Here is a 72,089-nt window from a genome sequence, read left to right on the forward strand (position 1 = left end):
CGGTAGAGGTCATAGACCAAAAGATGGACGATATTCTGCAATTAAAGTGGGAATTTCGTCGAAAACACAATCTCACCCTTGCTGCTGTAGGTAATGAGCTGATTGGTTGGGTGTCATGGTTGAACCCGCGAAATTGGTTCTCCGGTTTAGGAGACTGGGCTCAAGGAGTCATAATGGATGTTGGAAAGTTTCTACTATGTATCTTGGGTGTTGTTATATCTATTGGATTGATATTTAAATGCGGGCAGGCTTTAATGAGGTGCAAACAAAGTACAAAAGTGATGAGCTTGAGGAGTGAGGAAACCGTAATTAACCTGGATTTGATTTATGACCCAATGATAGAAACCAGGATGTGATGAAAATGTGATTATACGGTCCGTTTCTTTCACCTGTTTTTCTGCTTTTCTCCAAGATAACAAGACCCCCTTGGACGAGGAAGTTGACGAGACGCTATACAGACAACGGATGGACCAAAGAAAGAGTTTTGACCACTTGAGAAATGGACACTTGATGAACTTTGCCATGGATCCCCAGTTTCCCTAGTATTTTTAAACTCACGCTAGCCCAACATTTTTTGTAAATCTGATGGCACTGACAAAGCTTGTTGCTCATGCCTAAGGAGCAAAACAGCGCAAAGAAGACGACTTTCAACTGATACCGAACAAAACTTCGACGACAGATGTACATTTACCTGACATAGAATATCATTGCATTTTCCATAAGTGTTCTTCATCTTCATCTCTACAACCCTCAGGTAATAACACACATAGTATAGGGAATACAGGCACAGATATCAGCAATCACATATTCCCCCATTCATGTATCACCAACTAAAATGTGCTCCCCACTTTGTTCAAAAAAAAAAAAAATCCGAAAAGAGCTCGGTAAAGTTTGACAGCCCATCCACAGACCTGTACCACAGGATAAGAAGGAATTCAAATGTATACTTCGCAATACCTCGAAGCTTGATTTACAACACGTACGGCACGATGATACATGACCCCCCCAAACATGGACTCATACACACATGCTTCTGCTATCTCACTAGGTCATACCCTCTTCACACCTACTCCTCTCTCCTCCCCTACCCAACCATGGAAATGAATTAACCCCTGACATATATTTTTCTCCTTTTGAAATGTTTTAGAAGGTGGCAGTTATTATTGACTGCCAAAGGGTGGACTGTCAAAGTCAGAAAAATATCCCTATACATGCTGCCATATTTGCACCTCACGCTGGTCCGCGCTGCGCATGCGTACGCTCTCCCGTGAAGGCGCATACCCGCAATAGCGTGCACCCGCGGGCGCACGGTATGCGTATTTACGGTAGAGTTTATGTAGTCGTAGCGTGCGACTCATTCGTTACACATTTTCATAATTAATGTAGTTTATAGATCATGATCCCTTTAATAGTTCCTGAAAGTTTGGTTAATATAGAACGTCCCTGAACGGAGGAATCCCTCTTTGTATTGTACGAAGGGTCTAACAGGAATCATACAGCAGTGTTTGGTACCCATCGGAAGAGTATTTAAGTAACAATATTCCGGTGTTGGTTTGGAGCGTATTAATCGCTCGTGCGGATAGTTATGGACATAAGAAGTTTATGTCCATTTCTATTATTTACTCATACTCAGGTATGCGGCGGGAAACCCAGTTTCCCACCCACCTGAGCTGTTGGAAATCGTCACAGCCCACCTGTATGAATCAACCTATGACCATTTGTTATGATACGGGGCCGAATTCCTTCATCCAATGGACAATGGGATTGTAGGGACTATGAGATTGCATTGTGTGTGGGGCATAAATAGGCAGGCCGACCATATCCAACTTCACTCTCATCAACGGTTTTCTTGCTGATAATCGGGAGCTGGATATCGAGGCGCATGCGATCATACCCTTTGTGCGTAAGTTTTCTCTCCGTAATCATTGTCTTACTGTGAGCCAATTTCTCTCATCTCTTTCCATTTCTCTCTCTCTCTCTTTTCTCTTTTCTCTCACATCTCCCCTAGACTAGTATTGAATTGTATTAGATAGTATTGTATATTGGTTAGGAAGAATCTGTTATATTGTAGTGTATCATTTGTACTGTTATTCTCTTTTACAAGTATATTAGATATAATACAGTTAATAGGCTTTGGACCCTAAACCCGTATCTGTGTATTTCCTATAGTGTTGTGTTCACTTGAGCGTCGGTGACGCTCAAGCAGCTTTGTAGTTAGTCAGGTTACACAAGGTTGCACATACACCCTGTATTCACATTAAGGTATTCTGTGTATTTCATTGGTAAAAGGTTTAGAACATAAAGGTATAGCGTTGTGAGCGTCTGCGCCGCTGGTGATCTCCTCGTGGTCTCGAGCGTCCGCTACGCCATAGCGAATCATTACTCTAGTCATAACCAACAACGTGCTGTCCTGTGATCACTGGGCCGTGAGCGAACGTGACGCTTGAGCGTCTCGCCTACGGCTGAGCGATCGTTACGCAACTAGCGTACCCTTACGGTACTTCTTAAGTAAACAGCGTACAGTGTTCTTAGACTTCACTAAGGGTTGTTTATACGACAAAAGAATTTAGTATTGTCACCTACGTGGGGGGGGGGCACGGCGGCAGGAAGGGCAATGAGGGCAGCGAACAGCAGTAGGGGAAAAGGCAGGGGGAGAGAGGCAGCAAGTGCGTGGCAAACACAATTGCACAGAGAACACAATATATTTAGTCGCTAGGCAACAAGAGAGCAGCACAGTATACCACTGAACAAAACACACAATGATACTGAGCTGCTGGTAACAAGAGAACAGAAAAAGCACCGAAGGCACAGCATACAATGATACTTAGCTGCATCCAAATGCCAAAGAGAAAGATGGCCCCCAGGACCTGCCTATTCATACTGAATTATACACTCCTCCTACAATCTCTCTAATAGGCAGACAAAAACACCAGACCCAAAATGACATCACTAAGCTAGCACTGCCCTGTCTTTAACCCATTAGTCACAAAAACTAGGGCGCTTATGTGGCTTCATGCTTAGGCAGCCTTCAGTTTGCCTAATGTTGGATGTGTTCACATGGGCCCTCATTCCGAGTTGATCGCTCAGTTTTTCGGTCGCACTACATATTCGCAAACTTGCGTTAGTGTAGTAAATTTGCGAACATCCGCCCCCAACGTATTTTTGCACATTTGTACGCAGTATTACACAAAGTGGGCGTACGCCAAATGACATTGCAGTAATGCGAAACCATCGCAGCATTGCGAAGCCTTCGCAAAAACACATATTTCATCGTAAAAATACTAAGTTTTAGTAGATTTACTCATTTTTCCTTAAAATTGCACACTTTTAAGGTAAAACGCCAAATGAAATTTTTTATTGCGATTAAGTGAAATTACCCCTTTCATTTTAAAGTACACAAGCCCTTGTCAATTACGAATCCAATTAGTGTAATGATTGATAATGTTCCTAAACAATTGTCAGGCCAAAAAACCAGATTAACACTTTGTTGCCATAATTGGCCATCAACATGTAAAAGTGTTTTTAAAAAAAACTATTATATTTTAAAAATTTGTTTATCTTTTTTAAAAGATGTTGTTTGTGAATGAAGGTGTTTACATGTTTATTAACACAATAATCTCCTAACTGATTTTTTAATTGTAAACTTACGTTACATGTGAGTAATGTTTAATTTAAACTATTTCTGCCTGCCATTCTGCTGATCCTTTTTTGCATTAATAAGCACAACACCCGGTTAACTTGAATCATAAATTTTTTATTTGTTATATTTTTTAAAACATTAAAAATTTTTAAAAAAAAACTAAATCATGAAAATTTGTCTAAATCATCCAGACAACTTAAAACACCATGCAGGTGTTGTCGCATTCTGGCAATAATGCCTCCAAAACTTGTTGGATCTCCAACTGCAACATCTGAAATTAAGAAGCAACAGAAACATTAATAACTGAATTACATTACTTATTATCCAAGAAAGGCACAAAGCACACTTAAATGCAGGCATGTCAAAACTGCTGGCCTCCAGCTGTTGTGAAACTACATCTACCAGCATGCCTTTTCCCAGTTTTGTGGTCAGAGAATGCAAAATCTGTGTCAGGGCATGCTGGGATGTGTATTTTTTCTCCAGCATGAGGGCCGCAGTTTGGACAGGCCTGCTTTAATGCCTAAGTGACTACATCATGGCTGCTTTAAGGCTAAATCAGTAGCATAATACACAATCCTGCTCAGCAATGTTTTTTTTTTAAACTAGAAAGTGAACCACACCATGTTGTCCATTTTCTACTACGGGAGTTCAATTTAAGATGTGAAGTAGACCATAGCAAACAAACAAATTAAACATGTTATCTTGTAAAAGTGGGCATAACAATTTAATTTCTAATCTTATTGGTTGCTATGGTCAACATCCCATGTTAAAGATAACTACCATCTTAGTAAATGTAACACCATGTTGCCATTCATTCACATCTGGACTGAAGAGAATTAAATTTAAGGAGGTTTGGTCCTGCATGATCACACTGCATATCAACATCTTCAGAAGGACTACATATCCTAGCATGCCCACAATCCATGTAAATCCAGTTTCCGAAATAAGGTAAAACCGGTTTAATTTTTACAAATTAGCATTTTGTGAGTTTAACTTTAACACCACAAATCATTGTGTTGTTCTGCTTGCTAACAAAGTGAAGCATGTGTTTTGAAAGTGCAATTATGAATAGAGAGGCACAAGTGTTAAAGACTAACAACCTACTAAACTGCACTCAGCTATAAATGTTTTTGTGATAAATAAACACATATTAAACTATGTAGTCCTGGCAACCCTGTCAAACTAATTAGTGTCGACCTAGAGTGGACACACAACACATTGCACACATAAACACTACATATAATGATACTCTAAAAAATATCAATGCAACATGAACACCATCAATAATTAATGAAAATGTGTACCTTGCTAGCTGATTTAAAACAGTACAACAGTGCATGTTTGTACATTGTAAGTGTAAGTAGGTCATATTTTGAACTGAAATGTAAAAACACTTACTTTCCTCAGCAACATTAGGGTCACCACTGACCCCATCAGGGGCTTCTTCTGCCCATTCTGTGGGTGGTGAAGGCAGCTGGATGGGGGAAGGAGGAGGGATTGGTGAAGGAGGAGGGATGGGGGAAGGAGGCTGGATGGGTGAAGGAGGAGGGTTTGGGGAAGGAGGAGAGATGGGGTAAGGAGGAGGGTTTGGGAATCTAATTTCTGAGGGTGGGTCTGATTGAGAGGGCGAGGGGGGCGGAGAGAATGTTAGGCCAATAGAGGGTGAGGGGGGCTGAGAAGGGGAGTTGGAAGTAGAAGGAGAAGGGGACTGGGAAGGAGGAGAAGGGGTCACAGAAAGAGAAGGAGAGGTGGGCTGAGAAGGGGAGTGGAAAGGGGAGTGGGCCTGGGAAGCTGAGGGGGCCTGGGAAGCTGAGGGGGCCTGGGAAGCTGAGGGGGACTGGGAAGCTGAGGGGTACTGGGAAGCTGAGGGGGACTGGGAAGCTGAGGGGGATTGTGAAGTGGAGGGGGAGTGAGAAGGGGAGGGGGAGTGAGAAGGGGAAGGGGGCTGAGAAGCTGCCTGATGTGTGCTCACTGGATGTCTTTGCCGTTGTGGTCGTCCTATAATGATATTTGTTGGTAAATTTTATTTGCATGTTAAATTACATACTAAACATTTGTAAATTACACTGTTCTGTTCCATGTAAAAAACACATTTTTATTTTTATTTTTTTTAACAACACATTTTAAAATCCTCTTCATGTTGGCCCCAGCAACCAAAATGTTTCAAATAAATTATTTGGACGCTCATTCCTTAATCTATTCCATTGAGTCATATTGATTGGTCTAGGCAACATCACCAGATCACTATTCAAGCCACCTTATTATATAGACACCACTGATCAAGTTTTTGGGTACAGTTTCCTGCCTGGGTATTAATTCTGTACAACATGCACTTGTTTGGTAACACTTTGACACAGTCAGTACTGTTTGCCCTAACCACACACACTGTCCTATTTTTATAAATTGTTCACTCAGTGTTGCTATTAGCCTACCACTTAGTGTAAATTTGCAAATTTTATGCTAATAATCTTATGTAATGTAACTTACTGCGTGCATGCATTTCCCTGATTTGCTGGCGGATCTCCGCCAACAGTTCTGGAGTCCTCCTGCGGAGATCACTCCATCTCCTCTCCAGCTGGATGATTGTCCGCCTGCTGCGGACGCGAGACCGCAGTAGGTGGCGGACCTCCGCGTAGGCCTCGCGCTTAACCCGATTTGGGATGAAGCGCCCAACGCGGCCTACGCGCCGGTCCATCACCGCAACCAGGACGCGGAGCTCCCGCCTGGTGAAAGGTGCCGCACGCATCATGGCAATGGCGTTTTCCTTATTTGGGCATATATTTATAGTGTCTGTTAGCATGTGATTGGTCCAAAATCTATGCTGTCATTTCTAATAACTTTATTGATCTTTGCAATGCTGGGAAGAGCAGAGTGTTAAATCGCACGAGCGGAAATACGCAGTCGCAGAAGGAATAAAAAAATAAAAAAATAAACAATAAAACCCCAACACAAACACACACACAGACACACACACAGTTTTGTTTAAATTTCGAAACATATCTGTGTACTCACCACAGTTTGTGTGATCATTCAGCTGGACAGTCACAAAGTGGTCAACATTCATTTTAATTTGTTTGTGTGTTTTTTTAAACAAACATGTTTTTAGGAAAGAAAACAAATAAGGACACTATTTAGCAACATAACATTATTATATTTGCAAATAACACATTGTAAGCTTAACCTGTTTACGGATATTTTTAAACAAAAATATTACAGATTCCCACACACCAAAATAATTACACAATGACTTTACAATAGCTTTAAAAAATTCAAAATTACAAAATGAACATAAGCATACTGTGTTTTTTTTGTTAGAATAAAAAAAATAAAAAAAAAACTATACCTGAAATATTCTGCAACAATGCTTGCCCTGACTTGGCTCCCCCTCCGTGTAACACTCCCCCCACCGAAGTGTCGGACAACCCCTGGCTCCTCATCAGGCAATTCCTCTGTCTGAGGAAGCTCTACGCTACTCCTTACCGCGATGTTGTGTAGTATAGCGCACAGGACCACTAGTTTACTTGCCATCTCCGGCGAATACATGATGTCGCCACCAGTGCGGTGGAGCACACGAAACCGGCCTTTAAGGACCCCAATTGTGCGCTCCACCAGCTGCCTAGTGGCAGTAAGCGCGGAGTTAAATGCCGTCTGTGGTCCTGGCCTGGGATTACGGTAAGGAGTCATGAGCCAGGGGGTGCAAGGATATCCACGGTCTCCTGTTTGATGAGAATAAAAAATTAGAAAGAGTATATTTTGTAAAAATTAGTAATTTTATGCAAAAAATAGTGGGCCAACTCACCCAATAACCACATGTCTGCTCGTTGACTTGATCTTAATCTGTGCCATATCCCTGATTGTCTAATGACATACGCATCATGGGAGTTTCCGGGAAACTTTGCATTCAGGGAAAGGATCTGGAGGGATGGCCCACAAACAACCATTACATTCAGAGAATGAAACAGTTTCCTGTTTCTAAAAATTTCTTCATTATGTCTTGGTGGCTGAATAGCTACATGTGTGCCATCCACAACCCCAATAACATGTGGGAAGCGACTACCACCTTCCTCAAATTGCCGCTTCACCACATCTAGGGCACCAACATCCAAAGGCATAGCAATAAATTACTTCACACGCTTTAGGAAAGCCTGGCAGACACGCCGCAGGACCTTACTGAACTGGCCCTGCGACATGCCAGCCAGGTCTCCAACCACATGCTGATAAGAGCCTGTAGCCAAAAAATGTAACACAGCAAGGAATTGTGTCAATGGTGGTATTGCTGTAGGATACCGAATTGAAGACTCAAGATCACTCTCTATTATGGAGAGAGTGTATTGGATTAGATGTGGTGGCAGCCTGTATCTACGCACAACAACATCATCTGGCATCCCAAAAAGTAGGACACGGGGTTGGAAAATTGGTGGCCTAGCACGCCTCCGTTGCCTTGGTTGATGAGGAGCCGGTTGTGGTTGTGGGGCTGGCGGTTGGGGTGGGAGTGCTGCCGTGGGTTGGGGAGGTAGGGCTTCTGCTGCGATAAACACTGACATCACACACTTTAAAAAAATATAACAGATATGTTGAATAAGACAAAAGCAAAGCTCAAAAAATATACAACAAAACATTTTTAAAAAAAGGGGGTGTCAACTTACTGCAGGAGCATAAGACATATTTTCTGTGTTCAATTCAGGATCAAAATGAAAATGATACCAAAAAGGAAAGAAACAAATTAAAAGTTTGAAACCTACATATTTTAAAATCATTTTAATATAAAAAATAAAAAAAACAATACTCAGAGCATCAAACACATCACAAACACCTACGAAAAATTTAAGCAAAATAGGCTAAAAATAAATTACAAAACAACAACCAAAGTTATCCCTTTAGTAGCTAGTACAGGCAAGAACAGCACTACTTTGCACAACAATCCTTGAAATAAATTTAACATTTATTATCAAGATGGCAGACAAACATAAGCAAAACACTTTGAACAAACACAAACAGGCACCAACACAGGCCAAGGGCACTTACCTGCTCCAAAGAAAACAACAGGCAAATTCGAGTTATAGATCACACTCCTTGAAATCAACAAAAAGGGGTTACTTCACCCAAAAAAATACACCTACAAGAGATCAAAAATTACATTAAAAACAACATAGAGACCATTAACACAAACAGGCACCAATACAGGCCAAGGACACTTACCTGCTCCAAAGAAAACAACAGGCAAATTCGAGTTATAGATCACACTCCTTGAAATCAACAAAAAGGGGTTACTTCACCCAAAAAAATACACCTACAAGAGAACAAAAATTACATTAAAAACAACATAGAGACCATTAACACAAACAGGCACCAACACAGGCCAAGGGCACTTACCTGCTCCAAAGAAAACAACAGGCAAATTCGAGTTATAGATCACACTCCTTGAAATCAACAAAAAGGGGTTACTTCACCCAAAAAAATACACCTACAAGAGAACAAAAATTACATTAAAAACAACATAGAGACCATTAACACAAACAGGCACCAACACAGGCCAAGGGCACTTACCTGCTCCAAAGAAAACAACAGGCAAATTCGAGTTATAGATCACACTCCTTGAAATCAACAAAAAGGGGTTACTTCACCCAAAAAAATACACCTACAAGAGATCAAAAATTACATTAAAAACAACATAGAGACCATTAACACAAACAGGCACCAACACAGGCCAAGGGCACTTACCTGCTCCAAAGAAAACAACAGGCATATTCGAGTTATAGATCACACTCCTTGAAATCAACAAAAAGGGGTCACTTCACCCAAAAAAATACACCTACAAGAGATCAAAAATTACATTAAAAACAACATAGAGACCATTAACACAAACAGGCACCAACACAGGCCAAGGGCACTTACCTGCTCCAAAGAAAACAACAGGCAAATTCGAGTTATAGATCACACTCCTTGAAATCAACAAAAAGGGGTTACTTCACCCAAAAAAATACACCTACAAGAGAACAAAAATTACAGTAAGATCAACATAGTAACATTAGTCCACAAAACAGCAACAGTGAAGCACAGGTTTAGTGTAAAAAATGGAAAAACCAAATATATATGTGATAAAAAGAATTACAAATAATCCTCAAAAATATAATTTTTGTAAAAAATTAGGAACAAGACGAATGCACGAATACTCACAAACGGATTTTCGCAAAAATAATGCTATACCGTCTATATTCTAAACGCGAACAAACGGACAAATGTATGCTTGAAAATTACTCACTCTGAAAAGCACAATAGCACCTTCACGCACAGCCCAACAAACTCCAAACTGACAAATACAAACTCCAAACTACCAACACTCACAGCGTGCAAAGTAGGCCCTTAAATAAGCAGTGCAATCATTCCCAAGATTAACACTGTATACCTGTGTGAATGAACGCCCCGCACGTAGGTATAAATAAGCACACACCTCGGCGTACACACGTCATCGCAAACATGGCTTCTCGTGAGGAAATAGCAGCAGAGATGGCCCGCATTGCAGAGCAGCAGATGGCATTGGCGAAAAAACGCCTAGAGTGCCAGAAACGGATGTTGGAATACGCCTCTGCGGATTGTGAAGAGGCAGGACCTAGTACTCTGCAAATGTCTGCTTCTGAGCCCCAACAATTGAGTGGGGATACCCTGCCACACACACATACTGGACAAACTGAGGAGGAATCAGCATTAGCCACACAAACACAACAGACAGAAGCTGCTAGTGAGGAGGAAGATGGTGAGGAGCAGCAGGAAGAAACCTCACAGGCTACCTCCAGACGTAAGAAAAGGCAGCCAGCATTCACTAAGAGGGAGTTGCGTGTCTTGGTCACGCAGGCCATGTCCAAAGTACATAGAGGCCCCAAAAACATGGGTGCTGCTACAAAAGATCGCATCTGGAGGGACATCACACATTCTGTGAATGAAGTTGGCTCTGTCGTCAGAACATCGCAGGAAGTTAGACGACGGTAAGTGCATCTTGCCAGTCCTTTTTCTGTGCTAAGTTGTCTTAAAAATGTAGTGACATGTGATGTTATGTATAGCAAACAGAAGCCGAACAAGTGTCCTAGATATTTACATACACAAATAATAATACTCTACTTTGCCCCTCTTTCACAATACATATGTAGGTGGGCCGACTTCAAATCCCGCCTGAAGGCAAAGAGGTCGGCGGAGTGGAATGCCTCAAGGGCTACAGGGGGAGGACCATCTGTCGCTGTGGAGTATACAGACTTGGAGGAGATGGCGATGGCCTGTGTCAGTTATGAGGAGGCCCAAGGGGTGTCTAATATGGACACGGACCTGCCTGAGATCCTGACGGGACATGACTTGCCAGGTAAGTTTACACATGTATTTGTCTGCAATTTAAACAGTATTTATAAAATTAAATCTAATTTTTTATTGTACTCTTTTCCCACACATTCTTCTATTTGCTTGCCACAAAACACAGCACAGGGGGATGATCAGTTTGAGTCACAGGAGGGTTATGTGGCTGAGGCTGAGGTGGAGGGACCTAGTGGGTCTGCCAGTGTGGGGCCACAAATCCCACCTCTGCAGGTTCCTACTGGCCCCCCCATCCAACCCTCTGCTATCCCGGAGATCCTGCTTGAAATCGCTAGGTATGGTGAGAGCCTAAATGCGTTTCAAGACGGGATCCTCCGGGAGGTAAGCCAGATAGCTGTCCGGCTCACTGAGCACCGAACCAGTGTTGAGCAAGGTGTTGCTCAACTCTGCCAAGGTCTGGCAGAGATCAGGCAGGGCCAAGAACAACTTGCCTCCTCATTCCAAAGCCTTGCAAATAACATCTTGCAAGGGCTCCAGGCCATCGCTGTCTCCCTTGCCCACAGTGGCAGAGAGCCACCCACATCGGCTCCCTCCCGTGCCCCTGCCCAGGAAGAACAGCCCACTGGGCAGGCCCAACGAAGGTCGCTCCGCAGACCAAGCCAAGAAGAACAGCCTCAGGCGGGGAGAAAAATAAGAAAGTGATGTCTCTCCAGATGGCCAGCACCCATGTTTTTCATGTTGCCTCTATGTTATTTTGGAGTTGGCTTGTGTGGCCAGAATGGATAACTCCCTCTTAGTGAAATGTATTATTTATGTTTGGAGGTATTGTAGCCTGTGAGTTTTTGGGTATAAACACCAGAGCCATCTTCCTCTTACTAGTGTGCTATGTATTGTTGTGTTTGTGTGGTGGATCCTAATTCTTTCTCAGTTGTGTCCAAATTTTTGTGTGGCAGGGTGTGTAATATGTATTATTTTTGATTACAAATTATAATTTAGTCAGAAGCTGAATTTTGCAGAGTACTAAGTTCTGCTCTATCATTTGTGTCAGTGCCATATGCTTGCTGCTTGGTCCATCTCTGCCTGTGAGACTCACGTGTAGCCATGTTGTTTTCATGTTGTGAAATCTCACTACAGTAATAAAAAAAAATTATTTAAAAATTGTGCAATTTATTCAAGGTAATGCATTAGGTAAATGTTAGTTCCAGAAAAATTAGGTCAGCATATAGACACTTGTGGACCAATCTGCAATTTCTCCCACAAAATTGCATCATCCAACAAATACAGGTATGCTTTGCACCACACTTTAATGTCCATATTAAGTAAACTGACACAACACTTTTTAGATTTATCTATTGATCAACAGGACATCATTTAAAACATTGTCAAATATTATAAACAAAAATTAATGTTACATTTCTGACAAAATGAAAGGGTATGCTGCATTATTTGGTTGTGGGTTTCTTTAGCAAAAATGTTGCAGCTTTACATTTAAATGTTTATTTCACTTGTTTGTATTTGTTATTCTTACAAACATAAAAAAAAAACATCAAAATGTTTACACACCAACTTTAACACTAAAAACAACCTTATTTGGCAGTGTGTGTGATTTATATGTGAGTAGAATAAACATGTAATGTTGGTTCAGACAATTGCTATTTGCTAACTTACATCTGCGCAGTAATTAGCTAGTAATTGTCCATCAGATGAATGTGCTCTCCAATTAACAGCTAATTACTGCATACACACTTGGTAACAGTACTTCGCAAATGTAGAGTAACTGCAGACCTACTCGGCTGCTGCGTGAAGGTTGCTACGGTTTCCTATGTTAGATTTAACAGCGACAAGGTATAATTGCGAAAAACACGCCCATTGCGAGTTGCATACTCCCACACTGTACGCCCACTTTCACGCCCATGTCGGAGCATTGCGAAGTCTCGCCTCCGCCACGCCTCCGCCACTCCTCGTTTTCGTTTGCCAGTTACGTGTTGGTTTAAATTTGGCAGTTTTGCACTAATGTCGTACGTATGTACTCGCGCATGCGTATTTACGCTTTTGCGCATGTGCAGACACTTAGTTTTTGTACATTTGCGATGCGATGAATCTCAGCGACCAACTCGGAATGAGGGCCTTGGTGTATGTGGCCCCATAAAGGGTAAAGCAGTCGCCTACTTAGTGTTCTTTATTAAACTTGACCTTTGGTATCACCTATGTCAGAAAGCACAGAAATGATTTATCTGCATTGTTAGATTAGCGTTAATGACTCAAAGAAGGCAAATTTTTAGAGGGAGACAGAATTATCGTAAACTTTTTGAATGGCTCTTTTTGTTCTGTGTTTACATATTGATGTCAGAGAAAAGGAAAAAACACCAAGAAAAAAACAATATAATAAAGACTAGAAATAAACTTTTGCTGTGACCACCAGTATATATATAGCAGTACGGTACAGTAGTCCACTGCTCTACCTCTGTGTCGTCAAGTATACTATCCATCCATACCTGTGCTGCATTTTAGTTGTGCGCAGTATATAGTAGGAGGACAGTGCAGAATTTTGCTGTGACCACCAGTATATATATAGCAGTATGGTACAGTAGTCCACTGCTCTACCTCTGTGTCGTCAAGTATACTATACTGCCGAATAAATCCAGTAATCCTGCCGTATAACTCCAGTGACCCTGCCGTATAATTCCAGTGATCCTGCCGTATAATTCCAGTGGTACTGGCATATAAATCCAGTGATCCTGCCGTATAATTCCAGTGGTACTGGCATATAAATCCAGTGATCCTGCCGTATAATTACAGCGGTACTGCTGTATAAGTCCACTCCAGTGATGCTGCCGTATATGTCCATTGATACTTCCGTATATGTCCAGTGGTACTGCAGCATAAATCCAGTGATCCTGCCGTATAAATCCAGTGATCCCTCCGTATAATTCCAGTGATCCTGCCATATTATTCCAGTGGTACTGGCGTATAAATCCAGTGATCCTGCCATATAATTCCATTTAAGTCCATATAATTCCATATAAATCCAGTCAAGTGGTGCTGCTATATAAGTTCAGTGGAGCTGTCCTGTGCTGTATATTATTTACTCCAAATAAATGGGTTATTAATATTTAATCCAAATAATTTTCACAGGGTTTGCCCTGTGTGGTGTAGAGGTACGCTCTCCTGTACCGAATATTGGCCCTCATTCCGAGTTGCTCGTTCGCTAGCTGCTTTTACCAGCAGTGCAAACGCTAAGCCGCTGCCCTCTGGGAGTGTATCTTAGCTTAGCAGAAGTGCGAACGAAAGGATTGCAGCACTGCTACAAAAAAAAGATTGTGCAGTTTCTGAGCAGCTCGAGACTTACTCCTAGCTTGCGATCACTTCAGACTGTTTAGTTCCTGTTTTGACGTCACGAACACGCCCCGCGTTCGGCCAGCCACGCCTGCGTTTTCCATGGCAGGCCCGCGTTTGTATCTGACACGCCTGCGTTTTTACACACACTCCCCGAAAACGGGCAGTTACCACCCAGAAACACCCACTTCCTGTCAATCACTCTGCAGCCAGCACTGCGACTGAAAAGCGTCGCTAGACCTTGTGTGAAACTGCATTGGCATTTGTGAAAGTACATTGCGCGTGCGCATTGAGCCGCATACGCATGCGCAGAAGTGCCGATTTTTAGCCTGATCGCTGCACTGCGAACAACGGCAGCTAGCGAACAACTTGAAATGACCCCCATTGTTATATAACTCCAGAAAAATATTGGAGAACAAAAATTTGGAGGATAAAATAGGTAAAGATCAAGAACCACTTCCTCCTAGTGCTGAAGCTGCTGCCACTAATCATGACATAGACAATTAAATCCCATTAACGTCATCTGCCAAGGCCGATGCCCAATGTGATAGTAGAGGGCATGCAAAATCCAAAAAGCCAAAGTTCAGTAAAAAGACCCCAAAAAAATGATAAGAGTTAAGCTGGCAAAAGCACAGCAAAGAACTGTGCGTTCTAAGATGGTATCACAAATCCCCAAGGAGAGTCCAAGTGTGTTGACGGTTGCAATGCCTGACCTTCCCAACACTGAATGGGAAGAGATGGCTCCTTCCGCCATTATCATGACCTCTGCAAGTGCTGGAAGTAGCACCCACAGTCCAGTTTCTGATATTCAAATTGAAGATGTCCCTGTTGAAGTACACCAGGATGAGGATATGCAGTGGCGTAAGTTCGTCACAGTCGCCCGGAGGCAAGATAAATATTGGTGCCCCCCTATTTCCTATATTAAGATAAATGTGTGTGTGTGTGTGTGTGTGTGTGTGTGTGTAGTGTTATGAAAAAATGTATATACTGTATTTATACATTTAATTGTCTTTTATTTTAAATCACACATTTCTTAGCAGTCATACCCAGGATTAGAACCCATGACCTGTTACACTAACAGCAGACACTTTACTGATGGAGTTATTTGCTCCTGTAGAGGAAGCATGAGAATTCTAACTATATGAAGTTGTGTGTAATTGTCAGAGAAGTATCTTCATATAGTTAAAATTCTCATATTTCCTATACAGGAGCAAACAGCTTCATCAGTAAGGTGTCTGCTTCCAGTGTAATAGGATGTGGTTTCTAATCCTGGGTGTGACACCTGTAAAATGTGTATATTCAGTATAATAAAAAGGGTGTGATTTGTAAGGTGCAGGGACCAGTGAGGAAGTCGGCCACTGAGAAGACAGCGACAGCTATCAATTAACTTAATTCAATGGTGTCACAGAATGGGAGGAGAGGTGCCCCCTTCAGAGCAGGAGCCCGGCGGCAGATGACTCCGTTGCCTCCCAGAGTTCTGCCTCTGAGGATATGGGTGTTGCTGGCGCTGAGGAGGAAGTTGACGATGAGGATTCTGATGGTGATGTGGTTTGTTTAAATCAGGCACCGGGGGAGACACCTGTTGTCCATGGATTGAATAAGCCCATTGTGATGCCTTGGCAAAATACCAAAAAAGCCACCTGTTCGGTGTGGAATTATTTCTCCACAAATCCGGACAACAGGTGTCAAACCGTGTGTTGCCTCTGTCAATCTGTAATAAGTAGGGGTAAGGATGTTTACCACCTAGGAACATCTTCCCTTATACGTCACCTGCAGCGCATTCATCTGAAGTCAGTGTCAAGTTGTGAAACTTTGGGTAAGAGCGTAAGCAGTCCACTGACACCTAAATCCCTTCTTCCTCTTGTACCCAAGGGGTGGGTTTCAATTTGCCGGCGGCCGGGCTCCCGACGACCAGCATACTGGCGCTAGAAGCCTGACTGCTGGCATACCGACAGCTTTTCTCCCTCTTGGGAGTCCACGACCCCACTGGAGGGAGAACGTGCCCGCAAGGGGATCATTTGCGCTCGCCCAGCTGTCGGTATGCCGGCAGTCGGGATTCCGGTGCCGGTATGCTGGCCGCCGGGAGCCCGACCGCCGGCATAATACTACACCCGTACCCAAGCTCCTGCAAGCAACACACCAACTCCCTCAATGTCCACTTCCTCCTCAGTCAGGAACATCAGTAGTCCTGCAGGCCATGTAACTGGCAAGAATGAGGAGTCCTCTCCTAACCGGGATTCCTTCCTGCTGTTGCTGCCGCTGCTGCTATTGTTGCTACTGGGAGTCGATTGTCATCCCAGAGGGGAAGTCGGAAGACCACTTGTACTACTTCAACTAAGCAATTGACTGTCCAACAGTCCTTTGTGAGGAAGATGAATTATGACAGCAGTCCTCCTTTTGCAAAGTGAATAACTGAGGCCTTGACAGCTATGTTGGTGTTAGACGTGCATCCGGTATCCGCCATTAGTTCAGTGGGACTTAGAGAATTATTTGAGGTACTGTGTCCACGGTATCAAATCCCATCTAGGTTCCACTTCACTAGGCAGACGATACCGAGAATGTACAGAGATGTCAGAAAAAGTGTCCTCAGTGTCCTACAAAATGCAGTTGTACCCACTGTCCACTTAACCACAGACAAGTGGACAAGTGGAACAGGGCAGACTAAGGACTATATGACTGTGACAGCCCACTGGGTAGATGTATGGCCTCCTGCAGAAACAACAGCAGCGGCACCAGTAGCAGCATCTCGCAAATGCCAACTCATTCTTAGGCAGGCTACGCTATGTATAACCGCTTTCCGTAAGAGTCACACCGCGGACAACCACTTATTGAAACTGAGGGACATTATCGCACAATGGCTTACCTTAATTAGACTCTCCTGGGGATTTGGGATATCGGACAACGCCACCAATATTGTGCGTGCATTACATCTGGGCAAATTCCAGCACATCCCATGTTTTGCACATACAATTAATTTGGGGGTGCAGATTTTTTTTTAAAATGACAGGGGTGTGCAGTAGATGTCAGTAGCCCGAAAAATTGCGGGCCACTTTCGGCATTCAGCCACCGTATGCCGTAGACTCGAGCACCATCAAACACACCTGAACCTGCCCTGCTATCACCTGAAGCAAGAGGTGGTAATGAGGTGGAATTCAACACTTTATATGCTTAAGTGGATGGAGGAGCAGCAAAAGGCCATTCTAGCCTATACATCCACCTACGATATAGGCAAAGGAGGGGGAATGCACCTGACTCAAACGCAGTGGAGAAGGATTTCCATCTTGTGCAAGGTTTTCTAACCCTTCGAACTTGCCACACGTGAAGTCAGTTCAGACACTGCCAGCTTGAGTCAGGTCATTCCCCTCATCAGGCTTTTGCAGAAGCAGCTGGAGAAATTGAAGGAGGAGCTAAGATGGAGCAATTCCGCAAAGTATGTGGGACTTGTGGATGGAGCCCTTCATTCGCTTTGCCAGGATTCAAGGGTGGTCAATCTGTTGAAATAAGAGCACTACATTTTGGCCACCGTGCTCGATCCTAGGTTTAAAGCCTACATTGTATCTCTCTTTCCAGCAGGCACAAGTCTGCAGAGGTTCAAAGACCTGCTGGTGAGAAAATTGTCAACTCAAGCGGAACATGACCCATCAACAGCACCTCCTTCACTTTCTCCCGCAACTGGTACTGCGAGGAAAAGGATAAGATTTCCTAGCCCACCCACTGGCGGTGATGCAGGGCAGTTAGGATCGAGTGCTGGCATCTCGTCCGGAATGAAGGACCTGCCAACGATTACTGACATACTGAGGCGGGCGCCCAATATCCCTTATGGACTACGAGAAAAGGTTTTACTGGTAGTTATTAAAATCCTATTTTCTCTAGCGTCCATAAAGGATATTGGGGGAAACTACTACGATGGGTACGTCCCAAAGCTTCCAGAACGGGTGGGAATGTGCGAAGACTGCTGCAGCACCGCCTGCCCAAACTGGGTATCCCTTTTGGCCATGGTATCAAATTTGTAGAACTTCACAAAAGTGTTCTTCCCCGACCTGGTAGCATCCCGGCATAGTTGCAAGGTGGAGACACCATGGGCATCCGCCCAGGAAGATCCCACTGATCTTGTAGAGTGGGCCTTTAGAGACTTAGGAACAGGTAAGGCTGCCAACACATAGACCTGTTGGATAGTAAGCCAAATCCAATGAGCAATGAACTGCTTTGGAGCCAGGCAACCCTTCTTCTGCGCACAAATAAGGAATCCGTCTTTCTGACCCGAGCTGTACGCTAGACATAGATCTTCAAGGCATGTACAGCATCCAATGCTTCTGGAGGAGCAGAACTGGACAGAACCACAATAGGTTGATTCTGATGAAACGCGGAGACAAACTTCGGCAGGAACTGCTGTCTAGTCCGGAGCTCCGCTCTGCCCTCATAAAACACCAAAGGGGTCATTCCTATCCGTTTGCACGCACCGGTTCTTCACTGCGGTGCAAACGGGTCTGGAATGCGCATGCGCGGCATGCACATTGCGCACGTGCGTTGTTGCCTGGCGACAGAGGTCCCCGGGCAATGACGCTGACAAAGAAGCAAGCGGTTGCAGCGGCGACCACAAGAAGATGGACAGCAAGAGGGCGTTCTGGGGCGTCAACTTACCGTTTGCTGCCGTTTTCGGGGAGTGGTAAGTAAAACGAAGGCATGTCCAGGTGAACGGAGGGCAGAGTTGTGACGTCAAAGCCGGCCCTTTCATCGCTGGATCCATCGCACAGGGTAAGTATGTCCAGGGCTGGTCTTGTTTTGAGTGAAACATTTTTAGCATAGCAGGGCTGCACAAGCGAACGCAGCCCTGCTATGCTGAATTACACTCCCCCATAGGTGGAGATTAGTTGATAGCACCAGCAGCAAAAAGTTGCTTGGTGCGATCAACACGGAATGAGGGCCCAAGTACAGATTTTTACACGATAAGGCCCCCACTTCTGAAACACGTCGAGCAGAAGCCAGGGCCAGTAACATCACCGTATTCCAAGTGAAGTACTTGTCTTCTACCATCATCAGAGGTTCAAACCAGGAGGACTGTAGAAAATCCAACACTACATCCAAATCCCAGGGTGCCGTAGGCGGCACAAAAGGTAGTTGTATGTGGAGTACCCCTTGCAAGAAGGTCTTAACTTCAGGCAACAGTGCCAATTTCTTCTGGAAGAAAATGGAGAGGGCTGAAAGCCGGACCTTAATGGAACCCAGACGTACGCCCTTATCCACACTAGCCTGTAGGAAATGTAGGAAACATTCCAAGTGAAACTCAGCAGGCGGATATGTGCATTCCTCGCACCAAGAGACATATCGCCTCCAGATATGATGATAGTGTTTTGACGTCACAGGTTTGCTGGCCTGAACCATGGTTGCAATAACCTTCTTGGAAAGGCCCTTGTGAGCTAGGATATTCTGCTCAACCTCCATGCCATCAAACAAATTCGCTGTAAGTCCGGGTAGATGAACGGTCCTTATTGAAGAAGATCTCTTCTGAGCGGTAGAGGCCAAGGGTCTTCGACGGACATATCCAGAAGATCCGCGTACCACGCCCTCTGAGGCCAATTCAGGGCAATTAGAATTGCCTGGACACCTTGATTTCTGATTCGCTTTAGCACTCTTGGGAGCAATGGGATCGGAGGAAACAGGTAGACCAGCCAGTACAGCCAAGGCGACGCCAGTGCATCACTGCCCTCGCTTGAGGGTCCCTGGTCTGTGAGCAATACTAGGGAAGTTTCTTGTTGAGACGAGAAGCCATCATGTCTATTTGTGGGCAACCCCACCGGCCGATGATCTGCTGGAACACCAGATGGTGCAGCCCCACTCCCCTGGGTGGAGATTGTGACGACTCAGGATGTCCACACCCGGAATGAAGATTACTGACATGGCTATTGCATTTCTCTCCACCCAGAGGAGTATCTTTGACACCTCTCACATGCAGGCTCTGCTTTTTTCTGTCCTTGTCGATTGACATATGCCACCGCCGTTGTCCCACTGTATCTGGATCGCGTGATCCTTGAGCAGAGGAGATGCTTGTAGTAGAGCATTGTAGATCACCCCAAGTTCCAGAATGTTGATTGGAAGGAGGTTTTTGTGGCCTGACCACCTGCCCTGTAACTGCGCCCCTTGGGTGACAGCTCCCCATCCTCTCAGACTGGCATACGTTTTGATGAGGGTCCAATCCTGGATCCTGAAACTCCTGCCCACCAGGAGATTGGAGGACTGGTGCCACCACAGAAGGGAAATCCTGGCCTGAGGTGACAGCTGAATCATCCAGTGCATCTGGAGATGCGATCCGGACCACTTGCTCAGGAGATCCAATTGAAACCTTCTGGCATGCAACCTCCCATACTGGATTGCCTCGTATGAGGCAACCGTCTTTCCCAACAATCTTATGCAGTGATGTACGGACACTCGAGTAGGTCGGAGCACCATGCAGACCATCTCCTGAAGTGTTTTCGCCTTGTCCTCTGGTAGAAATACCTTCTGGGCCACAGTATCCAGCAACATCCCCAGTAACAGGAGCCTCTGAGTTAGCTCCAGGTGGGACTTCTGTAAGTTGAGGATCCATCCATGGTCGGTCAGAAGATGGATGGTGCGGTCGATATGGAGCAACAAATGCTCCCTGGATATCGCCTTTATCAGAAGATCATCCAGATAAGGGACCACATTGATCCCCTCTGCAGGTACGCCTGATCAGGAGGCCAAATCGGAATATGGTGATAGGTGTCCTTGATATCCAAGGAGACCATAAATTCCTGTTCTTCCAGGCCCGCAATAACTGCTCGTAGGGAATCCATTTTGAACTCTAGCACCCCCAAATAAGGATTCAAGGGTGTAAATTTACTAAGAATCGTATTTTCCCGTTTGAGGTCAAAGTTCAATCACGAATGACATCGAAAGTGTGAATATGCAACTTTTTGAATTGATTACGACTAATTTACTAAGCTGCCATATTCTGCATTTTCGGTTTTTCCGATGTTGATGTCATTCGTTTTTTTAGGCAGTGTTTTACGTGAGTGACTTGTAAAACACTGCCGACTTTAATACAATAAATCTCGGCCGGATCTGAGAGATCCGTGCTGGGCTTCATTGTGCACCTTGTAAAAAAAATAAAAAATGTTTAAACTTAAAAAAACAAATTGCGTGGGGTCCCCCCTCCTAAGCCAAACCAATCTCGGGCTCTTTGAGCCGGTCCTGGTTGCAAAAATATGGGGAAAAAATTGACAGGGATTCCCCCATATTTAAACAACCAGCACCGGGCTCTGCGCCTGGTCCTGGTTCCAAAAATACGGGGGACAAAAAGCGTAGGGGTCCCCCGTATTTTTGAAACCAGCACCGGGCTCCACTAGCTGGACAGATAATGCCACAGCCAGGGGTCACTTTTATACAGCGCCTTGCGGCCGTGGCATTAAATACCAAACTAGTCACCCCTGGCCGGCATACCCTGGGGGAGTGGGGACCCCTTCAATCAAGGGGTCCCCCCCCAGCCACCCAAGGGCCAGGGGTGAAGCCCGAGGCTGTCCCCCCCATCCAATGGGCTGCGGATGGGGGGCTGATAGCCTTTGTTGAAAGTTATGAATATTGTTTTTAGTAGCAGTACTACAAGTCCCAGCAAGCCTCCCCCGCAAGCTGGTACTTGGAGAACCACAAGTACCAGCATGCGGCAGAAAACCGGGCCCGCTGGTACCTGTAGTACTACTACTAAAAAAATACCCCAATAAAGACATAACACACACACCTTGAAAGTATAACTTTAATGCATACATACACACCACCATATACACATACTTACCTTATGTTCACACGAGGGCGGTCCTCTTCTCCATGTAGAATCCATGGTGTACCTGTTGAAAAAAATCAACTCACCAAATCCAGTGTAGAGGGCTCCTCGGGTAATCCATTTGTAATCCACGTACTTGTAAAAATAAAAAAACGGGACACCCGACCACGAACTGAAAGGGGCCCCATGTTTTCACATGGGACCCCTTTCCCCGAATGCCAGAAACCCCCTCTGACTGATGACTAAGTGGGTTTCTTCAGCCAATCAGGGAGCGCCACGTTGTGGCACCCTCCTGATCGGCTGTGTGCTCCTGTACTGTCTGACAGGTGGCACACGGCAGTGTTACAATGTAGCGCCTATGCGCTCCATTGTAACCAATGGTGGGAACTTTGTGGTCAGCGGTTGACCGAAAGTAACCTCACCGCTGACCACAAAGTTCCCACCATTGGTTATTTTTTCTTCAAAGTGTCATCTCGGTAATTTACTAAGCAAAAATCACGGCAGTGATGAGGGCATTCGTAATATTTTGGAAGTCCTAGGAAAAAAATCGGGACCTTAGTAAATATACCCCAAGGATGTCAGATTCAGAATGGGTCTGACCGAACTGTCCGGCTTCGGCAACACAAACAGGTTTGAGTAAAACCCCTTGCCGCATTGCTGTAGTGGTACTGGAACAATGACGTGGGACTGGACCAACTTCTGGATAGCCTGTTGTAACTTGCATATCCTCTAAAGCTGGTAAGCTTGATTTAAAAATCGTTGGGGGGGGGGGGTACTTTTGAACTCCAGCTTGTAGCCCTGAGAAATGAGCTCTCTGATCCAGGCATCCCAGCAGGAAGTCTTCCAGACACTGCTGAAGTGATGCAGTCGATCTCCCACCTCGAGATTCCCCCGGATGGGTGGGCACCGTCATGCTAAGGCGTTAGTGGAAGCAGAACCGATGGACTGTTCCTGAGAACTGGTGCTGGTTTTCTGGACTTACCTCTGGTGCCTCTAGCCAAATTGGAGGCACCTCTGGCCTTTGATCAAAAATCTGTGAGACCGAAAGGACTGGACAGATGGCCCCGGATAGGAGCGTCTCGCTGGTAGGGCCTCAGAGAGGAGAAATGTTGATTTCCCAGCCGTAACTTTGGAAATCCAAGTATCCAATTCAACCCCAAAAAGCCATTCCCCAGAAAAGGGGAGGGAGTCCACACTACGTTTGGATTCTGCGTCCGCAATCCACTGAGGCAACCACAAGACACTGCATGCCGACACTGCTATGGCAGACGTCCGAGCATTAATGTTCCCCATCTCCTTGAGGAAATCACAGAGGACACGTGTAGTGTCCTGAATGTGCTTCAGCAGGGTAACCATAGTAACTAAGGGCATATTCCCCAAAGACCCCCTGAATTTGAATGGCCCAAGAATGAATGGGTCATCCAGCAACACGCAATGTCCGGTCTTTGTGAGAGGCTGGTTGCAGTGTATATAGCTTTAGGGTAGTTTCTATCTTCTGATCCCCAGGATCCTTCATAGTAAAGGAGCCCGGGGCAGGCAGCACCGCCTTCTTAGACAGGCGAGAGACTGAGACATCCATGCCAGAGGGTTCCTCCCAAAATTTTCTACCTTCAGGAGCAAATGGGAAAGTGCGCAAAAACTTTTTGGACACTTGGAAATTTTTGTCTAGATTTTTTCAGGCCTGTTTGAATAAGTCATCTAACTCTGGAGAATCAGGGAAAGTGACATTGGGCTTGTTTTGTAGAAAGAAAAACTACTGCTGTGACACAGTGTCCTCTAGAGAGAGCTTTAACACATCCCTTATAGCCAAAATGAGGGGTTCAATACCCTGAGTAGAATCAGGATCCCCGCAAACGGGATCCAGGTCATCCACATCATCTTGTATATCATCATCTGTATCAGATAGTAGTGTAGGTAAACCACGCTTCTGGGGACCTGCATGAGAGAGGGAGCTGTGCATCAGCCCTAGCAGCTAAATCTGCAATAGCTTGTTGCAGTAGCTGAGTTGTCTGCACATTATCAGTGAGCTGGGATGACATATCTGACATCATAGTCTAAAGAGACCCCTTCCCCCAGCCTCTTCACTAATTTGTGAAGACTGACAGCGTTGTTCACAGGAAATAGAGTAATTAGATAATGGAGAGAATCTGGTGTGACATGCACTGCACAACTTGTGCTTACCCATATTTCACAGTAAGTACAAAAACATACACACACACACACACACACACACACACACACACACACAGATAGTTATATTGCAAACCTGCCCTACTGTATGTGAGAGGAGACACAGAGAGAGGGATGATACCAGCACACCCTGAGCTGTACAGCCCCAGTGAGACTGTCAGCTCTGTAAAACACAGTAAACACTAACAATTGCAATCCTAAATATGCTCAGGATAGTGTACACAAGCAGCTCTCCCCTTTGCTTCCCCCTGTACAAGTTTTCCAGTGTGTTTGTGAGGCAGGAAGCGCTGCATGTGCTGTAGATGGCTGCAGTAAGCAGAGGAAGGTGCCAAAATGCCCCAAGTCCCGCTCTGGGGAAGCTCCGCCCCCTCCAATGGCACCAGAGCTGTACTTATTTTTTATACTTGTAAAGTCTCCTAAACAGCTTAAAATATCACACAAGTGCTGGTCAAGCAGTTTTGTGCCAGATTACACACGGGGGATCCTAGCGGGACCCCCAAGGGAGGGTCCTGTATGCCGCACCCATGGACAGCTGCACTTTGAACCGGGGGACCCCCCTAGCGGGGATCCCGGTTTGTACTCACCACTGATGTCACCTTCAGGCAGCGATAGGGGTGTGCTGCGTGCTGCGGCTGTGACAGCCAAGGCGCAGTGCCCCACTGAACAACAACCCCTCATGAAGGTGCTCCTGCAGCGGGGGAAGCGGCTCTGCACCTCACAAGGCCGGTAACCGTTCCCCTCATAACTCCCACGGTGCAGATATGCTGTTGCCCAAGAAAACTCTCTGGAGCAGCAGAGATGTGCATCCTCTCCTGTGGGCACTTTTTGCTAAACTGCCTTAGGGAGGGGGCATAGAGGGGAGGAGCCAGCACACCAGTTGAAGAAATGTAAAGTGCACTAGCTCCTTTGGACTCTGTCTATACCCCATCGTACTAGTTTCCCCCAATATCCCTTATGGATGCTAGAGAAATAGAAGTATAGTTAAATAGAAATCTTTTACCTTACACTTGCTGACATACAGTACAGTAAGTCAATCATGCACACACACGCCTGCTTACTCCACTAGCAACATACACACAGAAGCACCCACATTCCTGCTTACCCCTCCAGTGCTGGACACACACACACAGACACACCCACACACACACAGAAACACACACAAACACTCCTGCTTACCCCACCAGCGCTGGTACCTGTAGTACTACATATTCCTGCTAACCTCTCCAGTGCCAGACACACACAGGGGGTGATTCAGAGCTGATCGCATATGTGCGAAAAAACGCACATCTACGATCAAAATCTCTGACATGCGGGGGGCTGCCCAGCACAGGGCTAGTCCACCCCGCATGCCAGGCCCTACCCCCCTACCTGCACACATGCTAAAGCATCGTAAAGCTGCGATACTTTTGCACCTGGTGAGTAGCTCCCAGTGGCAAACGCAGGATTTGCATGGGGGGTTTCCAGAACTGGGCGGAGCCAATCACGGGGGTGGGGACTGAGGTGACCCAGTATATGCTGCGACCGTAAAACTAGTGTGTGTGTGTGTGTGTGTGTGTGTGTATATATATATATATATATATATATACACATATATATATATATATTTATATATATATATATATATATATATATACACACACACACACATACATATACACGGGTGGTCTTCAGTATGCCGGCGGTCGGGCTCCCGGCGACCAGCATACCGGCGCCGGGAGCCTGACCGCCGGCATACCGACACTTATTCTCCCTCGTGGGGGTCCACGACCCCCCTGGAGGGAGAATAGAATAGTGTGGCGCGCGTAGCGTGGCGAGCGCAGCGAGCCCGCAAGGGGCTTATTTGCGCTCGCCACACTGTTGGTAAGCCGGCGGCCGGCCTCCCGGCGCCGGTATGCTGGTCGCCGGGAGGCCAGCCGCCGGGAGATCGTAGTGAACCCATATACACATATACATAGTATATTAAACATGCATACATATATATATATATATATATATATATATATACACACACACACACACACATACAGTACACATATATATACACATATATATATATATATATATATATATTTAAAAAGGGGGGAATAAGGGTACCGGCGACTGGTGTAATTTAAAATGCAATTGTTAAAAGATTGATTTAAAAGCCAAAAAACTATAAAATGATACAAACAAGTTTTATTAATCACATAAAGGTAGGTTTACACCATAAAACTACTAGTAAAATCCGGAGGTTACAAATGTCTCAGTAAAAAATCTCAGTAAAAATAATAATATGGAATTATAACTTAACTTTTAAAATAGGCACAGGGGGGTCACCACAGGGAGCCCAACGCGTTTCGTCACAGCTGACTTCTTCAAAGGGTAAGGACAGAATGAGATGATGCGCCTATTTATACCCCTGATGTACTGATTCAGGGTTGGTGATGTCATAGCTAGTCATGTGGTATCATTAACATATGTGGTAAACAGAACTACAAGGACACAGAAGTAGTACACATATATAAACTATAGTGGGTATCATGATGTTGTTGCCATAAAAAACTAATGGTTTGTGTGCTTAAACAGTGTTGTAATCGTCCAGAAATGTGCTTTTTGTATTAAATTGCGGCACTTCCGCCACACTTCCGGTGACGGAGGGGACGCGTCACGTGACTCCGGACAATTCCGCCCCACTTCCGGTTGTGTCTGTGCGCATGCGCTGGTGACGTCATCCGCTCAATGTGCTGTGGTCTCTTCAGTTCACAGCAGCTCTAGTCCAGGTCCCCATATTTCACATGTCCATTGAATAGCGGCGGCCATTTTTGTGATGATTATCTCCATAGGAAACATAGGTGAACGTGGTGGCCATCTTTAAGGAGTCCTTGGAGACATCGTCTCATGTTCCATCGGTAGCCATGGAAACCGGACCATGTAATGAGCAAAAGAGAGAATGGTGAAGGCTCATGTGCTGGTTCAATTGTATATATGAATCAATGGATATATATACATATATATACATAGATAAATAAGTATCAATAATATGAATAACATAATATAGGTTAAAACAAGCTGGAATCCAAAGATAAAAAGCATAAAATACGGAATGCATATAATATATAGCACAGAGTGCGTGTGGCTATTAAGTGGGTGTGAGTTAAGGGATATAAATACATTGGTTACAAATATATTCGTTACCCCACAGTGAGGGGATTTTATAGTGTTCTGTATGTGTATTTTGTGAAGGCAAGATGGTGCACTGGTGATAATAAAGTGCAATCTGGATATGTGTTAGTGGAGTATACTGGGTAGCAGCTTATGGTATTGATCAGGTCACTAAATAGCTCGATGTTATTTGTCAGTCCTTACAGTACCTGATATTCCCAGGCAGTCCCCCTCCCTGGTACTGATCAGGCCCAAAACACTGCTTAGCTTCCAAGATCGAACGAGATTGGGCGTACCAGTGTGGTTTGACTGTACTTGAGAGGTAAACATCTTAATGTCATGACCCAATCGCACATAAAACACACATGTACCCAGATCTTTTACGCATATTTTTATTGTGACACAAAAAGGGGGGGGGGGGGGTGGTGAGGGGGGCGTGCAGAGTGGGGATAGTGACTGGTGAGGATAACGGAATAATACGGCACCTTTTAAAAATGGTGCGATTTCATAGCTCTCATTCAGACCCACAGGTTGCAAGGTCTGGAGCTGGAAAATCCAATACATCTCTCTTCTTGAGAGTTTGTTCGCGAGGTCTCCTCCTCTCTCCCCCAGGCGCACCAGCTCGATCGCTTTAAAAGTGAGGTCCTCTGGGTTGGAGTTATGGTATGATGTAAAATGTCTGGAGACTGTATGGCTTTCCACCTTGTTCTTTATATTCCTTATGTGTTCCTGGATCCTCATCTTCAATGGTCTTTTGGTCTTGCCCACATACTTTTTCTTGCAAGAACACTCCAGCAAATAGATGACGGACACGGTATTGCAGTTCATGAATTCCTTGATAGTGTAGAGTTCATTTCCTTCCATATCACTGAAGGTTTTCCGGTTCGGATGTAAGAACTTACAAATATTGCATCTCCCGCGTTATCCTCACCAGTCACTATGCCCACTCTGCACGCCCCCCTCACCACCCCCCCCCTTTTTGTGTCACAATAAAAATATGCGTAAAAGATCTGGGTACATGTGTGTTTTATGTGCGATTGGGTCATGACATTAAGATGTTTACCTCTCAAGTACAGTCAAACCACACTGGTACGCCCAATCTCGTTCGATCTTGGAAGCTAAGCAGTGTTTTGGGCCTGATCAGTACCAGGGAGGGGGACTGCCTGGGAATATCAGGTACTGTAAGGACTGACAAATAACATCGAGCTATTTAGTGACCTGATCAATACCATAAGCTGCTACCCAGTATACTCCACTAACACATATCCAGATTGCACTTTATTATCACCAGTGCACCATCTTGCCTTCACAAAATACACATACAGAACACTATAAAATCCCCTCACTGTGGGGTAACGAATATATTTGTAACCAATGTATTTATATCCCTTAACTCACACCCACTTAATAGCCACACGCACTCTGTGCTATATATTATATGCATTCCGTATTTTATGCTTTTTATCTTTGGATTCCAGCTTGTTTTAACCTATATTATGTTATTCATATTATTGATACTTATTTATCTATGTATATATATGTATATATATCCATTGATTCATATATACAATTGAACCAGCACATGAGCCTTCACCATTCTCTCTTTTGCTCATTACATGGTCCGGTTTCCATGGCTACCGATGGAACATGAGACGATGTCTCCAAGGACTCCTTAAAGATGGCCACCACGTTCACCTATGTTTCCTATGGAGATAATCATCACAAAAATGGCCGCCGCTATTCAATGGACATGTGAAATATGGGGACCTGGACTAGAGCTGCTGTGAACTGAAGAGACCACAGCACATTGAGCGGATGACGTCACCAGCGCATGCGCACAGACACAACCGGAAGTGGGGCGGAATTGTCCGGAGTCACGTGACGCGTCCCCTCCGTCACCGGAAGTGTGGCGGAAGTGCCGCAATTTAATACAAAAAGCACATTTCTGGACGATTACAACACTGTTTAAGCACACAAACCATTCGTTTTTTATGGCAACAACATCATGATACCCACTATAGTTTATATATGTGTACTACTTCTGTGTCCTTGTAGTTCTGTTTACCACATATGTTAATGATACCACATGGCTAGCTATGACATCACCAACCCTGAATCAGTACATCAGGGGTATAAATAGGCGCATCATCTCATTCTGTCCTTACCCTTTGAAGAAGTCAGCTGTGACGAAACGCGTTGGGCTCCCTGTGGTGACCCCCCTGTGCCTATTTTAAAAGTTAAGTTATAATTCCATATTATTATTTTTACTGAGATTTTTTACTGAGACATTTGTAACCTCCGGATTTTACTAGTAGTTTTATGGTGTAAACCTACCTTTATGTGATTAATAAAACTTGTTTGTATCATTTTATAGTTTTTTGGCTTTTAAATCAATCTTTTAACAATTGCATTTTAAATTACACCAGTCGCCGGTACCCTTATTCCCCCCTTTTTAAGTTTTCCCAGCAGTCCTGTACCAGTACTGCATTTTTAAGGGTTGGCAGACACCTTTGGTAAGGTCGCGTGTTTTTTAATAGCAATTTATTTACTTCATTTTTACATTTTACTGAGAACCCACCTCACAAGTGGCGCTGTGTCAATTCCCTTCTCTATACGAATTTCTCTGTGGTATACCGACATAGCAGCCTGGTGAGACGTGTATCCAGTATTTTCTCCAGCATCTTCTCTAGAAATGTTTGGAGACATTGACCGCACGGTTAGAAGAAATGATTTATGCCAAAAAATATTTAATGAGAACAAACAGGTGGACGCTCAGACACCCAACCAAGATCTGGACGATCTTTTCTGGGGGATGGAGAAACTTCTCATTAAAGAAGTGAAAACGTGGTGGGATGTTAAAGGCCTGGAACATTACATTTCAGTCAATAGAGTACCCAGAGGCCTGAGACTCCTTAAGCAGCCCACGTTTGGCACACAGGATACGGATTTTATAGAAGAATGGGACTCCATCCTACACAGATGTTCAATCGACCTCATGAAACTCCTTATCCGCAAAAAGAAGGACACTTTGGCGGAATTAGAGGTCGAAATAAAAACGAAAGAGACGGAGATGAGCGGTTTTAAGGAGAAGGAGGACTATGTTATCAATGAGAAGGTACTCAACAAGAAACTTGAGCACATTGAAGGGGAAGTTATCAGAGGGAAGGAGAAGAAATTTCTTCGGGACAGAAATGACTACCATCAAGGACACATGAAGAATTGGAGCCGATTCAAGGCTCCGGGCCATCAACCAAACAGAGTGGGCAGGTACCAATGGAAAACGGTACCAAACAAAGGAAACAAGAACAGAACAAATAGTGAGGACTCCCCATCGAACCCACACATAAGAACAAACAACAGATTCTCAGCCCTACAAAGAAGAGACTCCACAGGTGACCAGGATTTTTTATCTGCAAGAACAGGTGCACGAATGAAAGACGTAATACAAAAAATGGTGAGGGAAGACAGCAGACAGGCATCCCCCATGAAAAGAAGGCTCCTAGAAGAAGAGGAAAACGGGGCGGTAGGAGGGAGAGACCAGAAAAGAAGAAACCTGCATTAACTGATCCACGAGATAGAGGCATCTTCAATCTTTCCAAGCATACACTTACGGAACCTGAGGTTTCACTCCTCAGCAAAGGTCTGACTTTTGCACCAACAACTGGTATGAATAAATTCGAGACCTTCATAGACCTAAATAAATTTGTGAGAAAACTCACCTTAAAAAGACATTTCTTACGTAAAGAAGATGCCGTTATAACCAACTATGAAGAACGATCCAAATCTGGCCTTAAACCGACGTCAAAGTATTACCCACTCGAGTCAAAAGGAAGCAATGTGAGTCTCTTCTATGACATGGTGAAGAAGGACCTATGTGACAAAGCACCAAAGAAGACAGAAGGAAAAAATTTAGGGAACCGTGAATGTGAAGCCCTGAAGAAAATGCAGAAGAACCACAATATAGTCATAAAACAAGCTGACAAAGGGGGGGGATTGGTCATAATGGACCACGACCTCTATACAAAAGAGGCACAAAGACTACTAGGGGATGCTAATTCATACACACTACTCCAGAGTGATCCCAAGGAACCGTTTGTAGAGGAACTGAGGACCATTCTTCTGCATGCACTACGGAGCACAGTGATCACAAAGGAAGAATATCAATTTCTTATGCAATCCAATCCCATTACCCCCATTTTTTACTTCTTACCGAAGATCCACAAATCACTGACGAATCCACCTGGCAGACCAATAGTGGCAGGCATAGGTTCATTAACTTCCAACCTGTCAGAGTACGTGGATGTGTTTCTGAAGAAATATGTTAAAACACTGCCATCTTATCTAAAGGATACAACATCAATACTTAACGTACTTGGAACAGTGGAGTGGAAGGATACATACATGTGGGCAACTGTGGATGTTCAATCCCTATATACATGTATTGAACATTCCAAGGGCATAGCGGCATGCAGAGAATACCTGAACAATGATGTAACCCTGACTCCAACCCACCGTGATTTTATTTGTGATCTTATGCTTTTTATTCTCAGTCATAACTATTTTAAGTTTCTTAACCATTTTTACTTACAATGCTGTGGCACAGCTATGGGGACGATTTTCGCCCCAAGTTTTGCAAATTTGTTTATGGGACATTGGGAAGAGACTCATGTATACAGCCTGGAAGCTTTTAAGGAAAACGTGGTGCTTTACAGACGCTATATCGATGATATTTTAATTATCTGGAACGGCACGACTGAATCTTTTAATGAGTTCTTAAACATGTTGGGGCACAATGATTTTAATTTGACCTTCACTTCAAATACTAACGACAAGTCAGTCGAATACCTGGACTTGGTATTAACTGGTGAAAATGGGGGTATCACCACCAAGAACTACATTAAGGAGGTGGATATGAACAGTTATTTACATTACCGGAGTAACCACCTCCAGAAGTGGAAGGATAACATTCCGGCATCACAATTCTCGAGGATAAAGAGGAACTGCACCAATCCAAAAGATTGTGATGATCAACTTAAAATCTACAGTAAGAGGTTCCAAGACAAGGAATACCCCGGGCATATTGTGGAAAAAGCACTGGAAAAAACACGGAAGGTCAACAGAGATGAACTTTTGAAATATAAACCAAGAGACGCCAAAAAAGACTCGGTCGCCTTTATCACCACCTATAACCAACATGAGAAGAACATCAGAAAATCACTCAAGACGCACTGGAATATTCTTCTCATGGACCCTGTCCTCAAAGACCTTCTACCGCCCGAACCAGTCATCATCTTCAAGAAATCCAGGAACCTGAAGGACCACCTTGCACCCAGCCTACTTAAGGAGAAGTCTACCAAGATCTCCGCTATGCCTAGATGTGTGGGTTCTTATAAATGCGGGAGATGCAATATTTGTAAGTTCTTACATCCGAACCGGAAAACCTTCAGTGATATGGAAGGAAATGAACTCTACACTATCAAGGAATTCATGAACTGCAATACCGTGTCCGTCATCTATTTGCTGGAGTGTTCTTGCAAGAAAAAGTATGTGGGCAAGACCAAAAGACCATTGAAGATGAGGATCCAGGAACACATAAGGAATATAAAGAACAAGGTGGAAAGCCATACAGTCTCCAGACATTTTACATCATACCATAACTCCAACCCAGAGGACCTCACTTTTAAAGCGATCGAGCTGGTGCGCCTGGGGGAGAGAGGAGGAGACCTCGCGAACAAACTCTCAAGAAGAGAGATGTATTGGATTTTCCAGCTCCAGACCTTGCAACCTGTGGGTCTGAATGAGAGCTATGAAATCGCACCATTTTTATAAGGTGCCGTATTATTCCGTTATCCTCACCAGTCACTATGCCCACTCTGCACGCCCCCCTCACCACCCCCCCCCCCCTTTTTGTGTCACAATAAAAATATGCGTAAAAGATCTGGGTACATGTGTGTTTTATGTGCGATTGGGTCATGACATTAAGATGTTTACCTCTCAAGTACAGTCAAACCACACTGGTACGCCCAATCTCGTTCGATCTTGGAAGCTAAGCAGTGTTTTGGGCCTGATCAGTACCAGGGAGGGGGACTGCCTGGGAATATCAGGTACTGTAAGGACTGACAAATAACATCGAGCTATTTAGTGACCTGATCAATACCATAAGCTGCTACCCAGTATACTCCACTAACACATATCCAGATTGCACTTTATTATCACCAGTGCACCATCTTGCCTTCACAAAATACACATACAGAACACTATAAAATCCCCTCACTGTGGGGTAACGAATATATTTGTAACCAATGTATTTATATCCCTTAACTCACACCCACTTAATAGCCACACGCACTCTGTGCTATATATTATATGCATTCCGTATTTTATGCTTTTTATCTTTGGATTCCAGCTTGTTTTAACCTATATTATGTTATTCATATTATTGATACTTATTTATCTATGTATATATATGTATATATATCCATTGATTCATATATACAATTGAACCAGCACATGAGCCTTCACCATTCTCTCTTTTGCTCATTACATGGTCCGGTTTCCATGGCTACCGATGGAACATGAGACGATGTCTCCAAGGACTCCTTAAAGATGGCCACCACGTTCACCTATGTTTCCTATGGAGATAATCATCACAAAAATGGCCGCCGCTATTCAATGGACATGTGAAATATGGGGACCTGGACTAGAGCTGCTGTGAACTGAAGAGACCACAGCACATTGAGCGGATGACGTCACCAGCGCATGCGCACAGACACAACCGGAAGTGGGGCGGAATTGTCCGGAGTCACGTGACGCGTCCCCTCCGTCACCGGAAGTGTGGCGGAAGTGCCGCAATTTAATACAAAAAGCACATTTCTGGACGATTACAACACTGTTTAAGCACACAAACCATTCGTTTTTTATGGCAACAACATCATGATACCCACTATAGTTTATATATGTGTACTACTTCTGTGTCCTTGTAGTTCTGTTTACCACATATGTTAATGATACCACATGACTAGCTATGACATCACCAACCCTGAATCAGTACATCAGGGGTATAAATAGGCGCATCATCTCATTCTGTCCTTACCCTTTGAAGAAGTCAGCTGTGACGAAACGCGTTGGGCTCCCTGTGGTGACCCCCCTGTGCCTATTTTAAAAGTTAAGTTATAATTCCATATTATTATTTTTACTGAGATTTTTTACTGAGACATTTGTAACCTCCGGATTTTACTAGTAGTTTTATGGTGTAAACCTACCTTTATGTGATTAATAAAACTTGTTTGTATCATTTTATAGTTTTTTGGCTTTTAAATCAATCTTTTAACAATTGCATTTTAAATTACACCAGTCGCCGGTACCCTTATTCCCCCCTTTTTAAGTTTTCCCAGCAGTCCTGTACCAGTACTGCATTTTTAAGGGTTGGCAGACACCTTTGGTAAGGTCGCGTGTTTTTTAATAGCAATTTATTTACTTCATTTTTACATTTTACTGAGAACCCACCTCACAAGTGGCGCTGTGTCAATTCCCTTCTCTATACGAATTTCTCTGTGGTATACCGACATAGCAGCCTGGTGAGACGTGTATCCAGTATTTTCTCCAGCATCTTCTCTAGAAATGTTTGGAGACATTGACCGCACGGTTAGAAGAAATGATTTATGCCAAAAAATATTTAATGAGAACAAACAGGTGGACGCTCAGACACCCAACCAAGATCTGGACGATCTTTTCTGGGGGATGGAGAAACTTCTCATTAAAGAAGTGAAAACGTGGTGGGATGTTAAAGGCCTGGAACATTACATTTCAGTCAATAGAGTACCCAGAGGCCTGAGACTCCTTAAGCAGCCCACGTTTGGCACACAGGATACGGATTTTATAGAAGAATGGGACTCCATCCTACACAGATGTTCAATCGACCTCATGAAACTCCTTATCCGCAAAAAGAAGGACACTTTGGCGGAATTAGAGGTCGAAATAAAAACGAAAGAGACGGAGATGAGCGGTTTTAAGGAGAAGGAGGACTATGTTATCAATGAGAAGGTACTCAACAAGAAACTTGAGCACATTGAAGGGGAAGTTATCAGAGGGAAGGAGAAGAAATTTCTTCGGGACAGAAATGACTACCATCAAGGACACATGAAGAATTGGAGCCGATTCAAGGCTCCGGGCCATCAACCAAACAGAGTGGGCAGGTACCAATGGAAAACGGTACCAAACAAAGGAAACAAGAACAGAACAAATAGTGAGGACTCCCCATCGAACCCACACATAAAAACAAACAACAGATTCTCAGCCCTACAAAGAAGAGACTCCACAGGTGACCAGGATTTTTTATCTGCAAGAACAGGTGCACGAATGAAAGACGTAATACAAAAAATGGTGAGGGAAGACAGCAGACAGGCATCCCCCATGAAAAGAAGGCTCCTAGAAGAAGAGGAAAACGGGGCGGTAGGAGGGAGAGACCAGAAAAGAAGAAACCTGCATTAACTGATCCACGAGATAGAGGCATCTTCAATCTTTCCAAGCATACACTTACGGAACCTGAGGTTTCACTCCTCAGCAAAGGTCTGACTTTTGCACCAACAACTGGTATGAATAAATTCGAGACCTTCATAGACCTAAATAAATTTGTGAGAAAACTCACCTTAAAAAGACATTTCTTACGTAAAGAAGATGCCGTTATAACCAACTATGAAGAACGATCCAAATCTGGCCTTAAACCGACGTCAAAGTATTACCCACTCGAGTCAAAAGGAAGCAATGTGAGTCTCTTCTATGACATGGTGAAGAAGGACCTATGTGACAAAGCACCAAAGAAGACAGAAGGAAAAAATTTAGGGAACCGTGAATGTGAAGCCCTGAAGAAAATGCAGAAGAACCACAATATAGTCATAAAACAAGCTGACAAAGGGGGGGGATTGGTCATAATGGACCACGACCTCTATACAAAAGAGGCACAAAGACTACTAGGGGATGCTAATTCATACACACTACTCCAGAGTGATCCCAAGGAACCGTTTGTAGAGGAACTGAGGACCATTCTTCTGCATGCACTACGGAGCACAGTGATCACAAAGGAAGAATATCAATTTCTTATGCAATCCAATCCCATTACCCCCATTTTTTACTTCTTACCGAAGATCCACAAATCACTGACGAATCCACCTGGCAGACCAATAGTGGCAGGCATAGGTTCATTAACTTCCAACCTGTCAGAGTACGTGGATGTGTTTCTGAAGAAATATGTTAAAACACTGCCATCTTATCTAAAGGATACAACATCAATACTTAACGTACTTGGAACAGTGGAGTGGAAGGATACATACATGTGGGCAACTGTGGATGTTCAATCCCTATATACATGTATTGAACATTCCAAGGGCATAGCGGCATGCAGAGAATACCTGAACAATGATGTAACCCTGACTCCAACCCACCGTGATTTTATTTGTGATCTTATGCTTTTTATTCTCAGTCATAACTATTTTAAGTTTCTTAACCATTTTTACTTACAATGCTGTGGCACAGCTATGGGGACGATTTTCGCCCCAAGTTTTGCAAATTTGTTTATGGGACATTGGGAAGAGACTCATGTATACAGCCTGGAAGCTTTTAAGGAAAACGTGGTGCTTTACAGACGCTATATCGATGATATTTTAATTATCTGGAACGGCACGACTGAATCTTTTAATGAGTTCTTAAAATGTTGGGGCACAATGATTTTAATTTGACCTTCACTTCAAATACTAACGACAAGTCAGTCGAATACCTGGACTTGGTATTAACTGGTGAAAATGGGGGTATCACCACCAAGAACTACATTAAGGAGGTGGATATGAACAGTTATTTACATTACCGGAGTAACCACCTCCAGAAGTGGAAGGATAACATTCCGGCATCACAATTCTCGAGGATAAAGAGGAACTGCACCAATCCAAAAGATTGTGATGATCAACTTAAAATCTACAGTAAGAGGTTCCAAGACAAGGAATACCCCGGGCATATTGTGGAAAAAGCACTGGAAAAAACACGGAAGGTCAACAGAGATGAACTTTTGAAATATAAACCAAGAGACGCCAAAAAAGACTCGGTCGCCTTTATCACCACCTATAACCAACATGAGAAGAACATCAGAAAATCACTCAAGACGCACTGGAATATTCTTCTCATGGACCCTGTCCTCAAAGACCTTCTACCGCCCGAACCAGTCATCATCTTCAAGAAATCCAGGAACCTGAAGGACCACCTTGCACCCAGCCTACTTAAGGAGAAGTCTACCAAGATCTCCGCTATGCCTAGATGTGTGGGTTCTTATAAATGCGGGAGATGCAATATTTGTAAGTTCTTACATCCGAACCGGAAAACCTTCAGTGATATGGAAGGAAATGAACTCTACACTATCAAGGAATTCATGAACTGCAATACCGTGTCCGTCATCTATTTGCTGGAGTGTTCTTGCAAGAAAAAGTATGTGGGCAAGACCAAAAGACCATTGAAGATGAGGATCCAGGAACACATAAGGAATATAAAGAACAAGGTGGAAAGCCATACAGTCTCCAGACATTTTACATCATACCATAACTCCAACCCAGAGGACCTCACTTTTAAAGCGATCGAGCTGGTGCGCCTGGGGGAGAGAGGAGGAGACCTCGCGAACAAACTCTCAAGAAGAGAGATGTATTGGATTTTCCAGCTCCAGACCTTGCAACCTGTGGGTCTGAATGAGAGCTATGAAATCGCACCATTTTTATAAGGTGCCGTATTATTCCGTTATCCTCACCAGTCACTATGCCCACTCTGCACGCCCCCCTCACCACCCCCCCCCTTTTTGTGTCACAATAAAAATATGCGTAAAAGATCTGGGTACATGTGTGTTTTATGTGCGATTGGGTCATGACATTAAGATGTTTACCTCTCAAGTACAGTCAAACCACACTGGTACGCCCAATCTCGTTCGATCTTGGAAGCTAAGCAGTGTTTTGGGCCTGATCAGTACCAGGGAGGGGGACTGCCTGGGAATATCAGGTACTGTAAGGACTGACAAATAACATCGAGCTATTTAGTGACCTGATCAATACCATAAGCTGCTACCCAGTATACTCCACTAACACATATCCAGATTGCACTTTATTATCACCAGTGCACCATCTTGCCTTCACAAAATACACATACAGAACACTATAAAATCCCCTCACTGTGGGGTAACGAATATATTTGTAACCAATGTATTTATATCCCTTAACTCACACCCACTTAATAGCCACACGCACTCTGTGCTATATATTATATGCATTCCGTATTTTATGCTTTTTATCTTTGGATTCCAGCTTGTTTTAACCTATATTATGTTATTCATATTATTGATACTTATTTATCTATGTATATATATGTATATATATCCATTGATTCATATATACAATTGAACCAGCACATGAGCCTTCACCATTCTCTCTTTTGCTCATTACATGGTCCGGTTTCCATGGCTACCGATGGAACATGAGACGATGTCTCCAAGGACTCCTTAAAGATGGCCACCACGTTCACCTATGTTTCCTATGGAGATAATCATCACAAAAATGGCCGCCGCTATTCAATGGACATGTGAAATATGGGGACCTGGACTAGAGCTGCTGTGAACTGAAGAGACCACAGCACATTGAGCGGATGACGTCACCAGCGCATGCGCACAGACACAACCGGAAGTGGGGCGGAATTGTCCGGAGTCACGTGACGCGTCCCCTCCGTCACCGGAAGTGTGGCGGAAGTGCCGCAATTTAATACAAAAAGCACATTTCTGGACGATTACAACACTGTTTAAGCACACAAACCATTCGTTTTTTATGGCAACAACATCATGATACCCACTATAGTTTATATATGTGTACTACTTCTGTGTCCTTGTAGTTCTGTTTACCACATATGTTAATGATACCACATGACTAGCTATGACATCACCAACCCTGAATCAGTACATCAGGGGTATAAATAGGCGCATCATCTCATTCTGTCCTTACCCTTTGAAGAAGTCAGCTGTGACGAAACGCGTTGGGCTCCCTGTGGTGACCCCCCTGTGCCTATTTTAAAAGTTAAGTTATAATTCCATATTATTATTTTTACTGAGATTTTTTACTGAGACATTTGTAACCTCCGGATTTTACTAGTAGTTTTATGGTGTAAACCTACCTTTATGTGATTAATAAAACTTGTTTGTATCATTTTATAGTTTTTTGGCTTTTAAATCAATCTTTTAACAATTGCATTTTAAATTACACCAGTCGCCGGTACCCTTATTCCCCCCTTTTTAAGTTTTCCCAGCAGTCCTGTACCAGTACTGCATTTTTAAGGGTTGGCAGACACCTTTGGTAAGGTCGCGTGTTTTTTAATAGCAATTTATTTACTTCATTTTTACATTTTACTGAGAACCCACCTCACAAGTGGCGCTGTGTCAATTCCCTTCTCTATATATATATATATATATATATATATCATATGTGTGTGTGTGTTTATATGTATGTATATACATGTGTATATATGTAGGCACATGGATATATATGTACTATAATTAAAATAAAGTAAACTTTTATTGCACTTGCAAGTGCCACCAGGAAGACAGCAGGCTGCAGAGGACGCTAGACAGTCATTAATAATACTCATGCAGCTAAAAAAAAAAAAAAAAAATTTAGTGGAGGGGGGTTTCTGGGTACTCGGAAACCCCCCCTGGGTGCGCCACTGGCTCCCGGCCTACGCAGCCTAGCTGCGAAGGCAGGCGGCTACTCACCATGTTTTTGGCCGTTGCAGCTGTGTGTGACATCCGGACATGCCCGGACATGCCAGCATTGTTCGGACCACACCCCAACCACCTCCGACATGCCCCACCAACGCCTCTGTCTGTCAATCAGTCAGCGGCGATCGCGCCAGTGTGTGCACACCTCACTGGACACCAGACTGCGAATTCTGCTTCTGCAACGTTCCAGTCTGAATCACCCCCTCAGAAACACACATACAGTACACTCCTGCATTTCCCTCTAGCACCATACACCAGACACACTTAGACAGAAACACACTCCTGCTTACCCCTCCAATGCCGGACAAACACACACAGAAACATGTGCACACTCCTGCTTATCCCTCCAGCGTCAGACACAGACACACAGAAACACACACACACACTCCTGCATACTCCTCCAGTGCCAGACACACAAACAGGCACTGACATGTGCACACACACTTCTGATTACCTCTTCAGCATCGGACATACACACACCCATTAGCAGCGGCAGCAGGCAGTGCCGGCGGGTTGCAGGACTGGAGCCCTACGTCACTTAACTGCATTGGCAGCAGTGGTGGCCGGCAGGTGGGCAGTAGGACCTGGGCTCTCTTTCTATTTGCCGCACTGGACCTGCAGTGATGGCCAGCAGGCAGGTGGCAGAACTAGGGCCCTCCTTCTCTTCACTGCACTGGCAGAAGCGGCAGCCAGCTGACGGGCTCAGGACCAGGCACTGCTTTCACCTTATGGGGCGCGATGTGCCAAGCAGTTGCGGTACATCCCGCCACTTACTGCATTGATACTAATCGCATATGTACTAACACATGGGATTAGTATCACAAAGGACAACTCTCCAGTTAAGAGTTGTCCTTTGTGATCAGCCGCTGGCACAGAGAAGGGACTTCCAAGGGGTCCCAGACAGCATCGGAGCTCAGCCAGTGCAACCTGGGGGCCAGGGGAGGAGCAACAAGCTATTGTGCATGTGAAGTGTCCGGCGGCCTATGGGGAGGAGGTGGGGGTGAGGGGACAGCACTCCACAGCTGGCTCTCCAGTTGGATCCCTGCACTGAGCTACAGTGGAGGGCCCCCTTGCAGCGTCAATCTCTCAGCTCTAAGAGACTTCTCTAGTGTCTAGTGGAAAGTATTAGCAGACTGGGCTCTACTTTCATGCACTTACAGTACCAGCGGCATGTGGCTATAGGACAAGCGCCTCTTTCAACTGGTGGCAGTAGCAGCCAGCCAGGTGATACATGATATGGGTGGACCAGGCCCCCTTCTCTGTCAGAGAGCCTGGGCCCGGGACTGAAGTCTGGAAAGTACCCCCTTGACGGTGGCCCTGAGGATGATTGACAAAGTCGTGTTTGCATCAGTCTTAAAGTGAATGTCATGTTGGATTACTATATTTGTAGATATTCTAAAATGGACACTGAATATACAGAAGGAGGAATGAACCCTGACAATCATCTGCAGTCTGTACGGCTAGTAGAATGTACTAACATGTTCAGAAATGTTATGCAGAGACTGATTATACCCACACAGGTCATCTGAATAGAGGGCATACTTGCTTCACTTTGCTACCAATCAACTGATGGCAAATGATTCCATAATACTAACTGGACTGATGTATCTTGTATGAACCTCTATAAATATATTCATATCCATCATTAACTCTTTGAGGCTGATTCATGCAAGCTTGATAAACTATGAGTTAATTCCACTTTAATTATATAGCTAACCTTTCTTTTCAGTACTTATTTCTTATACTGTTTAATAATGCTGTTACCCTTCGTTTCACTTTGAAATTCCTGAATGTCCTTTTTATAAACTAAAGAGCAAATTGATTTAAACTGTCTTTTGCATAAATCTGATAATGTAACTGACAACTGCCTTTTTTTCTACCATTATTATAGAAGACCTTTAAACTATGCTGACCACCGGGATCCCCAGCGCCAGTCCCAGCCCCAACCCTTAAACGCCAATGGATTGCTGCTTAATGATATCCCAGCAATGTTGAAGTTACATTACTTCCACTCAACCACAGGTCAAATTAAACTCTATATATTTTTAGTTTGAAAAAGTGTAAGAACTGGCCCTTACATGACTACTTACAGACCACTTTCCTGCAACTATTGGACATAATAATAGTCACACTTATCTGTCACTGTTGTCAGTATTTGTAACTAGTTATGTGCACCGGACATTTTTCGGGTTTTGTGTTTTGGTTTTGGATTCGGTTCCGCGGCCGTGTTTTGGATTCGGACGCGTTTTGGCAAAACCTCACCGAAATTTTTTTGTTGGATTCGGGTGTGTTTTGGATTCGGGTGTTTTTTACAAAAAACCCTAAAAAACAGCTTAAATCATAGAATTTGGGGGTCATTTTGATCCCATAGTTATATTAACCTCAATAACCATAATTTCCACTCATTTCCAGTCTATTCTGAACACCTCATACCTCACAATATTATTTTTAGTCCTATAATTTGCACCGAGGTCGTTGGATGGCTAAGCTAAGCGACACAAGTGACCGACACAAACACCTGGCCCATCTAGGAGTGGCACTGCAGTGTCAGGCAGGATGGCACTTCAAAAAAATAGTCCCCAAACAGCACATGATGCAAAGAAAAAAAGAGGCGCACCAAGGTCGCTGTGTGACTAAGCTAAGCAACACAAGTGGCCGACACAAACACCTGGCCCATCTAGGAGTGGCACTGCAGTGTCAGGCAGGATGGCACTTCAAAAAAATAGTCCCCAAACAGCACATGATGCAAAGAAAAAAAGAGGCGCACCAAGGTCGCTGTGTGACTAAGCTAAGCGACACAAGTGGCCGACACAAACACCTGGCCCATCTAGGAGTGGCACTGCAGTGTCAGGCAGGATGGCACTTCAAAAAAATAGTCCCCAAACAGCACATGATGCAAAGAAAAAAAGAGGCGCACCAAGGTCGCTGTGTGACTAAGCTAAGCGACACAGGTGGCCGACACAAACACCTGGCCCATCTAGGAGTGGCACTGCAGTGTCAGGCAGGATGGGACTTCAAAAAAATTGTCCCCAAACAGCACATGATGCAAAGAAAAATGAAAGAAAAAAGAGGTGCAAGATGGAATTGTCCTTGGGCCCTCCCACCCACCCTTATGTTGTATAAACAGGACATGCACACTTTAACGAATCCATCATTTCAGCGACTGGGTCTGCCACACGACTGTGACTGAAATGACTGGTTGGTTTGGGCCCCCACCAAAAAAAGAAGCAATCAATCTCTCCTTGCACAAACTGGCTCTACAGAGGCAAGATGTCCACCTCATCATCATCCTCCGATTCCTCACCCCTTTCACTGTGTACATCCCCCTCCTCACAGATTATTAATTCGTCCCCACTGGAATCCACCATCTCAGGTCCCTGTGTACTTTGTGGAGGCAATTGCTGCTGGTGAATGTCTCCATGGAGGAATTGATTCTAATTCATTTTGATGAACATCATCTTCTCCACATTTTCTGGAAGTAACTTTGTATGCCGATTGCTGACAAGGTGAGCAGCTGCACTAAACACTCTTTCGGAGTACACACTGGAGGGAGGGCAACTTAGGTAGAATAAAGCCAGTTTGTGGAAAGGGCCTCCAAATTGCCTCTTTTTCCTGCCAGTATACGAACGGACTGTCTGACGTGCCTATTTGTATGCGGTCACTCATATAATCCTCCACCATTCTTTCAATGGTGAGAGAATCATATGAAGTGACAGTAGACGACATGTCAGTAATCGTTGGCAGTTCCTTCAGTCCGGACCAGATGTCAGCACTCGCTCCAGACTGCCCTGCATCACCGCCAGCGGGTGGGCTCGGAATTCTTAGCCTTTTCCTCGCACCCCCAGTTGCGGGAGAATGTGAAGGGTCACGTTCCGCTTGACTTGACAATTTTCTCACTAGCAGGTCTTTGAACCTCTGCAGACTTGTGTCTGCCGGAAAGAGAGATACAACGTAGGTTTTAAATCTAGGATCGAGCACAGTGGCCAAAATGTAGTGCTCTGATTTCAACAGATTGACCACCCGTGAATCCTGGTTAAGCGAATTAAGGGCTTCATCCACAAGTCCCACATGCCTAGCGGAATCGCTCTGTTTTAGCTCCTCCTTCAATGTCTCCAGCTTCTTCTGCAAAAGCCTGATGAGGGGAATGACCTGACTCAGGCTGGCAGTGTCTGAACTGACTTCACGTGTGGCAAGTTCAAAGGGTTGTAGAACCTTGCACAACGTTGAAATCATTCTCCACTGCGCTTGAGTCAGGTGCATTCCCCCTCCTTTGCCTATATCGTGGGCAGATGTATAGGCTTGAATGGCCTTTTGCTGCTCCTCCATCCTCTGAAGCATATAGAGGGTTGAATTCCACCTCGTTACCACCTCTTGCTTCAGATGATGGCGGGGCAGGTTTAGGAGTGTTTGCTGGTGCTCCAGTCTTCGGCACGTGGTGGCTGAATGCCGAAAGTGGCCCGCAATTCTTCGGGCCACCGACAGCATCTCTTGCACGCCCCTGTCGTTTTTTAAATAATTCTGCACCACCAAATTCAATGTATGTGCAAAACATGGGACGTGCTGGAATTTGCCCAGATGTAATGCACGCACAATATTGCTGGTGTTGTCCGATGTCACAAATCCCCAGGAGAGTCCAATTGGGGTAAGCCATTCTGCGATGATCTTCCTCAGTTGCCGTAAGAGGTTGTCAGCTGTGTGCCTATTCTGAAAAGCGGTGATACAAAGCGTAGCCTGCCTAGGAACGAGTTGGCGTTTGCGAGATGCTGCTACTGGTGCCGCCGCTGCTGTTCTTTCTGCGGGAGGCAATACATCTACCCAGTGGGCTGTCACAGTCATATAGTCCTGAGTCTGCCCTGCTCCACTTGTCCACATGTCCGTGGTTAAGTGGACATTGGGTACAACTGCATTTTTTAGGTCACTGGTGACTCTTTTTCTGACGTCTGTGTACATTTTCGGTATCGCCTGCCTAGAGAAATGGAACCTAGATGGTATTTGGTACCGGGGACACAGTACCTCAATCAAGTCTCTAGTTGGCTCTGAATTAACGGTGGATACCGGAACCACGTTTCTCACCACCCAGGCTGCCAAGGCCTGAGTTATCTGCTTTGCAGCAGGATGACTGCTGTGATATTTCATCTTCCTCGCAAAGGACTGCTGGACAGTCAATTGCTTACTGGAAGTAGTACAAGTGGTCTTCCGACTTCCCCTCTGGGATGACGATCGACTCCCAGCAGCTACAACAGCAGCGCCAGCAGCAGTAGGCGTTACACTCAAGGATGCATCGGAGGAATCCCAGGCAGGAGAGGACTTGTCAGACTTGCCAGTGACATGGCCTGCAAGACTATTTGCTTTCCTGGGTAAGGAGGAAATTGACACTGATGGAGTTGGTGGTGTGGTTTGCAGGAGCTTGGTTACAAGAGGAAGGGATTTAGTGGTCAGTGGATTGCTTCCGCTGTCACCCAAAGTTTTTGAACTTGTCACTGACTTATGATGAATGCGCTGCAGGTGACGTATAAGGGAGGATGTTCCGAGGTGGTTAACGTGGTTAACGTCCTTACCCCTACTTATTACAGCTTGACAAAGGCAACACACGGCTTGACACCTGTTGTCCGCATTTGTGTTGAAATAATTCCACACCGAAGAGCTGATTTTTTTTGTATTTTGACCAGGCATGTCAATGGCCATATTCGTCCCACGGACAACAGGTGTCTCCCCGGGTGCCTGACTTAAACAAACCACCTCACCATCAGAATCCTCCTTGTCAATTTCCTCCCCAGCGCCAGCTACACCCATATCCTCATCCTGGTGTACTTCAACAGTGACATCTTCAATTTGACTATCAGGAACTGGACTGCGGGTGCTCCTTCCAGCACTTGCAGGGGGCGCGCAAATGGTGGAAGGCGCAAGCTCTTCCCGTCCAGTGTTGGGAAAGTCAGGCATCGCAACCGACACAATTGGACTCTCCTTGGGTATTTGTGATTTAGAAGAACGCACAGTTCTTTGCTGTGCTTTTGCCAGCTTAAGTCTTTTTATTTTTCTAGCGAGAGGATGAGTACTTCCATCCTCATGTGAAGCTGAACCACTAGCCATGAACATAGGCCAGGGCCTCAGCCGTTCCTTGCCACTCCGTGTCGTAAATGGCATATTGGCAAGTTTACGCTTCTCCTCAGACGCTTTTAATTTAGATTTTTGGGTCATTTAACTGAACTTTTGTTTTTTGGATTTTACATGCTCTCTACTATGACATTGGGCATCGGCCTTGGCAGACGACGTTGATGGCATTTCATCGTCTCGGCCATGACTAGTGGCAGCAGCTTCAGAACGAGGTGGAAGTGGATCTTGATCTTTCCCTATTTAAACCTCCACATTTTTGTTCTCCATTTTTTAATGTGTGGAATTATATGCCAGTATCAATAGCAATGGCCTACTACTATATATACTGCGCACAACTGAAATGCACCACAGGTATGGATGGATAGTATACTTGACGACACAGAGGTAGGTAGAGCAGTGGCCTTACGTACCGTACTGCTATATATAGTATACTGGTTTTCACTGTGTCAGCAAACTGCAAAACTAAAATGCACCACAGGTATAGAATGTAGATGGATAGTATACTTAATGACGACACAGAGGTAGGTACAGCAGTGGCCTTCCGTACTGCTATATATAGTATACTGGTGGTCACTGTGTCAGCAAACTGCAAAACTAAAATGCACCACAGGTATAGAATGTAGATGGATAGTATACTTAATGATGACACAGAGGTAGGTACAGCAGTGGCCTTCCGTACTGCTATATATAGTATACTGGTGGTCACTGTGTCAGCAAACTGCAAAACTAAAATGCACCACAGGTATAGAATGTAGATGGATAGTATACTTAATGATGACACAGAGGTAGGTACAGCAGTGGCCTTCCGTACTGCTATATGTAGTATACTGGTGGTCACTGTGTCAGCAAACTGCAAAACTAAAATGCACCACAGGTATAGAATGTAGATGGATAGTATACTTAATGACGACACAGAGGTAGGTACAGCAGTGGCCTTCCGTACCGTACTGCTATATATAGTATACTGGTGGTCAATGTGTCAGCAAACTGCAAAACTAAAATGCACCACAGGTATAGAATGTAGATGGATAGTATACTTAATGACGACACAGAGGTAGGTACAGCAGTGACCTTCCGTACTGCTATATAAAGTATACTGGTGGTCACTGTGTCAGCAAACTGCAAAACTAAAATGCACCACAGGTATAGAATGTAGATGGATAGTATACTTAATGACGACACAGAGGTAGGTACAGCAGTGGCCTTCCGTACTGCTATATATAGTATACTGGTGGTCACTGTGTCAGCAAACTGCAAAACTAAAATGCACCACAGGTATAGAATGTAGATGGATAGTATACTTAATGACGACACAGAGGTAGGTACAGCAGTGGCCTTCCGTACTGCTATATATAGTATACTGGTGGTCACTGTGTCAGCAAACTGCAAAACTAAAATGCACCACAGGTATAGAATGTAGATGGATAGTAGACTTAATGACGACACAGAGGTAGGTACAGCAGTGGCCTACTGTACCGTAATGCTATATATTATATACTGGTGGTCACTGGTCAGCAAAACTCTGCACTGTACTCCTCCTATATAATATTATACTGGTGGTCCCCAGTCCCCACAATAAAGCAGCACACTGAGCACAGATATGGAGTGTTTTTCAGGCAGACAACGTATACTGGTGGTCACTGTCAGCAAAACTCTGCACTGTACTCCTGCTATATAATACAGCTGCTCCCCAGTCCCCACAATTAAGCAGTGTGAGCACAGATATATGCAGCACACTGTGAGCACAGATATGGAGCGTTTTTTTCAGGCAGAGAACGGATAACTGGTGGTCACTGATCAGCAAAACTCTGCACTGTACTCCTCCTATATTATACAGCTGCTCCCCAGCCCTCCCCACAATTAAGCAATAGTGCAAAGCACAATCAAGTTCAACAATAACGGAGAGGACGCCAGCCACGTCCTCTCCCTAACATTTCCAATGCACGAGTGAAAATGGCGGCGATGCGCGGCTGCTTATATAGAATCCGAATCTCGCGAGAATCCGACAGCGGGATGATGACGTTCGGGCGCGCTCGGACCCGTGTAAAAAGGGTGAAGTTCCGGGGGATTCGGTTTCCGAGAAACCGAACCCGCTCATCACTATTTATAACATACTGCAATCAAGGCCATAACTAGCTGTGTGCAGAAGGTGCATTGCCAACAGTGCACTTGCCTGTGGGCGCACCTTCTACATACAGCCTTAGTGACTGCATATCCATCCCACTGATGGCCAGCTTCCGTTCCTGCTACTCTGTGCCTGCTGCCCACAGCAGCCCCAAGCTCCAACCAGCTGGAGCCGCTGATTGCTGTGTAAAGTCAGCAGCAGCACTGGCCAGGATATCACCCCTGTGCTGCTGCGCTCCTGCGGACCGACCCCTCTCTGCCTGTGAATGAAGTGTACAGACACTGCAGAGGAGTCAGTTCTGTACAGGAGCCGGCAACAGCGCAGGAAGAACGTAAACATCACGTAAATGCCTACACAGACACTACACTACACTATATTACACTATCCTTCACCACAGTACACTTCACTACAGTACACTACAGTACACTATACTACACTATACTTCTCAACACTATACTACGCTATACTACACCACACTACACTACACGCTACTACACTCTAAGCGTAGGGGGTGGGATGTAAGGGGGACTCTGTCTGCCATAATGTGTAAAAGGAGGACTCTGTCTGCCGTAATGTGTAAAAGCGGGACTCTGTCTGCCGTAATGTGGAAAAGGGGGACTCTGCCTGCCGTAATGTGGAAAAGGGGACTTTGCCTCCCGTAATGTGTGTAAGTGGTGCTACCGTGTGGCATAATATGAATTGGTATTTTTTTGTGGCCATACTTCTTCCCCATGAAGGCACACCCCTATGTTTTTGTTTTGCGCCTACTACGCTGCACTGGCCCTATTTTTAATATGATGGGGTGGGGCACCAATGCTATTTCTTGTACACAACGCTAAATGGTCTAGTTACGGCACTGACTGTAATTACATCCAATATTAGAAGGGGGAAGGATGAAAAGGAGGTGTAAGTTTATATAAACTTGTGACTTCACCATATAAAGGGAATGGATTACCTTTATAACTATCTCTATAGACAGAATTCAAACCCAACCACTGGCATGTGCAAGGTCTTTGCAAGGGGTGTGTGAACCAACCCTCCACGGCCAGCAGGCACAGACTTCTCACTTTCTCCCGGATTGCTGCTCAGTCAGGCTCCATCTTTCTTTGCTCCTCACTCATGGCTGCTCTTCCTTGAGCTATATGATTTTTTTGGTGTGGTGTATGGTATGGGACCAAAATGGCATGCAAGCTTTCATTTTGATTATATATTTGCTTGAATACCTGTATGCATTGTTCAGTCTGATATACAGACAGGACTGTAAAGTCCCAATATGCTATAGTAGCTGTGTGTTTACCTTCTACGTACATACTGTAGTATCCCAGCTTTGGAAGACTGAATGACTTCAACACAAAAGTTGCCTATGACATTGGTGTGATTTGCAGCACAGCCCATCAACCTGTTGAGAGCATGACCTGATGTTATCCAGCTTGGAAGTTAGGATGAGGCCCTTGGTACCAAAACCACTTGAAAAAATTCTGTAAAGCAACATCTGTAGCTAAGTGCTTTTGATGTACTGCTTAATAGTATTTGAACCAAGCATCCATTTTGGAATTATTTTTTGCCTGCTTTCTTTAACTCTGTGTATCCATAGAATCCAGTTCCACCTGGAACATTAATGGCGTCAGAGTGGGATACAAGGAGCTAAAAAGTGGATATGGCATTTTTGAAGGAAATATTTAGTGCAGGGCTGGCCAAACCAGTCCTCGAGACATTTTCCAGACCACCTAGCTGGTGCACAGGTGTAGTCATTACTAATTAAGATGTGCTGCAGTCATTCCTAACTGACAATTCTACATATCTCCAGGAGGCCTGGAAACATGAACTGTTGGTAGATCTCGAGGACCGGTTTGGCCAGCCCTGGTTTAGTGGGTCTGATGTTAAGTGTAATGTTAAGTGTATGTCTCCTGTATGGCTCATTAAAGTCAACCGCTCTCGAGCCATGCTGAAGAGGGAGGTTGTGAAACTTATTCAACCCATGCATGGTGATAATGCTAGTGGATTTGTACAAATTGTTGAAAACAATTATTTACTTTATCTGCATCTGTATGTAATCAGGAAAAAGCCACCGCTATAAGTCTTAATACCATTGAACAAGACATGCTGTTTGATGAGCAGGAAATGAGGGAGGAAGTTGACACACATACTATACAGTACAGAATGTTTTCTCTTACGTCCTAGAGGATGCTGGGGTCCACATTAGTACCATGGGATATAGACGGGTCCACTAGGAGCCATTGGCACTTTAAGAGTTTGAGAGTGTGGGCTGGCTCATCCTTCTATGCCCCTCCTACCAGACTCAGTTTAGAAAATGTGCACGGAGGAGCCGGTCACAGCTAGGGGAGCTCTCCAGAGCTTCTTTAGTAAAAGTTTATTTTAGAGTTTATTATTTTATAGGGAGGCTGCTGGCAACAGCCTACCTGCTTCGAGGGACTTAGGAGGGGAGTAGTGTCCACCCTACGGGGTCTGAGACACTATCTCCGCTGACAAGACACTGAGCTCCTGAGGGGATCGAAAGTTCCCCGCCACAGGGGATCACTCACCCCGGCAGCATGCCGCCACCCCCTTACAAAGCCAGAAGATTAGAAGATGGTGAGATATGGCGGCACAAGGGTTGGAGCGCAGCTCTGAGAGGCTGCGCTCCAGGAAGGCTCAGCGGCACACAGTGTTGGAGCTATGAGGAGCGTCCTGAGCCAGCGACTTAATACCCTACACTGGTCACAAATGCTAACCGGAGACTGAATCCCCAGGCTAGCATCAGAATCCTCCGTACTCAGACACTCACAGGGGACGGAATCCCCCGCCTTGCGACGGAATCCTCAGGCCAGTATAAAGAATTTGTGCAGGAAGACGCGCCATCTTCAAGGGGCGAAGCTTCTCCTCAGAGCGGACCCAGCAGCGTTCAGAGCCATTTTCCTGCCTGCAGTTCCTGTACACAGATGCTGACAGAGCTGTCCCTCCAAGCAACTCCAGCTATCTTGTGAGGTACTAGTGGGTGGTAGAAGGGGGGGGGGGGGGGGAGGCGGTGAATTAGTTCTGTGTAACTATTACAGTACACAGTGGGCGCTGGTAAGGGGTGTCCTTTATCTAAGCAGCACTGTGTGTGGGTTGGCTCCAATCTCTGTATCTCTCTTGCCATTCTCAGGGGGAAACTCTGTTTAGCCTTCCCTGTGTGTGTGTGTGTGTGTGTGTGTGTGTGTGTGTGTGTGTGGAGTGTTTGGGGTCTCCAGTTAGCTATGTCCAGGGACTCTATGTCATATGCAGCTGAGGATATGTCCTCCCAGGATGATCTCATCCCATGTAATCAGGATTGCACTGTTGTAGCACAGATTTGTTACCTCAGGACCCCCCTTTGCAGGTTCCTATAAACGTGCTCTTGCCTAGATTATGCAAGACGACACGGATACCGACTCTGACACGGCAGGCGGTGATGGGGAGGTAAAGAAATACTCAGAGAAGCGCTACCATTAAACAGCATTAATAAAATTTATTTTTAAAAAATGTAAAAACTTTCACAATTCAGTGAATACCAAGTATCCTGTTATGTGGTTAACTCATATAATATGTATCAAACATTTAGTAACTAAAATAGTAACAATATATAAGACACATTGTAGAGACTCCCTGGGAAAAAATATGACCACCTGTATTCCAGTGGAAAAAGCAGCATTTATAATTGAGTGATATTTCTTCTATTAAGCTCCATGCATGGGCTGATTAGTCACATAGATTCATTCAGGTTTCCTTTAAGAGTCCATCCACGTTTTAACGATATGAGTGTGATATAAATGTGAATTGACCACCATTTAGTGGAAAGCTTAAATGCTCACAGTTTTTATCCAAATAAAATAAAGGCTTTTACTGGGTAGCTTAAATGGACATGCTTCCATATAGATTGCAGTGACTTTTAAGCTATAGCCGCTATTAGTACAGTCCCGTGCATATAGCTTACCCAGGCCTTTCCACGGTGGGGAGATTGATCACTGTCTCCTTAATGGTAGTGGGCGCCGGCTGCCCACACTGCTATACGTCGACACCGAATGGCTGTTATTGAACCAGGTGGAAATCAGACTCACAAGACAGTGTCAGAGCGCGGCTCTGTGGCCAAAAGCCGTGCGCTCGTAGTTCCGTTTGCGGGAGCCGCTGGACACTCTCCTTGTGTGTTGAATATTTGATGATGGGGAGGTACTCAGGGGTGCCGCATCTCTTGCTAAAGGGGTGCAGTTGATGATAGAGGCTATTAGAGATGTGTTGAATATTGCTGACACAACTCCTGAGCAGGTTGAGGAGGCTTATTTCACTGATAATAAGAAAACTTCACTAACCTTCCCTGCGTCCAAAGAATTAAATGCTATTTTTGAAAAAGCATGGGAAAACCAAGAGAAAAAAATTTCAGATTCCTAGAAAGGTTCTGATTGCTTTCCCCTTCCCGGAGGAGGATAGAAAGAAATGGGAAAACCCACCTATAGTGGACGCATCTGTATCCAGACTCTTAAAAAAAAGGTGGTTTTACCGGTTCCAGGCTCTACTGCCTTAAAGGAACCGGCTGATTGCAAAATTGATACTATGCTCAAATCCATATACACGGCTTCAGGGGCGATACTACGCCCTACTATTGCCTGTGCAGGATTTCCAAAGCTATAGTAAAGTGGTCAGGCACATTACTTGAGGACTTGGATACAATGGATAAAAGTGACGTTGAATTGTTTTTACGTAACAATTAGAATTCTGCAGGATTTATGGTGGAATCCATGAAAGACCTGGGTTCAATGGCTGCAGGAATTTTTACCATGTCTGTCTCAGCTCGTTGAGGACTGTGGCTGAGCCAGTGGTCTGCCGACATGGAATCCAGAAGAGGTGTGGAGACCCTACCCTACACAGGTCAGGCTCTCTTTGGGGAAGCGTTGGATGCGTGGATCTCCACGGCTACAGCGGGTAAGTCCCCTTTTCTTCCCTCAGCAGCTCCTGCTACAAAGAAACCTTTTTCTTGAACTGCATCACAGTCCTTTCAGGTTGCTAAACTGAGAAAGGTAAAACCGTCCAACACCTTTAGAGGTGGAAGACCAAAATCCAAGAAACCTGCTGCGGCGGGTTCCCAGGAACAGAAGCCTGGTTCAGGTATGCCAAAGTCCTCTGCATGACGGTAGGGCCAGTGGGGGTGAGACTAGAGGTAGGGCCGGTGGGGGCGAGACTCAGACATTTCAGTCATGTCTGGGTGTCGTCCGGCCTGGATCCCTGGGTACTAGATATTGTGTCCCAGGGGTACCGGCTGGAATTTCAAGATCTCCCTCCTCATCAGTTCTTCAAATCGAGCTTGCCAGCTTTGCCGCCAGACAGGGCTACCCTACAGGGAGCCATCCAGAAGTTGGTGGAGGCACAGGTCATTGTGCCAATCCCTCCACAGATGCAAAACACGGGTTACTATTCGAACCTTTTCGTGGTACAGAAACCGGATGGTTCGGTCAGGCCCATTCTGAACTTAAAATCATTAAACCCCTTTCTGAGGGAGTTCCAGTTCAAAATGGAGTCTCTAAGGGCAGTGATATCAGGTCTGGAGGAGGGGGAATTCCTGGTATCCCTGGATATCAAGGATGCGTACCTCCACATTCCGATTACTGCCGCATCAAGCTTATCTACGATTCGGACTGTTGGACTGTCATTTTCAGTTCCAGGCCCTGCCATTCTGCCTCTCCACAGCACCAAGGGTTTTCACCAAGGTGATGGCGGAAATGATGGTTCTCCTCCGCAGACAGGGGGTGAACATAATTCCATATCTGGACGATCTGCTGATTAAGCCATCATCCAAGGAGAAGCTGTTACGGTCCATAGCTCTCACGACCCAGCTTCTCAGGGGACATGGTTGAATCCTGAATCTTCCAAAATCACATTTGGAACCAACCAGGAGGTTGTCCTTTCTGGGAATGATCCTCGACACGGAGGTGCAGAGGGTGTTCCTTCCAGAGGATAAAGCCTTGGTGATCTAAACAATGGTCCGGGATGTCCTGAAGCCAGACCGGATGTCGATTCATCAGTACATTTGCCTTCTGGGGAAGATGGTGGCCTCTTACGAGGCACTGCAGTATGGGAGATGTCATGCTCTGTTCTTCCAACTGGATCTCCTGGACAAGTGGTCAGGATCCCATCTTCACATGCACCAGAGAATACATCTGTTGCCAAAGGCCAGGATTTCGCTCCTCTGGTGGCTGCAATTACCTCACCTTCTAGGGGGCCACAGGTTCGGGATTCAGGACTGGATCCTTCTAACTACGGATGCAAGTCTCTGGGGCTGGGGCGCGGTCGCTCAAGGTGAAACCTTCCAAGGAAGGTGGTCAAGTCTGGAAGCCGGCCTGCCGATAAACATTCTGGAACTAAGAGCCGTTTACAACAGTCTTCTCCAGGCGGCCCATCTTCTGAGAAATCGTGCCATTCAAGTGCAGTCAGTCAATGTAACGACAGTGGCCTACATAAACTGACAGGGTGGAACGAAGAGCAGAGCTGCAATGTCAGAGGTAACAAGAATCATTCTCTGGGCAGAAAAACACGCGTTGGCGCTGTCAGCAATCTTCATTCCGGGAGTAGACAACTGGCAAGCGGACATCCTCTCCACCCAGGGGAGTGGGGTCTCCATCCGGAGGTGTTCAAGGAGGTAACAGATCTTTGGGGCGTACCCCAAATAGACATGATGGCCTCTCATCTCAACAAGAAGCTTCGGCGGTATTGTTCCAGGTCAAGGGACCTGCAAGCAGTGGTGGTGAACGCCTTAGTGACTCCGTGGGTGTTCCAGTCAGTGTACATGTTTCCTCCACTTTCATTCATTCCAAGAGTTCTCACACTCATAAGGAGAACAGGAGTTCGGGCAATCCTCATTGCTCCAGACTGGTCAAGAAGGGCTTGGTACGCGGATCTTCTGGAACTACTGCTAGAAAAGCCAAGGCCTCTGCCTCTTTGGGAGGACCTGCTGCAGCAGGGGCCGTTTGCCTATCAAGACTTACTGCGGCTATGTTTGACAGCATGGAGGTTGAACGCCAGATACTAGCTCAGAAGGGCATTCCAAACAAGGTTATTCCTACCCTGATACAGGCAAGGAAAGGAGTAACGTCAAAACATTACCATCGTATTTGGAAAAAATATGTATCTTTGTATGAGTCCAAGTAGTTTCCTGTGGTGGAGTTTCAACTGGGACATTTTCTCCTCTTCCTGCAATCAGGTGTGGATATGGGCTGCGGTTAGGATCCATAAAGGTCCAGATTTTGGCCCTATCCATTTTCTTCCAAAAACAGTTGGCTGCCCTCCCTGATGTTCAGACTTTTTGAAGAGAGTTCCAACCTCCCTCTGTGCCGCCTACAGTGCCCTGGGATCTCAACATGGTGTTGCAGTTCCTCCAGTCAAACTGGTTTGAACCTCTACATGAGGCTGAGATCAAGTTTCTCACGTGGAAGGCTGTCACTTTGTTGGCCTTAGCCTCTGCTAGACGTGTGTTGGAGCTGGGGGCTTTGCCATGCAAAAGCCCATACTTGATCTTCCATGAAGATAGAGCTGAGCTTCGGACATGTCAGCAGTTTCTTCCGAAGGTTGAGTCATATCAACCAACCTATTGTGGTGCCAGTTGCGACTGACTCCTCAATTTCATCAAAGTCCTTAGATGTTGTAAGGGCTCTAAAGATCTATGTCAAGAGGACTGCTCGTCACAGAAAATAGGACTCTCTATTTGTCCTGTATGATCCCAAGAAAATTGGGTGTCCTGCTTCTAAGCTGACGATCTCTCGTTGGATCAGGTTAGGTTCACTACCCAGCAAAGTTTGGATGGTGGCAAGCTGCGCTCAACTCTTCCTAGATGTTTGATACAAAGTAGCTGCTATTGGAAATGTAGGGTTGTCAGGGGTACTCCTTCCCCTAAACAGTTTGTGCACTATAAAAAGAAGAGAATTTCCAGCGCTTTTCTTTGTATGAGCCCAATAAACAATTTTGTTATAACCAGATTTGTAAATATATTTCTTTTATTATCATAATTATAAACACTTTATCAGATAAAACAATTTAACTTTATGCTTGTGATCACAAGAAAGTATTAATTTGTAAAAATACCGGTACATCTATTTAATTCACATAGACAATACATATACACACACAAACATTTAGACACATGTATCTATTCTTGGTAATTGTTTCTGATTCTGAGGGAGTTGACACGCTTTGTAGCGATTTACTCTTCTCCTCTATCTTATTAAGGGTGTTTCCAGTTTCCAGTTGTCAATTAGCTAGGACTATTATTGCTGGTTTCTTTGATTAGATGTTAATATATTTTATTTGTAGTCTATTTAAAGACCAAGTTCGGGAAGACGTCCCGTGATGATATTAGTGTCAGTTTAAAGTCTCAAATGTCATTCCGCAATGCAAATGATCTTAGTCTGCCGGCAGACTTTTCTTCCGCGCACAGACCGGAACTCGGGTGGAACGCACAGGCCGGAAATCGGATTGTGTAGATTGTAGAGAACACTGATCGCCGCCGAGCCCGCAGATCCCCGCCTGATGCCGGACACCGAAAACAGGGAGCCCAGGACCAAGGAGGAGGACGCGGTAAGCGGAAGAAAAGTCTGCCGGCAGACTAAGATAATTTGCATTGCGGAATGACATTTGAGACTTTAAACTGACACTAATATCATCGCGGGACGTCTTCCCGAACTTGGTCTTTAAATAGACTACATATAAAATATATTAACATCTAATCAAAGAAACCAGCAATAATAGTCCTAGCTAATTGACAACTGGAAACTGGAAACACCCTTAATAAGATAGAGGAGAAGAGTAAATCGCTACAAAGCGTGTCAACTCCCTCAGAATCAGAAACAATTACCAAGAATAGATACATGTGTCTAAATGTTTGTGTGTGTATATGTATTGTCTATGTGAATTAAATAGATGTACCGGTATTTTTACAAATTAATACTTTCTTGTGATCACAAGCATAAAGTTAAATTGTTTTATCTGATAAAGTGTTTATAATTATGATAATAAAAGAAATATATTTACAAATCTGGTTATAACAAAATTGTTTATTGGGCTCATACAAAGAAAAGCGCTGGAAATTCTCTTCTTTTTATAGGTTCACTACCCAGCATGCGTATTCTACGGCAGACTTGCCATGTCCTACATCTGTTAAGGCCCCTCTACTTGTAAGGTGGGTTCTTCCTGGGCGGCTGCCTGGGGTGTCTCGGTTTTACAACTCTGCCGAGCAACTACTTGGTTGGGGTCGAACACATTCGCAAAGTTCTACAGGTTCGATACTTTGGCCTTTGAGGACCTAAAGTTTGGTCAATTGGTTCTGCAGGAGCCTCCGTGCTCTCCCTCCCGTTCTGGGAGCTTTGGTACATCCCCATGGTACTAATGTGGACACCAGCATCTTCTAGGACGCAAGAGATGTCGAAGTCAAAAATATTACATAGAGAGAACATACAGACTACACACATTATGAGTCGCTATGCTTGCAAATACGCGCAGCGAGCACAGCAATATATGGTAACACACGCATTTACACGGACATGCCACAGAGATGGATTCGACACTTATTTCATACAGCACATAATTATAACATATCAAGCGCCAGACATCATAATGATTTAAAATTATATAATGGTGTAACGTCATGTATGCATATTATTGGAGCGGATCAAGATAGACATGTCATATTTGGTATTAAAGCAACCAGATTAATGTGTAAATTCATTTGATACTTGTTATTAAGTTGTAGGACATTGCAACAAGTAGTTATGATTAAATGTATGAAAGCTAAAATTACTCTTATTAGGAAAATGGACATTCCAAACAGGTGGTGGACAGGAAACTCAGGCCAGCCGTTTTGATGTCTTCAAGGCTGAACCTGGTTAGCATACGAACAGACCAGTGACTCATCATGAATGAGAAAGTTCCCTCCCTTAGACTAGATGTGTGCACTCCCCCAAACTAGATAATACATTGCTGATCAGACACACAGGAGTTAGTTGCTGTTTTGTCCCAGACGATGGTGGAGATGTTGCCAGACCAGTTCCTGTATTTATTTGCTGAGAGAGAGAGATATTAAGAGGAGGATGCATTGAGGGAATGGTATTGTATGCTGGCCTGTAACTGTATGTATTTTGTATTAACTGATTACTGTATAAATTGTAACCATGTAACTATATGTATACTGTACATTGTGATATATTGAATACATATCCTTTCAATAACAAATATATACATCAATGAGCTTTGGAACTCAGATAATGTGTGGGTGTATTCTTTTCTCTTAAGGGATGTAGTGTTTAGAGATGTACAGCGCACTTTTATCGTATATGGTAATAAGATGCGCCTGGCGTCTGCAGTACTGTATATATTAGAGCGGGCATTTTAAGTATTTGTTAGAAAGCAATTTGGTATTTACAGATGAGGGCTGCGTCCGCGATATCACGGTCTTAATAATGCACTGTACATTACAAACGCGATGCTGTGGTCGATCAGCTTATGGTGGACGCATCGTGACGCTAAGAAATCATATCCGTGTGTTCTGTTGTGTTATCAGTAAGCTGATGATATGAAATTCAAGGGACAATGTGTTTCTCATAATATTTAAGATGCTAAAGCGTATTTTTATTGTTGCTAAACAAAGTTCAAATAAGTCATATTGTGTTTGATTCAGATTGGATTGTTTATCTGTTAAGTAGATTTAAAAGTACATTTAAAAGTTGCTGCATAGCCTTGTTATAGTTTTTTTTTAAACTCTGGCCTAAAGTAACTTCTGGTGCTTGCATAATTTGTGATTTCTTTGTGACAAAGGAGCCGCATGGTTTGTCCTCCATTTTGGCCTAGCCACATGGCCTGTCCACCATCTTATGTAAACTTCATGGATGTGGAAGGGGGAGGAGCAGTGGCCATTTTAGGAAGGTCACTTTCTAAATAGCTGATTTTCAGTCTGCTCAAAACAATCAGTTTCATTTGTCACATTCATAGCACCATTTATGAGTCACCAATGAATTTATTTAACCCATGCCATAGTCAATTACAAATAGTTTCAATTGGGCCTAGTGAGAGTAAATGGTGAGACAAGTGAATTTTTTTCCTTCTTGTCTGTGAAAAAAAAAAAAAAAAAAAGAGTTTGTTTTTTTTTTCTCTTTCTTATCTTCCAAAACTTTTGGAGTATAGCCATTTAAATGCAAATTAACCTGTGTAACTACTTTTTTTTTAGCAGTGAAAAGCAAATATCTTTGATATGCAAATTAGAGGTTAAGTGTCTCATAGGAGGCCAGTGAATGGTACATATATATAATATTATTATAATTATGTGTATATTTATATCAGTGTATGTCCTGCAAGATAGCTATCCAATTTGAATCATATCATTTAAATTATATATTATTGCAGTCATTATAGATCTGCGTGAAATCGGATACATTTGTTTGCTATACAGATAAATTTGAAATAAATGTATTTAAGGGAGTAATTATAGACATGACACACAGTTCTGGCCTGGTTGTTATACAGAAAAAAAAACAAAAAAAACGGGGTGTTGTTTTAAGTGAGCGATTATAGTTAGTATTGCTCACATTTATAGAGACTGTGTGGTAGAGCGCTCGTAGTGTAAAAGGTGCGCTGGTCGCGTGGTTAAGCGAAGTTTTGTAGGAATACGGACGCTAAGTACAAAGCACACGATATTTGTTCAATTAAGGTGGGATAGTTGACATTTAATACAATAGCACATAACTATCCGATTTCAAAAGCAGGTTACGCTAAAATTTAGTTTAAAAACTGTAAGCGCCTCTGAAATAAAGCTACTGGCCTAAAGGGAGTAAAACAATTTTCTGTACAGAAAAACCAGGTGTATTTGAGTGAGTTAAAGCGGAGTGAGTGGAGATGAACCCGGGAACTAGGTGGTCTAGGTGATATTCTGGAGTGGTAACACTGGGTTAGTAGAGGCCCGGTGGCGTAGGGTTTGCTACCTTGCGTGATTAGAACTAGGTGGTCTAGGTGATCTGAGGTGGTCTAGGTGTTTCTAGGTGTCCCATAAAACTAGGTGATCTCTAGGTGTTTCAGGTGGTATACAGCAATCGTAGGGCATATAGATAACTAGTATCTATAGGCTGTGCGATTGCATCGCATTTCCATGTATTCTGCACAGCACAACGTGATACCATTGTGTCATATGCGCTGTGGAAAAGCATACGCAGACGTGATTGTATAGACAAAGGGGTTTTTCTTTGATAACGTAGGGAAATCTCCCTGGTGGGCTTCCACTGGAAAGGGTGAACAATAGTTATCTAATTTCTCTGTTTTTCACCCTACAAAAAAATTCAAGTAGAAAGATACCAAAATGGAATTTTTCGCTGCCTCTCTCAGGAAAATATTCCAACAGAACCTCCACCGAGAGAAATCACGGTTCTGTAAGGTCTGATAGGAGCCCTAAGTTGGGTACATTGCCTTCCGCCATCAACAGTGTATCGCAGTACCGGCCAACGTGGGCGAGAGTGGGTGAAAGCGCTCTAAGAACTTTCACCATCTACTTGCATTGAGTATTTTGGTGTTTGTGGGAATTTTTAGTTATTAAAAAGTCCCACAAACATGGGAGCCAGTTGCTCAAGTGAGAGACATTTGTGCAGGGTTCAGGCTGAAGAAGAAAGACCAAAAGGGTCAGCAAGGTTTATCATGTGTGAAAAATATGGAAGTTTTTTGCAATGAGTGGGTACGTATGACTGACAAAGATAGGGTATCATTCCCTAGGGTGGGCAGCTTTGAACCAGAGGTACTGCAGAATGTAGGTATTAAAATATGTCTGATAAAATCCAGAAAACAAAGGGTCAGACATACAAATTGTTTAAACCTGTGGCAGCAAGAGGGGTTGGTGAGTTTGAGCCTAAGGTATTGCAGGTGGTATGTCTAACCAAAAGTCATATAAGACAAGAATGGAAATATAAGAACTGTTTGAACTTGTAGCAACAATAAACAAGTAGGAAGAAAAAGAGAATGCAAGTACACCGCCATATGTAGATGTGGAAGCAGTTACAGCCAGCATACAAACTATAGAAAATAATAAAAATATGAAAAATATGACTGTAACCTATATATGTACTAATGAATGTTGACGTTTTATTTAGGAGGAGAAGGTGACCTGATTGTTTTCAGCCATTTCTCATGCATTTAGAGGAGTATCCAACCGGTAAAAGAAGAGCAGTAGCCTGTGGGGGAAGTGGCTGAGACCAGTGGAACTGGTAAGAATGGTATCATTCGTATACATATATAGTAAACCCAAAAATAAAATAAAAATCAAGAAAGTAACGTCAGAAATGGAGAAAAACCTGTCCGCACTTTAGTATTTGCCAGTAGGAAAGCGGACAGAGACAAGGTAACCCCCGGGTATCTCTTTTAGTTACCATATAAGAAGTATTCATTCCTAGTAATGCCCCTAGTCAAGATGAGCTCTGAAATGTTTGTTGGACCATGTACAGACACTTAATACGGGATGAGAAGGATTGAATGGATACTTTGCATGACCTAGAAGCTTGTTAAATTTTTTTCTTTTTGTCTTTTGCAGCAATAGAAAACTCTCCATCTGGATAAGATCACTGGTAAACACTAATTTGGTAAATGGGAGGTGGCTGTCTCTGTGCTAATGGACAGGCTCAATAAGGCATTGAGGGTCAGGGTGCAGACCTCTTTGCCAAATTGGAAAGGGGTCACAGTAGCTAATCTTAGAGAGTGTGCTATTGAACATCCCAAGAATAGTGCTAGGCGCAGAGAACAACAGGAAGAGAAGCTGATGACAGTAAGTCTACAGGCTCTTGCAGCAAAGCCCCATCAACCTAAACCCCAAAACCCTGGTAGTAGAAAAAGACCGATAATATGTTACATTTGTAGAAATAAAGGACATCTTGCTAGAAATTGTAGGAGTAGTAGGACACATAGTCAATATAGACCCCTAGACAGAGAAAACAAGCCACATTATTAAACACATAGACGGGATCAAGGGACATATAGTAAGGAATCACGAGCCATATAGAAAACACAGATTCGGTTAATGGGAAGAATGGAATAAATGCAACTTTACCCTTTTGACAAAACTTGCTGGGGTTAAGATGAGGCCTCTAAACTTTTGCTTCTGTCTCTAGCAGAAATGGCCCCTGATTAACTTAACAAGAATTTTGTTAGATATGGTATACATATAGCGTGCTCCCGCCCAGGAAGTACAAAGTATATTGGATACCCACAAAGACTAATGTTACATATCACTGTTCTAGATGCATGTCCATCACAGGTAGAAGAAATTATCTCACAGATACTGGGTTCCCGTATGAACTTAGGATGGACAGGACACTGGATTGATGGCTGGGATAGTCCCAGTAGAGATACGACACATAGAATTTTTTTTTAGGGGTGTAGACCTAGTAGAAAAGTCATTCCCCATAGTGCCCAATCCAGTTGTCAAATTTTTGTAAAATCCTCTTTGCCTCTACAAACTTATCTGTTACTAACCTCTATGTGATTTTTCTTCAAAGTTTCCTCATCATCTCTTACGTTCACCGACAGGAGGGTACAATACATGGACCCGATTACAGTTCAAATGCCATATGCCTACTCGGTCCATCAGAGTTCTGCCAAAAGCCAGTATATCTCACCAGCACGATGACACCAGTATTACTGCAATATGCCTTGTAATGCACAAAGGGTGGAAGAAGGATGAGAATACTGGTGAAGGGAAATTTTGTATAGACACTGATATGCCTGTTGGTGAATGGCAAACCTGTCATTTTCTTTTTCATTATCTTCTTCTTTCTCTCCTCTAGAGATGTTTTTTTCTTTTTCTTTTTGAGTTATGTTCATGGTACTCTACATTGCAAACACACAATGACTTCGTACAGTTAACACCCTTTAGAAATTATTGTTATGTATTGGTGTGCACTGATGTTTTCTCAAACTGGGTAGAGGCATTTCCTGCCACCACGGAAAATTTGTGTGTAGATAATGGCACCCCTAGAAGTAGGAGCAAAGCTTGAAATTGTACTATTGTGATCATAGATACTGCCACTAGTATTATGTAGCATTGGAACCACTCCCAGATCTTCACTTAATGAATCACCCTCTTCGAAATTTGTTTTTGTTTTGGTATTTGTGTCTTTTTTGTTGTTTTTGGAAGACAACCTCATGTCATGATTGATCCGCACAATGATCAGAAATACACCAATGAGGTGACAGTACAGTACCTTATTGAGATGAGCCAGCATTTAAGAACTTGACAAAAGAACTTGAAACTGTTGATTGCTGGTATGCCAAATACTAACTGTCTTGATTGTGAACCAAGAGACTGTGTGATTGTTCTTACGCTCAGGTTGCCTAATAGGTGGGAAGGACCGTACCAAGTTTTGTTGTCAGCACTATCCCAGTGAAAGTAGCCGAGAGAGAGACTTGGGTCTACTATTCCCATTGCAGGAAAGTCAGTAGTCCGGAAGGAACTCGTAAATGGAGTGAGATCGCAAAAGTATCACCAGAGACTCTGTTCTGTGAAGACTGAAAGGCGGCACTGTTGAACACTACCTGAGCATACTAAAGGATTGCAGAAAGACCAGTCATTGTAATTGATTTGTTATGAACAAGAGTTGTTTTGTTCTATTTCTCTTTTCTCTCTTTCCCGCTGACAAACATTTTTTTTCAGGACATTCTATTTTTGCGAGGTTTTTTTATGAGGAGTCGAATGTGGGACTGGAACTGGTTCTGGAGGAAGGAGTGATTTCCTTATAGGATCCCAGGATTAGCCGATCAGTTTGTTAAAGCCAGAGAAAAATCAAAGGTCTAGTAGTTATGGAGTTCGGAGGTAATCAGGAACAATCAGACAATGGCTATTCACACATTGCAGATAAAGAGCTCATTAATATATGTGAAAGAAAGGTTTATGAGTGGCTCTCCCCGAACTCTGAAGGTTTATGTTATTTAGGAAGGAAACTACTTATAACACTTGTTCAGTTATTAAACAGACCTAGCATACGTTCCAGAAATGTAAACAATGTTCAGAAAAGTATAGAAATATGTAGATCATGAAAATTTTATATGTCACTTTCACGATTTGTTTGTGTCTTCTTCATCTACCCAGCAGAACCTCAATCAAATCCAAACATCAGTGTACAAAGACGTAGGTACATGTATGTGTGAAATGTTCATCCAAATCAGACATTATAGGCCAAAGCACTGTCCCAGCATACTGTATAGGTTGAATGTTGTCCCACACCAAACCAATGGTCCCGTGACCGCCGAGTGCATATAGAGGATGTCTCGTCCTCCTCCCTGTCTTCCCCAAATATGGTCAAACATCTGATTTGCGAAATGAATACATACTTGTGTCTAGGTCACCGATTATTGTCTGAAATATTTTTTTCTTATGTTAATAATTGATGGCAGTTATTGTTTACTGCCAAAGGGTGGACTGTCGAAGTCAAAAATATTACATAGAGAGAACATACAGACTACACACATTATGAGTCGCTATGCTTGCAAATACGCGCAGCGAGCACAGCAATATATGGTAACACACGCATTTACACGGACATGCCACAGAGATGGATTCAACACTTATTTCATACAGCACATAATTATAACATATCAAGCGCCAGACATCATAATGATTTAAAATTATATAATGGTGTAACGTCATGGATGCATATTATTGGAGCAGAGCAAGAAAGACATGTCATATTTGGTATTAAAGCAACCAGATTAATGTGTAGATTCATTTGATACTTGTTATTAAGTTGTAGGACATTGCAACAAGTAGTTATGATTAAATGTATGAAAGCTAAAATTACTCTTATTAGGAAAATGGACATTCCAAACAGGTGGTGGACAGGAAACTCAGGCCAGCCCTTTTGATGTCTTCAAGGCTGAACCTGGTTAGCATACGAACAGACCAGTGACTCATCATGAATGAGAAAGTTCCCTCCCTTAGACTAGATGTGTGCACTCCCCCAAACTAGATAAAAACATTGCTGATTACACACACAGGAGTTAGTTGCTGTTTTGTTTTGTTGCCAGACTAGTTCCTGTATTTATTTGCTGAGAGTTCCTGTATTTATTTGCTGAGAGAGTGAGATATTAAGAGGAGGATGCATTGAGGGAATGGTATTGTATGCTGGCCTGTAACTGTATGTATTTTGTATTAACTGATTACTGTAGAAATTGTAACCATGTAACTATATATATACTGTACATTGTGATATATTGAATACATATCCTTTTAATAATAAATATATACATCAATGAGCTTTGGAACTCAGATAATGTGTGGGTGTATTATTTTCTCTTAAGGGATGTAGTGTTTTGAGATGTACAGCACACTTTTATCGTATATGGTAATAAGATGCGCCTGGCGCCTGCAGTATATATTAGAGCGGGCATTTTAAGTATTTGTTAGAAAGCAATTTGGTATTTACAGAGAAAATAGGATTTTAATTATCTACCAGTAAATCTTTTTCTCGTAGTCCGTAGAGGATGCTGGGCGCCCGCCCAGCGCTTCGTGATCCTGTAGTGGTTATTTAGTTCAGTACTGCTTAGTTTTTGGTAAGTACTGTTTTGTTACTTGGTAAGTAATCCTGTTCAGCCATTGCTGTTGTTTCAAGCTAGTTAGCTTGGGTTGCCTTGTGTGTGAGCTGGTGTGAATCTCGCCACTATCTGTGTAATCCTTCTCTTGAAGATGTCCGTCTCCTCGGGCACAGTTTCTAGACTGAGTCTGGTAGGAGGGGCATAGAGTGAGGAGCCAGCCAACACTCTCAAACTCTTAAAGTGCCAATGGCTCCTAGTGGATCCGTCTATACCCCATGGTACTAATGCGGACCCCAGCATCCTCTACGGACTACGAGAAAAGGATTTACCGGTAGGTAATTAAAATCCTATTTTTCTGTGTGACAAGCCCCAGATATTACAGCAGCAGGTGGAATCATATGTTATAGATAATACTGTGATAAAGTATGTCATAGTACGTGCTTTGATTGAAAAGCAGGATTTGGCAGGATTGAAATATGTCTGGAAATACATTAAACTTTAGACAAGGAACTTGAATACGCTGATGGGACTAGAGATTTATGTGATAATTCAGCTGTATCACAATGTTTAATAGAGGAAGTAAGGGAGGATGACTCCCCACACAGGAGGAGAGCTGCAGCTGTGACAATTACATGTCTGGGAATTACAAATTTGTTTACACTGATGAGGAAACCGAAATTGATGTTGAACAGATATGTGATTGGGCCAAGTCATGTGAACTTATAACAAATAATCAGACCTGTTTAGATCAATCATATCGATCAGATGATGTGAAAATATGTGAGCAAAATGCTGAGAGACCACAGTTAAAATGTATGCCCTGATATGGCACAAATGACACCATGCATCACCAGTTTGTTACTGAAAAATGTACCACCCTTGGTGCCAGTATATTAGATACCACTGATCACAACGTTGCCAGTAGACACTGGTCAGGCAGAACCAAAGAAAGTGTGGCATGCATGTGGGTCTTTGGTTCTGGCACCACTGACAGCTTTAGGAGAAAAGGTGGTTATGGGTAACAATTGTTGTACACAGCAGAGAGATGTTAAACAGCAATCAGGCAAACCAGAACATTAAAAAATATCCAGGAAACCAATGTTTTTAGGCTTTCTGAATGCTGTATTTTCAAAGTAAGAAATAAATGGTATGTCTCAACAAGATTTATCTCAGCATGCACTGCAGGAGACACAAAAAGGAGAGTGCATTGTCTCAGCTCTATATAAGCACACGGTTAAGAGTGACATTGACGAGGAAGTGAGTAATTGAGCCATTCCTTCTTCCTTATCTGCTCCAGTCCTCCTACTCTGACTTTATGAGGAAGCAAAGACAGCTCAATGGGACACTAGGTGGGGAGAAGGGAAGTCAGCCAAGGGTGGGCATAAACAAGCTCTCACTATCCCTTGGAAGGTGTCAAACCTTACCCTCTGACAGGGAGACAGGCCCCTGGTGGCACACCCTCCAAGATAGATAATCAAGTATAACATCTGTGCCATAATAGCCATGGATCACTACACATATATAAATTGCACAGGACATGGGGGAGAGAACCATATGGTCACGCAAAGCACAACCCTGTTAAATAACAGGGCAGAGATAGCACTGTTTTACTAATCACATTTACCAAATGGCACAACAAGCAGGGTAGCAGTAGAAGGTTTAGGAGGTGCACAAATGTGGACAGCTTGGGTTCACTGCAGAATATGGATTGGGTAGTGCCTGTGGTTCCATGCTGAAGTGTTAGTCTCTGAGTTGCCAGACAATATAATTGGTACAGATATACTTAGCGGACAGTCAATAGAGACACTCCATCCAGAACTTATATGTTTTCCTGCTTTGTAAACGCCTCCACAATTTTTGCAGTAAAATAAGTAGTTAGAGGGATGCCAAATGGGAACTAGTTTACATACCACCGCCAGCAGAAATTGTGAACCTGAAGCAGTACAAACATGGTGGTTATGAAAAAACTACGTAGACCATAGAAGAGCTAATCTGAGTAGGGGTGTTTAGAGATGCATACAACAATGTGGCCAAAAAGAAACCTGCATTTGTGTGGACAGCTGAACAGAAAGATGCATTTCAAGCTGCAAAACAAGTTACCAAGGCACGCAATGCCCTGGGCCCCATCCAGGTGGATCAGCCATTCTTCCTGGATGTCTGCCACACCACATGACATGTCCTGGAAAAAGAAATTCTCACTAGACTGGGTACACTGCACTGGAGAAGTCTCAACTGTCAGCCAACCAGCTAGCTACACAAGATATGCTGCAAAGGGGATTTGAGCCAGTATCCTGAATTAAGAGCTGCAGTGATTGTACTGGAAGAAGTACCAGGTCCTGGTCTACACCAGCATCCGGTCAATTTTCCAAGGCTAGACCTCCAGTGCAAAGTTATCTGGGGAGAAAACAAGCTGTGGAATGAATCAGGAAAGAGTGTTTTTGACGGCCTTTGTCTGTAGGACATGTCAATGGCCACACTGGACTAGAAGGCAATTATTCACAGCTGCCTTGATGCAATCCAGAACAGTGAAGGTTGCCCCAGATGAGAGAACAAAACTACAATTTGGGAGAAGGAAATGAAAGGTATCCCAATGACACATTGATGACCAGAGAAATAGTGGTGATGTGTGGAACTTGTAAACTGCAGGATTACCGTAATAAAATGACTGATGATATGGGCTCCATCTACAGAGGTGAAGATGCAAGACAGGTGTGGCATATTCATTTTATTGGCCCTATGCTCACCATACGTACATAAAAGAGTTCAATACTGCTGCACTGCTGTTGACACCTATTCTGGAGTGCTTGTCCCTCTGCAAGTGTTGATTAACAAGCTACAGTCAACATTTTGGAAGATATGCAGCGGCAATATGAAACACCACAAGAGATCCCATCAGATAACGGAACACTGGCAACCAAGTCAAAGATTTGGTGGCTGAGTGGGGATGTGCTGGTTGTACCACATTCCCTATTATTGTCAAGTTGCCATGTTGATTGAACATATGAATGAGATCTGTAGGAGCAAGAAAGAATGGCCACACACATTTTGAGGGGTTGGGAATGTGTTTTGTTTGAGTGAGAGGGCAGTAGAAGGGGAGATTACATCTTTTGAGATGCTTCTCAATCCTAAATCCTAGTCAATGAACAGAGCCCTGGGCTGAAATTCCAGGGCTATGCCCCATGCCCCCTTGGGGCAGTGATTGTGGTATTCATGGTGCATTAATATTGCTCTTCCTTAAGCAGCCTATAGGTCCCAGCAGGACAGCCCCAGCAAGCTAGCGCTTGGAGAACCACAAGTGTCAGCATGCCCAGATATCAAGGGTCCATTGGCACCTTTAGTCCGCTTGTAAAGAAAATATAAAACTAAAGACAAAGGGGTCAATTCAGACCTGATTGCTAGGCTGCATTTTCTCACAGCCTGCGATCAGATCTGAACTGCGCATGCGTATGCACTGCAATGCGCAGGCGTGACGGACCGCAGCAATGGGGATCGCCGGTCAGCGGCGGGATGGTGCGAAAATTCTGAACGCACTGACGATCGCAAGGAGATTGACAGGAAGAGGGCGTTTGTGGGTGGCAACTGACCGTTTTCAAGGAGTGTTCGGAAAATGCAGGAGGGACCAGGTGTTTGGAGGGAGGGTTTCTGACATTCAGCTCTGGCCCCGATCATCACAGCAGCTGAGTAATTCCTGGGCTGAGCAGAAACTGCACAAACTAATGTTTGTGCAGTTCTGCTACAAATGCGATCGTACACCTGCACACAACCAATAACCTACCCCTGTAGGCGGTGACTACCTGATCGCAGGGATTCAAAAAACACACCCTAGTGATCAGGTCTGAGTTACCCCCAAAACACCAAAAATTGTAATTCTTTTTGGGCAGCACCTTCACCTGGGTACAACAGCCTTTAATCTCTTTTGCTTGGCTGCCACCTCCCCAGGATTTACATTTTTTCTTTGATCACCGCCTATGGGCAGCCTCCTCCTGAAGGCTTGCAGTGATGGCTGTGTCCTCTTCCTCTATTATCAGATGGGGTGTTGCAGCCAGCAAGATCTTTTGCATGGCCACTGCCTCCACACCAACCTGGGCCCTGCAGAAGCGTCAAAGGGTGTTGGAATCCCTCAGGATTCAAAACTGCCACCACACTGGTGGCGTACTGGGCTTGTTTTGCATGTTTTACTTTGCTCAAATCAGCCATTTCACACCTTTTAATCACTTGCCTTGCTTGGTCGCATGTAATGTGGCCAAAGCCAGGAATACATTGTCTTGCCAGGTTGCATCACATATGACACACATATGCCATATGGCCCTGTTGTGCTCTGCCCCCGCTGTCCGCAGCCCCCACTGTATGGATTGGGAAAGGCGGTGACATGGTGGTCTCTGACCATCAACATTACTGCCGGAATTACACCCCAGAATGCCGTGTGGCCAGAATTCTGGAGCGCATGCGCCAGAGAATCACAGTGCGGGGAGGGAATTTTCGTTCCTTCTCCAGTACAGTTTGGTTGATCTCTGCAGGTGCACACTAGCATCTTCCATTTCTATTATGTTATCAAGAGCACCTTTACTTGTACTTCTCATTTCTACATTAGCAGAGAATGCAGAAATGGTGGAAAGAGGCTTCTCTACGAGTACAGTGCGAGAAATGTCAGACTCACACATAGTGTCAACTACAATAGCAGCGTCTGTGAGTCGCGCCGGTTCCCGGCCATGGCCAGGCATCGGGGCCGGCGCGTCACTTCTGCCGCTGGCTCTCTGGCTTCTGGTCATCGCCAGGCAACCGCAGACACCAGGCGGCTGCCCTGTACCTTCATCCCGGCTGTTGCTAAGCACCCGGGACACCACACTGTGTTCGCCCATTCTCAGCTGCCGTAATTAGGGTGCGGGGGCAGAGCCGGATTAAGAGGGGGGTCCCGGGGATAAGTACCCCGGGCCCCCTTTTTTCAAAGGGCCCCCCGTCGCCGCCGCAGATCGGAACAGAGATCCGATCTGCGGTATTGCGCTGCGCTTCCGGGAGCCGGCGCCACACGCAGCGGCAGGGCAGCTCAGCGATTGCTGTCCCTGGCGGCTCTGGCTCCCGGCGGCGGCTCCACTGACTTCACTGCCTGTGTGATGGGACAGCTGAGCGACGGCTCAGCTGTCCAATAACATGAGGAGCAGCCGCCTGCGGCTCAGACATTGGCTGCCGCTGGGCGCGCAGGCTGCAGGGAAGGAGGAGAGAGGACAGCCGCGCGTGGAGGCAGCAGCCAGCCCAGCACCCATTCTCAGCCAGCTCTCAGAACGTAAGGCTGATTTACAGTATGTTATGGGTTTTAATATATATATATATATTATATATATATGTATATATATATATATATGTGTGTGTGTATATATATATATATATATATATGTATATATATATATGTATATATATATATATATGTGTGTGTGTGTATATATATATATATATGTGTGTATATATATATATATATATGTGTGCATATATATATATATATATATATGTGTACAAAAGGTGCAGATAGCGCTACAACCTGAATATTCTATAACCAGTGTCAAAGTCAGAAAAATGTCTCTATGCACGTTGCCATATTTGCACCGCACACTGGTCCGCGCTGCGCATGCGTACGCTCTCCCGTGAAGGCGCATACCCGCAATAGCGTGCACTCGCAGGCGCGGTATGCGTATTTACGGTAGAGTTTATGTAGTCGTAGCGTGCGACTCATTCGTTACAAATGTTCACAATTAATGTAGTTTGTAGATCATGGTCACCTTGATAGATTCTGAAAGTCTGGTTAAAATAGAAGGTCCATGTTTAAAGGAATCCCTCTTTGTATTGTACGAAGGGTCTGACAGGAATCATACAGCAGTGTTTGGTACCCATCGGAAGAGTATTTAATTAGTAATATTCCGGTGTTGGTTTGGAGCGTATTAATCGCTCGTGCGAATAGTTATGGACATAAGAAGTTTATGTCCATTTCTATTATTTACACATACTCAGGTATGCGGCGGGAAACCCAGTTTCCCACCCACCTGAGCTGTTGGAAATCGTCACAGCCCACCTGTATGAATCACCCTATGACCTTTTGTTATGATGCAGGGCCGAATTCCTT

The 72,089-nt window shown here is 44.1% G+C and overlaps 1 protein-coding gene and 4 pseudogenes across 2 annotated transcripts; 3 read left to right on the plus strand and 2 right to left on the minus strand.

The window, feature by feature from the left end:
• Window positions 1-3,825: 3,825 nt before the first annotated feature.
• LOC134956881 (putative nuclease HARBI1) lies at window positions 3,826-7,777 on the minus strand. 2 transcript variants are annotated; one of them, XR_010186255.1, is made up of 5 exons: window positions 7,440-7,777; window positions 6,984-7,356; window positions 6,653-6,674; window positions 5,039-5,638; window positions 3,826-3,911 (listed from the first exon to the last, which is right to left on the minus strand). XR_010186255.1 is itself a non-coding variant. In XM_063938763.1 (4 exons), exons 1-3 carry the CDS (start codon window positions 7,750-7,752, stop codon window positions 6,671-6,673), a joined length of 690 nt encoding a protein of 229 aa, XP_063794833.1. In that variant the 5' UTR covers window positions 7,753-7,777; the 3' UTR covers window positions 4,799-5,638; window positions 6,653-6,670. The 2 variants fall into 2 exon arrangements, 1 of the variants encoding a protein (XP_063794833.1); XM_063938763.1 differs by lacking the exon at window positions 3,826-3,911 and having other exon boundaries at window positions 4,799-5,638.
• A 19,821-nt stretch (window positions 7,778-27,598) lies between these two features.
• On the minus strand, window positions 27,599-27,718 carry LOC134964973 (5S ribosomal RNA; annotated as a pseudogene).
• Window positions 27,719-28,469: 751 nt separating this feature from the next.
• On the plus strand, window positions 28,470-28,589 carry LOC134964974 (5S ribosomal RNA; annotated as a pseudogene).
• Window positions 28,590-33,397: 4,808 nt separating this feature from the next.
• Window positions 33,398-33,517, plus strand: LOC134964975 (5S ribosomal RNA; annotated as a pseudogene).
• Window positions 33,518-38,321: 4,804 nt separating this feature from the next.
• On the plus strand, window positions 38,322-38,441 carry LOC134964976 (5S ribosomal RNA; annotated as a pseudogene).
• The last annotated feature ends 33,648 nt before the right edge of the window (window positions 38,442-72,089 follow it).

This window comes from Pseudophryne corroboree, chromosome 9, assembly GCF_028390025.1.
Source record: "Pseudophryne corroboree isolate aPseCor3 chromosome 9, aPseCor3.hap2, whole genome shotgun sequence".
In the NCBI taxonomy this organism is placed as follows: Eukaryota; Metazoa; Chordata; class Amphibia; order Anura; family Myobatrachidae; genus Pseudophryne; species Pseudophryne corroboree.

Excerpts from the sequence above, each read along its gene's own strand:
- LOC134956881 (XM_063938763.1), bottom strand. The coding sequence starts at position 7,752 with ATGCCTTTGGATGTTGGTGCCCTAGATGTGGTGAAGCGGCAATTTGAG. Across the intron at positions 7,357-7,439 it reads AGCAGACATGTGGTTATTGG|GAGACCGTGGATATCCTTGC; the intron begins GTGAGTTGGCCC and ends CTCATCAAACAG.